Source organism: Nannospalax galili, unplaced genomic scaffold, assembly GCF_000622305.1.
Source record: "Nannospalax galili isolate Female #2095 unplaced genomic scaffold, S.galili_v1.0 scaffold34, whole genome shotgun sequence".
Lineage (NCBI taxonomy): Eukaryota > Metazoa > Chordata > Mammalia > Rodentia > Spalacidae > Nannospalax > Nannospalax galili.
Genome location: NW_008338996.1, coordinates 282,958 through 344,695, shown reverse-complemented (window position 1 = coordinate 344,695; position 61,738 = coordinate 282,958). Strand labels below are relative to the sequence as shown.

General features: G+C 46.3%; 2 protein-coding genes across 3 annotated transcripts; one reads left to right on the top strand and one right to left on the bottom strand.

Moving 5' to 3' along the window:
- Positions 1-13,663: 13,663 nt before the first annotated feature.
- On the bottom strand, positions 13,664-25,345 carry Ndufa8 (NADH:ubiquinone oxidoreductase subunit A8). The gene is made up of 4 exons (XM_008833445.3): positions 25,173-25,345; positions 20,368-20,531; positions 17,179-17,344; positions 13,664-13,981 (listed from the first exon to the last, which is right to left on the bottom strand). The coding sequence occupies exons 1-4, from the start codon at positions 25,221-25,223 to the stop codon at positions 13,844-13,846; spliced, it is 519 nt and encodes a 172-aa protein (XP_008831667.1). The 5' UTR covers positions 25,224-25,345; the 3' UTR covers positions 13,664-13,843.
- Positions 25,346-25,375: 30 nt separating this feature from the next.
- On the top strand, positions 25,376-59,525 carry Morn5 (MORN repeat containing 5). 2 transcript variants are annotated; one of them, XM_029563692.1, is made up of 5 exons: positions 25,376-25,562; positions 29,575-29,722; positions 31,669-31,780; positions 35,210-35,341; positions 36,714-37,056. In XM_029563692.1, the coding sequence occupies exons 1-5, from the start codon at positions 25,516-25,518 to the stop codon at positions 36,857-36,859; spliced, it is 585 nt and encodes a 194-aa protein (XP_029419552.1). In that variant the 5' UTR covers positions 25,376-25,515; the 3' UTR covers positions 36,860-37,056. The 2 variants fall into 2 exon arrangements, with proteins under 2 accessions (XP_029419552.1, XP_017653736.1); XM_017798247.2 differs by lacking the exon at positions 36,714-37,056 and adding an exon at positions 59,310-59,525 and having other exon boundaries at positions 25,516-25,562.
- Positions 59,526-61,738: the final 2,213 nt, after the last annotated feature.

Sequence of the window (61,738 nt, the reverse complement as noted above, 5' to 3'; positions counted from 1 at the left end):
GCTCCAGCTCCCACGTCCAGGTTCCTGCCCTGAGTTCCTATCTTGGGCTCCCTGAAGAGCTGTGAGCCAGGAGATGTAAGATAAATAAACTCTTTCCTCCCCAAGTTGGTAATGGTCAGAGTGTTTTGTCACAGCAATGAAGAACAAACTAGGACACTATTGCTCTCTGGAGATGGAAGGTCTAGAACAAACTTGCCTTTATGGGCTGAAGGTTCTTTCCCATCTGCCAGTTTACAACAGGTGGGAGTTTTAATACCAGAAGAGGTTTGGCAGAAGAGGAACTTGGGGTCAGAGAGGTAGAGAGAAGGACCAAGGTCACCAGCCCCGGGTCAGAGGAGGCCAGAGATGCTGAGATGGTAAAGGAGAAAGGCTATCTGGGGGGGGCGGGAACAGCATGTATTGCCAGCCAACACGGACAGGTGACCCAGCCTCTTGTACTTCCTGGTTCTCTTGTCTTGAGTTAGATCCAGGGAGTGGAGAGGGGGCCCCTGGAATTCCAGGGCCTTCAATAGGAAGAGTCCCAAGGGAGGAGCCTGACTTCATCACCGTGGGGAAGGCGTTACCTACCATTCCTGGGCTTCTCTTACTTGATACTCCAGATCAGATGGGCCCAATGACTTGAAGGGCACAGTTTACTTCCTGGGCTATGGTTCCTAACCTAAATCCACCCAAGCTCCCAATGGTTACAATCCTGAGCAGCAGAGACTTTCAAGTTTGCCAACTACTGGGCCCAGACTTCTGTCACTGTGTGATGGGTCCTGCTTCATGCCTGCTCTTGTAAATTCAGGAAACAACAGCATCTTCATCCTCCTAACTCCACCCAGAACCTTGAGATTCTCAATCACAACCCCACCATGTCAGGTCCTCCATCTTCCTCCAATTTTTGACTTGGTATGGGAAAGGGAACTGTGTGTTTGCTACATGCCTTGTGCCCCTTTCATGCCCATGACCTCATTTAGTGCCCATAACTCTGCCAAGTAGGTCATACTGTCTTGTACTTCATGGGAAAGGAAACAAAGGCTCAGAGAGGTAGAGTGACTTGCTCAAGGTAACATAGGTAACAGGAGGCAGAGCTGGGATTTGAACCCAAGCCTTTTTGACTCCAGAGCAGAGAACAAAAATCATTCTTATTTCTACGCTACCTAGTTACTTGACCCACCCTCAGTGACATCGACCACCTAAGATTCCCTCTTCTTTGTGGCCTCAGGTGTTGCTCCTCCTCCATCCACTCCTGAAAAGTGCTTAGCGTGCAGAGCTATCGGAGGCCTTCCAGAAGACCAGGAACAGTACCACCTGATACGTTCTGCCTCTGCACAAATGGGGAACCTGCCAGGGGCCAGGCCTGGGACTCAGAATTAAAGGTCTATCCAGTCATGGGAAATGGGGGGAGACACTGTCCACCTTACCCCAGGGCCACAGCTCTCAGAGGAAAGGGAGTCAGTAGAACTCTATGGATGTTCCTAGGGCAGGAAAGCCTGCTGGTTGGAGCTAGAAGAGTTTGAAATTGGCTGGCAGAGGACAGGGAGCAGTGTAGACACAGGGTGGGGGCTGCATGGCCTGGCTAAGCGGAGGGTCAAGCTGCCTTGGCCCAGCTCCCATCTCCAACCCCAGGGCCAGCGTGTGAGGTGGAGCTGAAACATTCAAGCAGTTTCCTCTCCTTTGTTGGGAGTGATGTCGCCCACTTCCTGGATGTCCAAGAACCGGCTTCAAACAATAGTGCTGTCAGGAAGCCAGGAAGGGGCTGCTGGCCTGTGCCTGGTCCTGCCCCATCCCTTCCCACCTCCTGAGACCTGGCCGGGCCATCCTTTATGCTTATCTCTTAGAGTCTGATGTCCTACTTTGCCACCAGCCTGCTGTGTCTCTGTGGACAAGCCACCTTACCTCTCTAGGCCTCAGCTTCCCATTTGAAGATCAGGGGACATATCCTTGCCTAGCAGAGCTGATGTGGTGCTCAGAAGACAAGAATGGTGGTAGCAGCTGACACACCATTTATAGGTAACAGATGTAGACATGGTTGGCCTTTTATAGCCATTCAGAAAATTCTAGTTGACTCTAAATGATGGGAATTGTCAACTCATTTTTCAAGTCAACTAATGTCCATGTGATTGTTAAGAGTGATTCAGATTTACAGTTTGAAGATCAAAGAAAATTGGATGCTGTGATGGTTAGATTTAATTGTCAACTGGACACACCCTAGAGTAACTTAGGAAGAGAGTGTTGATGAAGAATTGTCTACACTGGGTAGACCTGTGGGCTTGTCTGTGAGGGATTGTCTTAATTAATAGATGTGGGAAGACCCACCCACTGTGGGTGGCACCATTCCTTAGGCAGGGAGGTCGTGAACTATACAAGAGCAGAGAATCTGAGGTGAGCACAAGGAAGCAAGCCGCATGCATTCATTTCCCTCAGCTCTAGACTGTGGGTGTGATGCAAGCTCCTGCCATTCTGACTTCCCTGCTCTGATGGACTGTAACCTAGAACTATGAGCTGAACTAAATCCCTTTCTCCCTTAATATGTTCTTGTCAGGATATATATATATATATATATCTGCAGACCAGCTAAATGAGGAGAAGCCGAAGGGGGCATGTGGCTGCTGAGAAACTGAGTCAGCATCGCCGCAGTTCAGGGGGCTCTTGTCTGTGAGCTCTGCGGCTGACACATTGCACAGAGAGAGTAACAGGCTTTGTGCGCTGCCTGTTTCTTGGCATTTCATTAGACATTAACACAGCATCCAGTTTTTAAATGATTACAGTCTTATAAATATTTCTCTAAGATTTAGTCTGAGAATTAGGAGATCTATTTCACAGAGCCAAAAGTGCCGTATAAAACCTCAGCCCCGTGGTGGTGGGTCATTCAAGGATTCAGGCTTTTGCAGCCACAAAGATGTGCAAATGCTGACCATACCATCACCTGCCTTGACATGGACAGACCCAGAGTCTCACATTAAGATCTCTGATGCAATGAAAAAGTTGTCAGGGTCTTGAATCCAAATACAAAAATAAAAAATCATTCTATAAATGACCTTTTAGAACATCACTTCCAACCACTTGAATGTTAAATAAGAACATATATATATATATATATATATATATATAAATAAAATCACAGTAACAAAAATGAAATTACAGGAGGTGTAAATCCCAGTTCTAAGCCCCAGGGCAGTGATGTGACTTGTTTGAGCTTCAGTTTCTCCATCTGTAAAAGGAGAAGAACAATAATATCTATGTCAGGTGTCACTATGAGAGATAAATGTGAGCCACTTAACTCAGTGCCTGGCAAAGAGCAGACCCAATAAACATCAATCATTATCATCACCATCATCATTATTATTATTTCCATGATGTGTCCACAGTCCCCCTTTCCTATCTTTGCTGACGTGGTGGCCTCTAAGCCCTCCCTCTCCATTGCCCATGTATCCCTATGCACAAGTCCGGATTACCTAGTCACAGCCCACAGGTTGTCCAGGGTGAGGGAGGCAGAAGTCTAGGCTGGGCTCTAATCTCACTATGAAAGGACCCTCTCCCATCTTTGAGGTTCAGTTTCTCCCACTGTAAAACAAAGGGAACGTATTTGTCTCTCAAGGTCTCTCCCATGTTGCTGTTCCACAAGCCAGTCCAGTCCTCCAATTCCTCATACTAAACTTGCCAATAAGTTGGAGTCTACACCCAGTATTGGAGGGTGTCTGTGTCCCCAATTCACCAACGGATTGGAATCCTCTCCCAGAGAAGGGAACTGTACAAGTGGTTTAAGCTGTCTCCAGGCCTGGGAGCTGGGTGGGGGCTTTTGTCAAGAAAGAAACATAGCCTTTTCATTAACTCCATTGTCCACCAATTAGCCCAGTGCTGAGTCACAGGGAACACAGTACTGGGGGCTGCTGTTCAGGCGGTCTGTGGCTGGAGCATTGTGTTCTGTGGGCTCTGCGTCCTGTCCCCTGGAGAGTCTCCATTCCTGTCCAGCTTGTCTCTTCACCCTGCTGCGGGGTGCACCTGTCACTGTCACTGAGGGCACTTTTGTTATACATCTATTCAGTCCTGGGCAGCATATCATCATCTTGTTATTGAATTAACAAAACCAAGAATGGAGGCACTGCTGTCATCCTCATTTTGCAGAGGCGGAAACTAAACCTCTGAGAATGTTTCTCAGGTCCCACAGAGGACAAAACCATTTCATTAGTCACCAGAACAACTGCCATTTGAACAATATGTTAGAGTTGTGCAGCCTTTGTGAGTCCCATCCCTCTCCATTTCCCCTCCTGTCCCTCCTCACACCCCTCTTACCACATGTCCAATTGCCAACTTCCAATCCACAACTTAGTGGAACAGGGAGCCTAGGTTTGGAAACCAACCAGGCCTGTTTCTACCAAAGATAAAAAATATACAGTTATTGGGCTGGAGAGTTGGCTCAGCGGTTAAGAGCACTGGTTGCTCTTGCAGAGGACCCAGCTTCAATTCCCAGCACCCACATGGTGGCTAACAACTGTTCATAACTCCAGTCACAGGGGAATCCGACGTTCTTTTCTGACCTCTGTGGACATTGCATGATACATGTGCACTACATGTATGCTGGCAATATACTTGTACACATAAAATAAAATTTTATTCACACACACACACACAAAGAGTCCTTGATCTGAGAAGGTCAAGCCAAGAAAGGAAGGTAGCACAGTACCAATAACTATCAGATAACCATGTAAATATGACACAGAAGGGAGCTACATAGCATAGAGATTTCTTGTGTAAACTTGGTCATGTTAAAGCTTCAGCTGCCCAGGAGGCTAGTACAGCATCATTTCAACTTGCAAGGCTCTTCTGCTACTGGTTGACTTTTGCTCTCGCTCTCTCTCTCTCTCTCTCTCTCTCTCTCTCTCTCTCTCTCTCTCCTTCCCTCCCTCCCTCCCTCCCTCCCTCCTCCCTCTCCCATTTCTTATAAACAATGCTTCAGTGAAACTCTTGTATACATCTCAATATACCTAAATCAGCCCTTTTGTGGTATAGATTTTTACAGGTGTGGAGTGGTATGCCTACTTTATATTTTGGTAGCTGCAGCAATTTGTCTGCTAGACATAATCCATCAATGTATTACTTTATGATGCCCACATCTCAATCAATACATGATACCAAGTTTTTGCACTTTGCTAATCAAATAAAATAGCACCTCGATGCAGTTTTACTGTGTGTTATTCTGATCACTGATGTGATTAAACATCTCACATGTTCGTCAGCTGTTTGGATGGTCTCTTCTGCAAACTGCTTGCTTGTAGCTTTTGTAGATATCTCTGTAGGGTGTTTATCACTACATACTATCTGACTCAGATCTGTCTCAAGTTCTTGATCCTATACCTGCCCTTCTGGCTTATTATAGCTAGATCTCCTCTAGAGTTTACCTGCTGCTCGCTATAGGCTAGTCTTCCCACTCCAGCCCTCCACAGAGCACTGGCCTCCACATTCACCCAAGCCCAACCAAAGAGGACCAAGGGATTGCTCTAACTCAGCTTGATTTCTAAAAGAGAAGTTTCTTTGTTAATTTTTTAAATTTTGGTTTTGGTTTGAGACAGGGTCTCCCTGTAGGCCCAGCTGGCCTGGAACTTGCTATGTGCATCGGGCTAGACTCAATCTCACTGAGATCCACCTGCCTCTGTCTCCTGAGTGCTGGGATTAAAGGCATGTGCCACCAGACTGTGCTTTCTCTGCTCATTTTTAAGGTCAAAAGCTTCCCCATAACCCTCTAAACCAACTCAACCTCAAACAACAATAAGGTTATATGAAATAATTTTGAATGGCATGGGTAATGAAATCTCAGAATCTTTTCCATATTTTGTCCTTCAAATGTCAGTATGGGGACTGGAGATACAGCTCAGTGGTTAAGAACAATTCCTGTTCTTCTAGAAGCCCTGGGTTTGGTTCCCAGCACGCACATGGCAGCTGACAACTGTAACTCCAGTTCCAGGGGACCTGACTCCCTCTTCTGGCCACCACAGTATTGCACACAGGTGGCACACTTACATACATGCAGGCAAAACACTTATACACATAAAATAAGTAAATAAAACCTAAGAAAAACATTTATTTTAAAAAATGTCAGCATGGGTGATCTATTTAAAACAGTGGCTCAGAGCTGGGGAGGTAGCTTAGCTGGTAAAGTGCTTGCTAACACTTATACACATAAAATAAGTAAATAAAACCTAAGAAAAACATTTATTTTTAAAAAATGTCAGCATGAGTGATCTATTTAAAACAGTGGCTCAGGGCTGGGGAGGTAGCTCATCTGGTAAAGTGCTTGCTGTGCAAGCTGGAGGACCCAAGTTCAAACCCCAGAACCCATGTAAAAATCCCAGGCATGCTGGAACACACTTGTAACTCAGTGCTGGGGACAAACACTGGCGCATCCCTGAGGCTCACTGGTTGACCAGCCTAGCCTAACTGGTGATCTCTCGGCCTATGAGAGACCCTGTCTCAAAGGAGTAGGATGATATTTCTGAAGGTGACACCTGAGATTGTCCTCTGGCCTCCACACACACATGCATTAAAATAAAATAAAATTTCTTGTGTCTTAAAAGACACAAGAAATGTACTTCTTAATGAAATTTCCAAAATGAACCACCCAGGTAATTAGATCTACTTTGACAAAATCATCAAAATCCCAGTTTTCTCTAGCAGGTTAGCTAATGGAAAAACATGTTAGATATAGTCCTTTAAAAAATATTTTTATTGGGGGCTGAAGAGATGATTCACTGGTTAAGAGCACCGACTGCTCTTGCACAGGACCCAGGTTCAATTTCCAGCACCCACATGCAGGTAACAACTGTCTGTAACTCCAGTTCCAGGGGATCTGACTCCTTGGGCATTGAATGCATGGGTGCACTTACACACATGCAGGCAATACATTCATATATGTAAAATAAAAATAATAAATTAAATAAATAAATACTTTTTTTTGTCTTTTGGAGACAGGATTTCCCTGTATCCCCGGCTGGCCTGGAACTCTCTATGTAAACCAGGCCGGCCTTGAACTCACAGAGATCTGCCTGCCTCTGCCTCCTGAGTATTGGGATTAAAGGCATGTGCTATCACTCCTAGCAATAAATGTTTTTATTTATTCTTTGATAATTTCATAGATGCATACAATGTATCTTGATAATTATAAATATTCACTGAGTCCAATTAGTGCTGTCTTCGTGAGCATGGGCAACCTCCAGAGGCCACACCCTTGAAGAAAAATGAATCCCCCTTCTACTAGCAGCCATCAGTTGCCAGTAGTTCCTCAGCAAGGGGTGGAGCCTTGTGACTCTCTTCCCCATAGAAGCTGGACTATCGACTGGCTTGATTTTGTGTAGACATCCATAGCTGCTGTGAGTTCGTGAGTAAAATGACCATGTCACATCCAGACAGCATTTCACAGCACTCCTCCCCATCCTCCAGCTCTTACATTCTTTTGCTTTATCTCTGACAATGTTCCCTGGGCCTCACAGGGATTGACACAGATGACGTATTTAGGACTGAGCACTCTACAGTCACTTGTCCTTGGCACTTTGACCAGGTATGAGGCTGCAGTGATTGCTGCCTCCTGCAAGAAGCTTCTCTAACCAGGGTTGGGAGTAGCACTAATCTATGGGCAGCAACGTAAATATTTAGAAGGTAACTTCACACTCTGCCTGTTTAACAAGTCAACAGTAGTAGGTTTCCCTTCCCCAAAGCCTATGACCTCCCCAGACATGGGCTTTAGACAGTTTTATAGATTTACAGTATGACACATACATTTCCTCCTGTGGAGCAGGCCTCAAATCCAATCAGAAAGCAATCGTTTACTCCCATAACAGTCATGTCACTAATGTAACCATGGATACATCCTGCCTGGTAGATTGATATTGTAGCATGCAGGGTCCACCGGTGGGTAAGTCAATTGATGACTTTTCTCCACCAGTAGCCTGCATAGTACCTTTTGGCACTAGCCAGCAGGTCAGTTCCAGCTTGATTTCACTATGTGCTACAACCAAAGTGTGTTGAGTCTTCAACAATAGGGTCTTACCATCTACTTGTGGTAGGCAACCAAGAGCAATGACAATAGTCTGTGTTATTTGGTGGGGGGTAGGGGGCTCAGGGCTTCCCTGACAATAATTCACACAGATGTATCCCACACCTGGCACTGAGATTTTCATTTAATAGTCCATGTCTTCTGGGAAAGCACTGTTCAACCATGCAGGATACTTCCATTCAAATACCTTTTTAAAAATTGTATTTTTTAATTAGCTTATAAACTAATGGGTTTGCATAAGTTTTTTTTCCATAGGTCCTTAGTTTTATTAACCCTCTCCTACTTTCTTGCTTAAGTTTTTAATCCCCAGGATTCCCACTGGCTACTTTCAAATCATATATGACATATAATTCTTTATATGGAAAAGAGCCCAGATGTCCTCTTGCTCCAATCCTTTATTTTACAGTTAAAGGAATAGACTCAGAAAGAAAGCTTGGTGAGGCCATGGGATGAAGTCAGACACGGAGTGGGCATAGCTCTCCTGCCTCAGCTTCCTCTTTACCTGGCTGCCTATCACTCTGATAGGGGGAATCCGATGCTAAAGGATTTTCCTGAGAGTACTTGAGTTTTCCCCAGGACCCTAAGATATTTGGAAGTCACCACAACAACACAAGGTGCTGCGTGTCCGACCGATGAGTAAAGTTTTTAAATCAAACTGTCATATCATATAATGTCTTCATCTCAGATGACAAGGGAAAGGAATGTTATTATCATTTTCTTCTGAATGTAAACTCTTCCACCACAGCAGCAGAATTGATTAAAACAAGGCTTCCAGAAAGGGCATGCCTGCTTCATTTACATTCAACCCTCAAATTAAAGGAATGCCAGCAGGCAATTATATTTCTTATTACCATAGCCTAATTTGACCTTTTATGCATCCTCCCTTCAGCTTACAGATGGCATTTCTCCTGAGACTGCTACAGGGATTTCTGGGCTTTTATGAAAAACAAAAACAAAAACCAGAGAGTTCCCTCTTTTCTCCAGTGATATTCATCATTAATGTAGAATCTCAGGCCCTCCCTGTGTTTATTCTGCAGAATGTCACACGTTTCACAATGAATGAGGCCACCCATTCTCAGTGAAGGGTTGACGGTGGAGTATTCATTCAGCAGATACGTCTCACGCCCCGACCGTGTCTGAGGAGGCAAAACAATGGAAACAAGGTGCAGTTTCTGCTCCTGAGCACAAGGAGGGCAGCACATGTAAGGTGCTGCTGAACAGAAGGAAGATGGGGCTTCGCAGAAGAGAGTTTGACGAGAACCTTGAAGGGAGGGTTCCCCAAGAAGAGGTAGAGGGAATGCAGAGGGTGGAAAGGCACAGGTGGGTGCTAGGGGTGCAGGGGCGAAGGCTGAAGCTGGAGAGCTGAGTCTGACTCTGGAGACACTGACTGTCAAACACAGCATCTGGACTTTGTCCAGCAGACCATGGAGACACCTACAGCAGGAAATGTCTCTCGGAATAAAAGCAGAGACCCACATGAAGCATTCACACACCTGCATTTCACACACAAAGTTCCACACACTCTCTCTTCACACACTTTCTGTTCCTACCTTAGAGCTACCAGACTCAGTCAGGCATTTGCAACTTTTTTAACGCCAAGGATATCATGATCTATTTCAGGGCATGAGAATACATCCTTTATTATACACAAAGCATTTTTGCTAGGATCTGATACATAGAAGGAAGAAATTTAATGTGCAAGAGTTACACATCTTTCCATATAGAAGGCATTTGCTTGATTGTAGTTTGGGAAGGTGGTCTTTGGAAAGATAAACCTGGTGGATGGTTCATCATTTCCTGGATGTCTGTCATGTAATAGGCACCAGGATATAGAAGGTAACATAGGATAGAAGTTTAGCCCTTGCAACACTGGGACCAGGGGAGATAGGATGCACCCAGGGTCATGACACTGATGTTGCACACTCAGTGATAGGTGATGCTACCATTTATCAACACTGCATCCTGAATTTCATGTGTGTAATTCACTTAATATTCACAGCCACTCCAGACACGAGGTACTATCGCCATGTTTCCTGTTTATTCTTTACAGGTGGAGAAACTAAGAAAGGTTAAGTAACTTGCCTAGGGCCATACAGCCACTCAGTGGCAGAGCCTGGATTCCAGACATTGTACTTCCAGAGCTCTTATGCTCAGCCACCACACTATATACTGTGTCGCAGGAACAATGGGGCAGGAAAGACCACTTCTCGTTGTAGGAAGGGGATGCTTCCTGGGGAAGACTGAACTAGTGTCTGCCTTGAGAGATTGCTGGAGGTTCAAGAGGCAGAGAAGGGGAAAGGATGATTTCCTGGCAAGATAGCCATCATACAGATTTAAATGTTGAAAGCAGCTGGTCTGATGGCACAGGCCTGTCATCCCAGCTACTCTGGAGGCTGAGACAGGAGGATCACCAAGTTCAAGGCAGGTTTGGGATACACAATGAGTTCAAAGCCAGCCTAGGCAACTTAGTGAGACCATGTCTCAAAAATTGAAAGTGAAAACAGAGCTGGGAATGCAACTCACTGGGAGAGGGCCTGCCTAGGATGCAGGAATCCAATGACTGACCACCAGTACTGAAAAAAAAAGCTGGGAGGCAATCGAAGACTGGCCTTCTATAGAATTCAGGGTTCATTATAAGAAGCACGGTAAAAGTAGGGAAAGGGGAGGCTGGGTCCAGCTTATAGAGTCTCAGACAATCAGTAGGGATTTGGGGTCTTGTTAGCTTGCATTCAGGAGCCACCAAAGGTTTCTCAGCAGCAGGGGCAGGTGTAGAACAGTGGAAGATGGACTAGACGGGGAGACAGCACTGAGAGCAATTGGGGGGCTGGTTTTAATAATCCAGGAAAGGGGGAAAAAAGCAGCCTAGGACAAGGACAGTGGGATAGATGACAAAGTAGCAAAAATGTGAGACTTACAGAAGAAACTCAACAATGCCTGGTGTTGGATTGCAAGCTGGAGAGGAATGAGTGGAAGGAGCCAAAGATGCAGCTTGTGTTTTGACACTAGGAGGATGGAGACAGCGTGGACTCAGATAGGGAAGACAGGAATGGGCTTGGCAGGGAAAGGGGGCAGATAGGTTTCCTTTGGGATTGCAAAGAATTAGTCTCAGTATTCTCAAGCCAAATGAGAGTTCCTATTATTTGAAGCCCTGCTCAGGCACCCTTCACACTAACTGCTTTCAAATTGTCCAGTGACCTTTTACCTACAGACATTGAGACGTGCATTTGTTGTAAGGAATTATTATCTTTAATTGCTTAGGCCCTTCTGTCCTAGAAGGCTGTGATGCCGTAGAATTCCATCAACAGTACAGGAAAGCCAAGAGTTGGTTCCTTTGTTCAAGGAATTCAAAGCAAGGTGGGGAGGGGAGAAGAGACAAGTGCTGTCCAACTTGGGTAAAAGTTAAAACATCCTAGAATTGAATTCAAAGCCATTAACAGTTCAAGCTGCACAGCTCTAATTCTAAAGAGATAGATTAACATTTGGAGAGTGATGTTCAACACTGCAGCAGGCTAGATCAGATTCCTGTATTCCACAAAGGTCGGTGGTTTACCCCTTGCTACCCGATGTGGAAAGATGGAACAGCAGCATCAGCACGAAAGCTTACTAGAAATCTTAAACCTCACTCCAGACCTACTGAAACACAATCTTCCCTGTGGTTATAGGCACTGGCGTACATAAAGGTACAGGCTTTGCTATCAGCTGTAACGGGGCTCCAATTTCTGCTTAGCCATTTAACTACCCAGCTAGTTTATAACCTCTAGATCTGCTTCTTATATAAAGTCAGCTCACTGCCCTACACCTTGGTTTCAAGGTGCTTTCAAAGCCCCACCAGTCCACACCACGGACCAATGAAATCAATCTTTACAGGGGTGGGATCCAAATATCAGGATTTCAAGGTCTCCAGGTGTATCTAAGGTTCAGAACAACCAATGGCTTTTAAGGATAAGTGTGGCCATCACAAGCAGACAACTCTTCATCTCTACTCTGTATCCACCACTTGGAAACTGAGGCAGGGCCTCTTTCTCTCTCCCCAAGCATTAGTTCTTTCATCCAAGAACCAGGCTTGTCAACATGTAACAGTATCACCTTCAAATGCTCTGAGCCTGAAGGACTTGACATGTGCAAAGGATTTGGCACATCAGTGCTCGATGTTATTTATGCAAACCTAGTTTCTTCTGAGAAGGAACCCAGGAAGCAAACTGTGGCAGGCAATACCAAATAAACGTCAACCTGTGGTCACTTCACATGCATCAGAGCTGACTTCCAATTACTTTGGCCACCAAGAAGTTAATGCCTTGGCTATTTTAAAAACTCAAGAGCAAGCTGGAGAGCTGGCTCAGTGGTTAAGAGCACTGGCTGCTCTGGCCACCAAGAAGTTAATGCCTTGGCTATTTTAAAAACTCAAGAGCAAGCTGGAGAGCTGGCTCAGTGGTTAAGAGCACTGGCTGCTCTTGTAGAGGACCTGGGTTAGGTTCCCAGAACCCACATGGTGGCTCCAGTTCCAGGGGATCCAACGCCCTCTTCTGACCTCTGCAGGCATCACACAACATGGGTGTACTTACATGCATGCAGGGAATATATTCATACACACAAAAAAATTTTTTTTAAACCTCAAGAGCTTATTCTTGTAGAATCTGAGGCAAAAGCACTGGCAAAGAACTGGTGTGGACCAAGTGGGAACTTAACAGGAAATGCCACAAAGTGTGGGGTGAGCACGGGGTAGGAGGCATGTCCAATCGTGCTTTTCCTGAATGGTCCTCATGTTCTTCAGCAGAAGCTCCTGCACCTCATCTGTCTTACTGACCCCACTGAAAAGTTGGATGAGCTGAGATACAGGTCCAAATCCTTTGATATTCACAGTTCTGCAAAGGAGCCCAAGGCATGCAAGGTCTTACACAACGTAAAGCAAAGCCACAACCAGAAGGTGCAGAGTGAGCCAGTCAGCTGTAGAGGAAACAGCCTAGCAGTGAAAGGGAATTGAATGGGGTGAGGGGGCTGGGGAGAACAGAGCTTTGAACCAAAGAGCTTTATAAACACTTGGGCTCTAACCTGCCTGGGAGGTAGATAAGCATGTGGCCTTTGGTTTGTCCTCAAACTCAACCTCTCACAAGAGGTTAAGGAACACACCCAAGGTTGGAATTGACACTCAGACCTCCCGACTTCCTGGCTTTGGAGCTGGGAGTTCAGCCTCCTCCTCCCTTGTCTATCAGGAAAAACATCTGGGTTATAATGCCTGAGGATGGGCTATTGAGGGGAAATGGTGGAAGTTAGGTTCTTTAAGAAGCTTCGAACAAGTCTGCCTAAGACCCAGCCAGCAGCCCCTCCCGAAGCCTGAGTCACAGGGCTCAAACCTTTCCATCTGTCCTGGATGTTTCCCTGGAATGACCTTAGGGAACTCTGTTTGCTGGGATCATGAGTGTAAAGTGAACTGAGAATTCAAAATGTGTGCAGGTACAGAGCAAGACGCTGCTTTGGGTCAGTCGTTCCTCCATGCCGGACGGCTCCCCTGCCACGTGGGCCAGTGCTACTTCAAGCAAAATGAGAGGAATAGGCAGGACTCCAGAAGAAAAGGCTAGGGGAAGTCATCTTTAGAGGCTAAAAGGTTACATAAAGCGTAATAAAATACAACTGTTTCCTTTAAAAATTTTAATGGGCAGGAAATGGTATAGAATAACTGCCAAGTCACATAAATTAACTTTTTTGTTAACGTCTCTGATCCAGGAAAGAATACACTATCGCTTATGCGAACGGCATGGGTGTTTTCATCTGTTGTCTGGGCACGTGACCTGAGTATGAGCTGTGGACCCATCTTTACATGGTCCAGAAAAAAAGACGGCTGCCGTGTTTGGCAGGCTTCAGATCCCCTTCTATCTTAGGGTTGGGCTCCGGTCTTGCTCTTGAGTGATAGGGATTCTCCGGCAAAGGTCGATCTGTATTCACTTTGGTAACCTGGGAAGGGTGAAGAAGGGAGAGGCAGGGTTGAAAGGAACACCACAGTGGTCTGAGACTCTAAGTGAACCCTTGGGTTCCCCTCTCTGAGCCTGCTGCCTCAACTATTCCCCAGCTTCAAAACCTCAAATGTTTAGTCTCATTGAATCCTTGAATAAACTTCTGAAAGCCTACTTTTTGTCATTCTGCAAGGTATGAAATGGGGATACAGAAGGGAAAAGATATACACTGTCCTCAGGGACTCACTGGCTAATGAGATGCACAGGAACATCAAGCAAGACTTCACCACAGTGCCCAGGATAATGGGAACGGAACTGTGGAAAGGAGGACTGTCTCATTCATTCCAGGGAGGCAGGGGCCTGGGCTATTTCTGAGAAGGACGGTCAGAAGTCAGCTGGGAAGATTAGGAGGAAGGCTGTGGGAGTGAGCAGACTACATGTGAAGACAGAGGCATGTCTACCGTGGCCGAAGTCTACAGCTGCAGAGGAGACAAACGCCTAACCAAGCTCTTGACGTTGCTAGCACCAGTGCTAGTGCGTTATCCCAGTGCATCCTCACACTCCACAGGTCATTCCCGAGGTTCCCTGAGGCCACCTTGCTAGGACACAAAGCCAGGCCTGCTACTAGAGCCTGTGCTTTGAAATACTATGCACAGCTGGAAGACAGGGCTGCATGATACACTACTGGGTGCTGTGCAAAGGTGCTTCAATTTTCACCTGATGTAACAGGTGCCACTGGTTACAAGAAGTAACCAATCACTATCTGTAGTCTGGGAAGTAGGGATGCTAAATCAGGAGAGAACTGGATTTGGGGAGCTGGGCCAACAGGCCAAATGAGAAGGTACAGTGCTAAACTGTGGCAGGGAAAGAGAGAAGGCATTTACTAAACCCACCATTCTGCAGACCACCAAAATACCAACTGGAAAGCCATCAGAAATGGACTTTTTAAAAATTTTGTTTTGTTTGTGGTAGTAGGAATTAAACTCAGAGCCCTGTACATTCTAGACAAGTGCTATGCTATTTGGCAATACCTCTGCCCAGAAATGATTCCTTTTTAAGTGAAGGAAACAGGTCCATAAGTGACCATAGTTATGAGCCATCCTATGATTGTTATTCTAGTGGCACCAACTCTAAGCCAACCACACAATAAACCAGGCTGATTTGCCTAGATATACAATTCAGAAGCTATTTTGTGTGTGTGCACAGAGTCCTCAGGCACACAATCACAGTTAATATAATCACCTATGTGACACACATGACATCTAGCTCACAGGTGAGGCAGGAGAGACTGACTAGTCTAAGATGATGTCAGAGCTGAGGCTGAACCCAGGTCCTTCAGTGCAGGCTTCCACACCCTGCTAGAAGTAGGACAACTAAGGGTTCCTTCTTGCTTGGCAGAGTAATTCCAACTGCCTCGTTTAGCATTTGATGCTCTTTTCAAGAATAAAATCAATCTGAAAAAATGCAGCAGCCAAGGACCCAATGACCAATGACTGAGGGAAGAACACGGCAGCAACTTGCCCTTCTGAACCATGCCCCCAAACTGAAAGGAGCCCTATCATGCGGCCAACCCATTCCTAAAGGAAGCACTATGGGCAGCCGACTCAACACCAACCTTGCCGCATATAAAATGGGGCTCTTGGGGTGAACTAGGAAAACACACAGTAAGTGCCTGATGTAGTGAGGTGCTCCCTAACTTGGTTTTAATGATCTGATCAGGCTGAAAAGACTGTGAGTAGGGCAGTTCTGCCTAGGAAAGTCAAAACGTCAGGAAAGGGTGTGACTTCTGAGCCCAGGCCCAACTTGGTCACTGAAGGGAGGGGCAGGCAGACCACACAGAATGCCAAAGAGAATAAAGCTCAATCTGGGCTTCACTTGCTGATTGTTATCCTTCCAGAGAGTGACTAGACAATGAATCAAGTACAACTAAAACTGGTATTACAATTTAAGAAATACACGTTTGAGACAATTAAATAATAACATTTGGGGATTTAAAAGTATATTAATCCAAAGATTCAAGAGTAAATGCACTTCCTTAATAGCATAACTTGTGAGCTCCCCTGCCAAAGGGCAGATATGAGAAATGGTAGTTTTATTTGTTAAGTGTGTAAGATCTACCACATTCTAACTTAGAATTGGCCACTACTTTAAAAAATGGTCTCAGTTTAGCAAAAGAATGTCTCTGAAGTAAAGATAAGTTTGCCAGATTCAAAGAAAAACAAGTCCAGTTTCTCTTCTATGCATGACCAGCTATCCATGGACGCATCCCAGAGGAAGGGAATGGGGATGAAGGCAGCCCTGTGTGCCCAGGCACTGCTAGGCAAGGGGTTCACACAGGCTCTCTGGCATAAGTCTCACAGGAAAACAGGGGTTCCTGGTCTCATTGTGTAGATGAGGTAGGATAGGAAGGCTGAGACAATTTGATTTGTTTAAGATTCTATAGGATATAAGAGACAAGATTCAGATCCACTGTTTGTGTTGGTTCCACCTTACTTTTCCCTCCAAGCTCTGCTACCTGGGCTGCCCAGGAAGGAACAGACAGTCTGAGCTGAAGCAGCAGGGGTGGTCAGGCCTTTTAAGGGCAGAAGGAGAACATTTATCTTACAAGCAGATGGGCATTCCTAACAGTCTTGAAAGTTTCAATGATACATGACTATTTTCCATACAGTGAAGATGTAGCTTTGGTCCTAAATTCTTCAATTTAAGAAGATGAACTATCTTCAAAGGCCCAAGTAGACCCATCTCCCCTCCCAGAAAAGCATGTAGCTCAGCTAAGAACTGATGGTAGAGTCAACACTAAAACAGTGAGCAGGAGAAAGGGGAGGACAGCACTTCTTAACTGCAACATAGACTTTTAAAGACTCTGTATTCCAAAAAGCTCTGGCAAAAGCCTGATCCTATCTCCCCAGCCAATTTACCTGACAGCATCTCAGTAACATTTTGTTTAACCAACTCTTCCCTGTGTTTTTCAATTAGCTAATTAACCAAAAGCAAATCTGCACATGCTGGAGGGTCTATTTAAAGGAACACCTCTATTAAAAACACTTGCATCTGGACTGTGAGCTCTCCTCATGAATCTGTTTGGTAAATGTGGACAACTCATCTTCTTTCCTCACCAGGAGCCCTTTAGGATCACCTCCTGCCTTGGTCATATATTGCCTTCCCACCCAACTCCCCAGAGTCAGATAAAAACCTTACCTTAGACAGCTCCCCTAGGTCAGGCCGCACCCAGCCCAGTTTGTCCAGCACACACTCATCAAACTTTGCCTGCTGTTTTCGACAGTGACGAAACAGCTGCAGGTTGGAATAATCAAGGCATGTCCAGTACTCTGTGAAGGGCTCTGCACAGTGGCGCTTTATCTCTCTGGAAAGGAGGACTAGAGGTTAGGGTAGATCTTTGCAAAGCAAAGTATGGAGGGGGGTGGGCACAGATAGCAAATGAATAGCTTTGCATTTTCAAACATATAGGAGTGAACACCACTATTCTATAAGTCTCCTTCGAGACCTTCACATTTATGACAACAAATACTGACAAGGCTGTGAGGAAAGAGGAACCCTTAGCCATTGCTGGTAGGAATTTAAATTGGTGCAGTCACCATGGAACTCAATATGGAGGTTCCTCCAAAAAATTAAAAACAGAACCACCATATGACCCAGCTATACCACTCCTGGGCATGTACCCAAAGAACACCACAGCCTACCACAGAGATACCTAACGTCCATTTTTATTGCTGCACTATTCAAAACCAGGAAATCAAACCAGCCTAGATGTCCATCAACATAAGAACAGATAATGAAAATGTTCAGTATATACACAATGGAATCTTTACTTGGCTCTTAAGAAAAGGACAGTTATGAAGGTTGCAGGACAATGGAGCTGGAAAGTTGTATTTGAATGTGGTAACCCACTCTCAGAAAGACAGACCACATTCTCTTTTGTATCTCATGTGTGGACCCAAACTCTTCATGTCTCTATGTACAGGCATTGTGGGTGGGTATTGTATTAGGTACTTTTCTGTTGCTGTAATAAAACACCTGGACCAAGGCAACTTATGAAGGAAGAGTTTGGCTTACATCTCCAGAGGGATAAGAGTTCATCAGGACAGGGAGACATGGCAGGAGGCAGCCAGAACAGAATAGAACAGAACAGAAGGCTGAGCACTCACATCTTGCAGCACACACAGGAAGCAGAGGGAGAGAAAGAGGAAATGGGGCTCAAAGCCCACCCAGTGTTGCGTTTTCTCTAGCAAGGCCACACCTCCTAAACTTCTGCAAACACCCCACCAACTGGAGCCCAGTATTCAAACACCTGGTACCTCTGTGGGACATTATTCAAACCACTACACCTGTAAACTACAAAACCAGACAGGAGAACTGAGAGGGGAATAAGAGGTGCTGATAAGGCAGGGAGGGCAAAAGGTCACTTCTGACATGAAAGCAGAAAGGAGGTTACTGCAGGCGGGGCACACAGGGGCAGGGGAATAAGAAAGAGGTGACACCTAACTTCCTACAGGCTAGTAAAAAAAATTTTAAGCCAGGTGTGGTGGCACTCAAGGCAGAGGCACGCAGATCTCTAATGAGATCGAGGCCAGCCTGGTCTACATAGCAAGTTCCAGGCCAGTTGGGAATACAGGGAGACCCTGTCTAAAAAACAAAAAGGAGCAGAGTGTGGTGGTGGTCACCTTTAATCCCAGCACTTGGGAGGCAGAGGCAGATGGATCTCTGTGAGTCTGAGGCCATCCTGGTCTACATAGCGAGTTCCAGGCCAGTTGGGGCTACAAGGAGACCCTGTCCCCCCCAAAAAACAAACAAACAAACAAACAAAAAAACAAAAAAAAGGGAGGGGGTGAAAAAGAAAAAAGAGCTAGACAGAAAGGTAAAGACTACAGATTTATCCAAAACAAACACTGAAATCATCAGTGATGTTTATTAACTGGTCAATTATAGTTGGTTCATCTACTGGTGGAATATTATATAGGAATTAAAAATAGTCAAAAGAATATTTCCAGTAGTTTCAGTTTTAAACACACACACTATAACTACAAAAGTATCTTTACATGTGAACAAAGAGCACAGGCCAGAAAGAAAGCAGCCACTGTGTTAAGTCATTTGATTCTCTGTTTAACATCACTGTAGGGGGCATCAGAGGGTTTTGCCTACCTAGCAGTCATTCCCTATTCTTCTCAAACATCCTTGTAATTTTCCTTTGGGAACCAACCCCTCCTCTCTAAGAAACGTGGTTTGGATGAAGCTAAGATTACTTCTCACTTCAGGCCTCACTAATCAGAGAACTTTATTCCCAGAGGTCAACAGCATGTCTACGAAGTCCACTGCCAGGATAATCCACCTAAGCATGGGGACTCTGCCCACACTACTGCAGTAATGGTTCTAGCCTCTCTTCTCTCTCTCTCTCTCTGCTTGCTAAGAAGAGCAGAAGTGGCTGTTGACCATTTAGACTACAGCAAAGAGAAGGAGAATATCTATTTGAAAATGCCAACAGAACAAAGCTGACCCAGAGACTGTGGTGAGAAGAGGAAGGGGACATGTCATTCTGGCATTATTACTGGATCAGCCCTGCCAACACCAGGACCATTCCTAGACTTTACAGTTAACAGCCAACTCCCTCTGAATTGAATTTCTGTCCTTTCATTATAATGGAGTTTGACCTAATATGGTTATTAAACATTTTCCTAAGGCTGGGTGTGGTGGTACATGCCTATGAATCCCAGCACTGGGGAGGCTGAGGCAGGAGGACTGTGAGTTTCGAACCAGCCTAGACTATACAATGAGTTCTAGGCTGGTCTGAACTATATAATGAGACCGTGTCTCAAACAAAACATTTTCCCTTTTTTTGAGACAAGATTTCATGTAGCCCAGGCTGGCCTCAAGCTTGCTAAGTAGCCAAAGCTGGCCTTGAACTCCTCCTGATCCTCCTGCCTCTGCCTCCTCTGCTGGGATTCCTGGCTTGCACCACCACGTCTAGCTAACATTTTCTATTCATTACATACCTTGAATTCTACTTCAGCATGGTAGCCTCCCTGAAAATCAAATTCAATACTTTTCTATGTTTTGCCACTGTGTGCTCTACAGTCTAACAAACGAGTGCCTGCCAACAAACACTGGGCTGAGACATATGAATGCACCTTTTCAAATACTCACCACAACACTGCAGGGGGACACACACTGTTTCAGGGTTTGGAAAGTGAGATTCACGGAAGGTAAAGAACTTACCATGTAATGCAAACAAAAAATGACTATCATTGGTGTATCTGATTTCAAAACCTTCACACTCGCCACTTCCATTCAGTTAACTGGACGTTCACTTTCTCTTCTAAGAACAGCTTGATGTTTCAAGCAACACAGTGACTGCTGTCAAGAGACTTTTACCTGAAGAAGTCCAGTGCACACTTGTTGACCAGCTTGCCCTCCTCCAGGCAGCGCCTCGGGTCCTTCTCCTCCCAGCGGCAGAGCATGAACTCTTTGTTGGGCTTGTCACACTGGGCCCCATAGTGATGGGCAGCAGCTTTAAGCACGGCAGAGCTGACTTTCACCTTGGAAAGGAAGATGGGAGGTCACAAGGTGAGCCAGGGCTCCTCCTCCACATGTGTTACTGAGTTGGTAGAACTACCCCATTTTCTCTGAGAGATGAAGACACGACGGCCCTAACAGAATCCTGCTTAGAAGAATGGAGGCTTTGGGCATGTAGAGACAGGAAACAGCAGCCAACTTTGCTAAGTCTCTACTCCAAGAATAAGATGACTAGTTCAAGGACATTTAAAACCTCTGGAGGGCCAGGGATCATAGAGGACAAGATGCTGGAAGGGGAACAACAAAGCAAGCAGCCCAGCAAACATTACTAAGAATGAAGTACTGGAGTCTGCCAATGCTTCAAAATGCTAACCCAGAGCACTACGGCCGTGCCAGACTCCCTCGCCGTTCCAGCACTCTCTGGAGAAGCCTCACAGTGCGGTGGGTCACACTAGTTCCCAGATAACTGCATAGTCTGGGGCTCAGCTCCCTGCTCTGTGCTGCCTGTGCCCATGCCAAAGCCACAATGTTTCAATTACTGGAACCTGACGGAACATTCTGGTATCTTGGAGAACTATTTCTTAGTCTTCCTTTTCAAAATCATCTTGGCTATTCTGTTTCTCTTCTGACATTTTATCCTGTTGCTCTGACCAAACCCTGCAGAGCAATCACAGATGCCCAGTGTGGACAGTGTGAGATTTCTTTACCCTAAACATTCAAGTGGCTCTGTGTGTGTTTACTGCTGGCTTCTGGGAGAGGAGAATTGCTCGACATTCCTTGTTCAGGGTTTTTCTTTCTAATCCTATGTGGTTTTACTTTACTGTTGCTGTTTTCTCTACCAGGAAAGACTGACATTTTCAGATTTCTTTTTCATTAACTTAGAAATGTGACGGAAAACATGAACAGATTTCTTAAATCTAGTCTGTCACAGTGTACTTTGGTATACTATTGGATTTGATTTGCAAAATTGAGGTTTTTAATGTGAAAAAAAGTCTGTAGTTTTCCTTCCAGGCACTTAAAACAGATGGTTAATAAGGCCAATGGCAAGGCCACCTGCGGGAAGGGGGTCCCAGCTAGGACTGCGTCACTGCTGACAAAGCAAAAGGAAAGTGGCACCGTGAATGCGCCCTGACAGCGCTAACACACAGCTCCGAAGTCTGGACATTTGTGTTTGTTTGGCCACGCTTGCTCCTTTTGTTACCTGTCCCAACTGGGAGATGAAGACAGTCAACCTTTTTTCCTTCTGATCCTGTATTTTGGAGACCAGGCCTCTCTCACATAGCCCAGGCTGGCCTAATTCTCAGTTCTTCTGTTTCAGCCCCTACCCCAGAAGTGGGATTACAGACATACATACAGCATATGTTCCTGGCTTCAAAGTTTTGTTTAAAGGTTACTACATTTAAAAATTTGGGTTAGTACCATTTCCTTCCTTCTCAAATGCCTAGAAAATAACCTTAAATGGCTGATTTGAATTCAAATCCTCAACACAACCGTGGCCCTTGAAGCCTGCAGCATTATCTGCTTTTCTTTCCCACAAAGGTGGATGTCTGGGGCTGGAGAGATGGTTGTTCTTGCAGAAGACCTAGGTTCAAATCCCAGCACCCACATGACAGGTAACAACTGTCTCTAACTCCAGTTCCAGGGGATCCGATGGCCTCTTCTGTCCTCCTCGGGCACTGCACAACATGGGTGCACTTACCTATATGCAGGCAATACACTCATACACATAAAAATATTAAAAAATAAAAATAAAAATGAAAGGTGGGGAGGTCTTATCGAGACTTAGATGCACCTATACTGCTGAGCATGTCGAACATGTACCTGTCACAGGAAAACAAAGATGAGAAACACTAAGCCAGTTCCTAGATGAATAAGCAGATGCACCTGGGATGACAGGCCAGTTAGCCCTTGAAATGGAACCCAGAGACTGTGGCTTCTGATTGGGTCTCTGCTGTGCTATTACCATCACTGAGAGCACGGGAACTTGCACGCATCATGTCCCCTCACTGCTTCTTCACTATAACTGTTGAATTCCAACAGCAAAATGCCTTTTACAGTTTGGTATCCTTCCTCATGAATGCTCACAGCCACCCTGCACTGTGGGACTACCTACAGCCTGCAGGTGTGAGCCAGAGAAAAGTCATAGTCCACAACTCCCAAATCTTCCAGCCCTGGTCTTGCTTCCTTAACCATGTCCACACCTCTTAGAGTACCTACCTCATACCAGGCCTTATTTTCTGATTTATGTAAAACGGAACATGTTATACTTATCTTAGAGAACCGTTATGAGGATCCAGTGAACTCGCACATGTAAAAATGCTGAGAATGTGGCCGACACACAGTAAGGATATTGTCAATACTGGCTGTTATTTTAATTTTTACTCAAAATTGTCAAAATGCCCAAGGGGTTTTTTAGCCCAAAGCTTCTGAATGCTTTTTCCATAGGGACATATCATAACTCTCAATCAATGAAATCCAAAATAGGTTTAACCTGCTCTCCAAAGCTGCTGCTGCTGCTCCTGGCCTCCCCAATTCTGCTGACATGGTACAAATTTGAGCTGGATTCTCCTCCTCTGCCTGTCATTAATCCACTGCTGAGTGGGAGCCATTCCAGACACATGCACTTACCCTTCGTCTCTAAGCACAGTTGCGCTGCTAGGGTTGGTAATGTATGTCTCAGTTACTTTCACAGCCAGTCTTCCTGAGTTCCTCCTCTTCAATCTATTCTTCACAGAGTTGCTGAGGTGATATTTCTGAATGACAATTCTTGTTTTATTCTGCTGTTAGAACAAATAAGCAACCAATCCCTCAAAGGATTCAGCCTTAGCAGCAGAATAAAGCCTTAACTTACTGAGTTTGATTCAAGGCTTTCTGAGCCCAAACTATTTTTCCAACGTTCTCTCAAGACTTGACAAGAACACTACTGCTGTTCTCCAAAATGCTGGACTCACTGCTTCCAGAGCCCACGTCCATCCCCTGCCTTCCCCCATCACCTCAGCCTACATCTCTTGTCTCTATCTCTGCCTGTAAAAATGCCAGCCTTCAAATGCCATCTTTTACATTAAGTCCAAGATGCATTTTCTCAATTCCCTTGTATAGCCTCAGAGAGAGCTGTACAGCGGGACTCACTTCAGTTTACAAACACAACACCTGTGTCTCCAGCTGCTGCCTAAAGCTACTCATTAAGGTGACCAAGCAGTTAGGCCTAGAATTCAGAGCCCACATCAAATCCTACTCCTTTCCTAATCCATACCTACCCCTCTTCCATAGTATTTAATCCTGCATGTTTTGTATTTTATATTTTAGTTATTTGTATCATTCTCTGTATCTTAACTGTGCAAACCATGCAGACATATTTATCAGAGGGCACAAAATGTTTGCTGAACCAAATTAAAAATCCAACAATAAATACAGCAAGTCAAGTTTAACCAGCTTCAAGGTAGGATAAGGAATAAAAGACGGGTTCATGGAAGCATCCTTTCTGCCACCTCTTAGTAAATGTCACCTTACTACAAAGGTCATGAACACCGCTAACACTTTCTTCATATGAGGAAGTTAACAGCCGCTGTTCTCGCAGGTTTATAGGAAGACCACACGAAGTCAAGTGGGCAAAACACCTAAATAATGCCTGCATATAATTTCTGGTGTGTCACTTTCCACCTTGCCTCCAGTTCCTTTTCTGTTGTGTCCCTTCTACTACTCAGTCCTGTCGCAAGGATCTTCTCCCTTAACCGTCCATCTCTTACAACTATGTACCTTATAGGATAAAGTCCAAACTGTCCAGTCTGGCCTTGTCAGCGTAACTTTCTGGAGGCTCAGCACCACCACTAGGCTCCCATCAAACAGCTCCTGGCGCCAACATACCTGGCTCTGCTATGAGGTCCCACTCTACTGAGCTCCAGCTCATTAACAGCCTGGGTTTCAAAACAAGATCTGGATTCCTGTTCCAATTCTATCACACGCTAGCTATGTGACCTTGGGCAAATCACTTCTATTCCCAGGGCCTACTTCTGCTCTACTCCATGGGAAGACTAATGATACCCTACCTTACGGTGTGTTCACGATAATTATAGGCCTTTAGGAACGGCTTGATCAAGTTCGCAGTAACTGTAATAATACACCACCTTTACTTCACTTGGCAGGGCACTCACTGCCTGTCTCCCTATTAAACGACACTACGAAAGCAGGGCATTATCTCATACTTCCAGGTGTATGTGCACAAAATAAATACAAGTATCTCTTGAAGAAGTAAATGCTTGAAATGTGTCTTGCCCCACCGCAAGCTCGCTCTCCAACACGCCCTGCACATCTCAGATCTGCTCTAACGCGTTCGGCACCGAGGCTGAGACTGTCTCCCTCGACTGTGGGCACCTGCAAGCCGGACACCCGCCTCACAAGGCGGTAATGCAAGAGGCCCTAGCTGGTACTTCAGTGGGGCAGGGAAGGGCGTCCCGGCCTGTGGGGACGCTCCGGTCGCGGTGTGCGTGCAGCGGCCCCGGGTTGCAGCTCGCCGTGTGTGTGCACCGAGGCCCGGGGTTGCAGCTCGCGATGTGCGGGCAGCGGCCAGGACCCGATCCGAGGCCCCGGGTTGCAGCAGAGCCGCCTGGGCCCAGCCTGGCAGCTGCAGCCTCAAACCTCCCGCCTGCCCTCCGGACTAGCCTCACCTCCTCTACTTTCAGCTCTTCCAGAGTCGGCAGCTCCACTATCCCCGGCATGACGGCGGCGGCCGCGACCCTGACTCAAACAGCCTCGGCCGCGTAGCCCCTGTCTCCTTCAATTCCCCTTTCCACCGAGGAGGCCCAAGCACCATCTGCGCATGCGTCGGCACGCGCGCGCAGGCGCAGTGCTTTGCCTCCGCCCGGAGGAACGGAGCCTACACCGTTCCAGGAAGTTTGGCAAGTCTATGGGGCAGAGCTTCGAATAGGCACTATCTACCGCTCCTGGTTGCCATAGTGATGCTGTTGCCGCTAAAGTTGGTATCCAAACCACCAACTAGCAGCAGACGTCATGCAGTACACCGGGAGCGAATATATAGGGGAATATGTAAATGGGAGGTAAGATCCCGTTTGGTTCACCGCGTCTCCACTGTCTGGGACTCGGGAAAGACCTTCACCTCTGCGAAGTGCCTGGCACTTTCACAAAGTTGTTCAGCTTGCTCAAGGGCACATACTTAATAATAAGCATAATTTACATTCATTCACCCCATTTATTGTGTATTGCGTGTTTGCTATATGATAATTTTAATTATGGAGATAAGGATATATTAATAGTGTCAGTATCCTTGCTTTCAAGAGGTTTATAGTCAACTTCGGGCTGTATTGATGAAAAACGAGAGAGAAAAAGAGACACAGAGAGAGAATAATGCCACCGATAAATTCTATGAAAATAAACGTGGAGACTGGGGAAGAGAGACTGGCTAATTTGAATCCAGTACACAGTAAACCCTTAGTATATCCTGGGGATCGGTTCCAGAACTCCACACTTAGTTCCTTCCCTATTGGTAGTTCCACAGCAGGCGTGGAAAATATGGGGCAGGGGCTGCCTCTGCTTCATACTGAAGATATGCAAACTTCTGTCATCAGTCCCCAAACAATACAGTATAATAATTATTCCCATGACAATGATAGCCACTAGGAATTATAAATAGTCTAGAGGAGATTTAAAGTATACAGGATGATATGCAGTAGATTATAGGCAAATACTATGCCTATTTATGTAATGGACTTAAGCATGCTCAGATCTGAGGGGATCCTGGAACCAGTCCTTCCATACCCTTGTATGGGACACTTGTATTTTCAAGCCCATAGTTAGTGGAATCCACAGATTCAGAACCCACAAAATTGAGTCCAACTCTCTATGGTCTTATCTCAAAAAGTTCACAGTCTAGGGATTATTAAAATTATATATACAATGTTGGGATGGTGGCATACACCTTTAATCTCGGCATTCAGGAGGCAGAAGCAGTCAGATATCTGTGAGATCAAGGCCAGCTTGATCTACATAGTGAGTTCCAGGCCAGCTGGGCCTACAGAGATACTCTGTCTCAAAAAACCCAAATACAAATAAAAATTATAGATACAAAGGAAAATAGGAAATGTTATTCAACAAATTGTCCTCCAAGTACCAGACCTGACCCCGATCTCAAAAAGCTCATTCAAAGATAGTGGGTCAAATATACATAACATAGGTAATGGCAGTTAGTAGGGTCAACACTGTGGTCAAGGGAAGCAGAGGACACATGGAGGTGGCCATTTGGCTTTGCCAACAACTCTGAATGGAGAAAGTGGAATATATTTTAGAGCTGGAGAAAGTGAGGTAGGGGAGCAAAGTATATTGACAGACAAGGGCTACTTGGGGATGTGAAGTATTTCATGAGGCTGTAAGATGAAAGGCATGGTTGGGTGGAAGCCAGGGTCCCTGTCATAGTGGAATTACAGTGTGTTTTGAGTTTGAGGAAGGAGGGATCAGTGTTCTAGCCAAGTACAGGGATAGGTTCCTAGAAAAAGTGTAATATCTAGGATGTGATTTCAAATCCTCAGTCAACCTTGCATGGGAGATGTTAATATCTGCACTTCAGAGATAAGGGAGGAAAGGAAGCTTTAGGGGGCTTGAGGACCCTGTATAACTCATCAGGAAGTGGTAGAGATGCAGGGTATATATAATCCTTTTCATGATGGCAAGATAGTTCAGGCTGATCTTGCAAATAAATGAAGTTAAGCAAAATGGTCTGTACACTATGTGAATACACAGCCAGGAAGTGATGGAGTCAGAATTTGAATCTGGTCCTGTGTTTAAACTAATCATTTCTTCCTACCAAGGCCTTGTTCCAGGGAAACTTTTGTCAGGTGGAAATGAGGAATTGGGTATTTTAGGGGCAAAAATTGGAAACCCCACACTTGTTTATGATGGACTAAGAGTGGGAAATCATGTAGACTACAGGGTCAATGAGAGAAGGCTATGTGCATCTCCACCTGTCTGTTGCTTCATCCCCAGGAATATGTGTTTTCTTGTTGTTTTTTTGGAGGGGGGGCCTTGCTGTAACCTCATAGAGAAACCTAGACCTGAAGTGGAGAGAGCTTCTTTGTTTCCCATAACCGTAAAGAGGCCAGCAGTTCTTCTGCCTACTATACTTCTTTTCATAATTTTGCCATGTATTCTGCCTTGACTTTGATGCTTAGTGATAGGCAGCTAGAGGCATATTTGAAGCCTCTCAGATTTTAGCTGTGACGAAAGAAATGTCATAGTAAAGAAAATGGCCTTCAGCCTGAGACAGGCCTGGGCTCTAGTCTACCAGTCAAATACGCCTCAATTTCTTCATCTATAAGTTGGGAAAATCATGCACACCCAAGAGGAATGTTCCAAGGAATATGTAGTGAAGCATATATGGATGTTATTTTCATATGGGAGATAGCAAGTGGGTTTTTTCCTTTTATGATCTGAGAGGGAACAATTTTCCTTTTAGAGTTTAAATGATTACGATAGCTCCTAATATACAATAAAGAATGGTATTTAACATTTGGTTAATGTGAACCCTCCACTGGTAGTTTTACTTTTAAAGTGATCTAGCCAGATAAATGAAAGTATGTACCCATACATAGCAGTTTTATTTGTAATAGCTTAAAACTGGAAACAGCCCAAGTGTTCATCAACACGTGAGTTAACAAACAAATGTGATCTATCGATTCACTAGAATAGTACACAACAATTAAAAGGAGTCAACTATTGATTCACATAACAATAAAATGATTGAATTTCAGAAGAATCATATTGAATGAAAGAAGCCAGATAAAGAAAGAGTATCTACTGTATGATGCCCTTTATATAAAATTCTGTAAAATGTAATTTAGGTGACAGAAAGTAGGTCAGTATTTACCTAAGGAAGAGGATTGGGGAGAGCAAGAAGGAAACGTTAAGTAAAAAGTGTGCAGAACCTGGGGGTGATGGATAGATTCATTGTCTTGACTGAGATGGTGACTTCAAGGATGTGTGTCAAAACTTACCAAACTTTACATTTTCAGCATATGAATATTTTTGTATATCAATTGTACTTCGTAATGAATCTGCTTTAACAAAACATTAAAATTCATGATTTGCTTGTACTATATCCAAATATAAAAATGAGCCAGGCATGATGGCACACACATTTACTATCAGCACTGGGAGGCAAAAGCAGATGGATCTCTGTGAGTTTGAGACTAGCATAGTCTACACAATAAGACCCTGTCTCAAAAAATATATATTATATATATGAAAATAATATATAATACATGTATATATTGTATATATGGAAAGCCTGGCATGGCTCACACCTCTAATTTCAGCATTCAAGAAGCTGAAACAGGAGGATTGTCATGGGTTCAAGGCCAGCCTGGGCTAGAGAGTGAGATCCTGTCTCAAAAAAAATAATAAAAGTATAATGTAGGGTCTGTCTGACCTCAAGATGGTGGTTTCTCTGGAAGAGACACACAGCTGAGTTCTAGATAACTCCACCACAGAACAAAGTTAAGTGCCACATCTCTGTAATTGCTGCTATGCCTCCGCGTCTTCCTCTCCTCATATCGATTGTGTTCCCATTTTACAGATGAGAAAAGTAAGGTAAGGAGCAGCGTGATTAGTGTAGCTTGCCCAAGCTAGCTTTTGGCAGAGCAAGGATTTTAAAAAGGCCAGACCACTGTGGCTTAATGGGCAGGGCTACGCCAGTCATGGGGGACAGAGGAGACACAGAACCAGCTGTCTGGACCCCAGTGTCTGCCTCGCAGTTTCTCCTGTGTAGCTTTGCTACAGCCCCGCCCTCTCTGGGCCTAAGAAGGAGGTATTTTGGTAGCCAGCATAATGTCCAGGACGGTCTACAGGTTAGGGGAAGATTAATAGACTGAAGCTTGCCCCCGTCTCAAGCAACATTTTTGAGGTGTTAATGAAAACAGAACACAGGATCTTTGAGACAGAATTCCAGTGGGATGATAACAGTGGGACGATGACATCAGAGGATGCTGAGGGTGAAGGGCCCTCTTACTTTGTCCCTTGGGCTGCCATGCAGGGCTCAGTGACTTCCTCATGTCCTTACAGGATGGAGGGCAATGCCAAGTACATCCTCCCTACTGAAACAAGATATGTTGGGGAGATGATGGACGGCATGTTTCACGGCGAAGGAACCCTGTTCTTCCCCAGCGGGAGCCGGTTTGATGCCATCTGGGAGAAGGGATTGGTGGTGAAGGTGATCAGCTGGGGCTTGGGGAAGATCCTCAGGCAGGAAGAGCCATCCTACCCTAAGGCCTACCCTCCCAGCCTGCTGCCTGCCTCCTTCCTTTCCCTCCTCTCCCCACTTCTCCATCTCCCAGAACTCAAGGATTTCCCCAGTCTGGATCAGCAGAGGGTGTGAGTTAGAATTCTGCTATGCTATTTGCTGTCTAACTTTTGGCCAATGAATTACATCTCTGAGACTCAACCTTCTTATCCATAAACTGGGGACAATCACCTTGGCTACCTAGCACTGCTGAAATGAATGATACCAAATTCAGCATCTTAAATCAGTATCAATTTGTCATCTTAGGGTTCTGGAGGCCAGAGTCTCAACTGGGCCAGCAGGGAGACTCCAGGGGAGAATCTGTTTCCCTTGTCTTTTTTCAGCTTCTGAATTTCCTGGCTCATGACCACATGTTACTCCAACCTCTGCTTCTGGCCCGGGTGGCCTCCCTTTCCCCATCCTCTCAGCCAGACCTTCCTACCTCTCTCTTACACGGACTCTTGTTATTACATTGGGTGATCCCAGGAAAGCACTTTTTTTTTTTTTGTTAACCATGCACGGTAACAAATTCACAAGTTCGAGCAGCTGTCGCAATCTTTGAGGGACTGTTACTCAGCCTACTACAATGGTGCTGAGAATCACTGTGAGAGTAAATGAGGTAGTGTGAGCTCTTGGCAAAATCATCTAACCCAAGCATTATGACCCTAAGATTTATGGACTGTGGGTAGAATTCAGGGGTCAGTGGACTATATTTTCCTCTAGAAAAAGCATCTATAACTCTTATGAGTTTTACTTGAGAGTATACAAGGCCTGACTCATGACCTATAAAAAGGTTAAGAAATGTTTCTTGTTTTATAGCTTGGGGAATCTAAGCCCCAGGAAGGGGATGTGACTTACCCAAGGTCACACAGTGAACAAATAGTATTGTGGGAATTTCCACTCATGTTTCCTGATGCCTAGGCCAATGCAGTTCCTACATCCTGAGGCTCCCTTTAGCCCTAAGGCAGCAAGGGCAGAATGCACATGTTTGGACAAAGGGCTGAGGCTCCTGGCTCTGAACTTTCTAGTTACAAAAACAATAAAATAATAACTATATAAGTGTTTCCTCTATATGTGTTAGAATACTCCATAGAAGAATTAAAAAGCCACGATGGATAAATAGAAAGAGATTCATTAAGAGAGAGTGACTCATGAAATTATGGATGCTGTGCCACGGTCTACCCTCTGCAAGCTGGAGGCCCAGGCCAGCCACTGCTGTAGTTCTTGTCCAAACCAAAAGGCTGAGCACCCAGAGAGGCAGTGCTGTAAGTCCCAGGCAGAAACCAGGAGGCTGATACCCAAAGATAGGTAGAAATGGGTATCCCAACACAAGATGAGAACAGAGTGGTCCTTCCTCTGCCTTGTGTTGTGTTCAGGCCCTCAGCAGACTGAGGTGCCCATAATGTGTAATCTTTACTAAGTCCATTGACTCAAATGCTAAGCTCCTCTGGAAACTCATTTTCTCTCTCTCTCTCTCTCTCTCTCTCTCTCTCTCTCTCTCTCTCTCTCTCTCTCTCTCTGAAATAGTTTCCCAACTATCTGGGTACACCTTAGCCTAGGCAAATTGACACACAGAATCAGTCAGCACAGATAATGTGCCATTACATGTACCATCTCACCAAATTCCCAGTCACCCCTCTTAGATAGACACCATCATCATTCTGATTTTATGAGGACACTGAGAGCCAAAGCACCTGCCCAGCCTTAGGCGGGGAGTTGCCAGGCTCTGCCTCCATCTCCTCTCCTCACATCATGGTCACTGTGACAACTGTCACTTCTGTTCTCTAGCAGAGAAAAGCCAGTTCTTCCTTGGGTACCAACCTGCTTGGCCAAAAGGCTTGCGCTTCCTCTGGTGCCATGTGCTTCTTGTCTTCCAGGGCAAGTACACCTTTGAGGATGGGTTGCAGTATGAAGACAGGCACTGGCACTACTGCGACAGCTACGACCGCCGGTTCTACACTGAGATCTGCTTTGGCCTGAAGCCTTCAGGTAGCCAGGCCCTGTCCCATGCCTTCACACCCACACTGAGAGGGAAAGCAAAGGTGGTTGAAATCAGTGCCTGGGGCCCATTGAACTCACTCAAGGAGAAGGGGAACTGAGCAGACCCAGAAGAGCCAGAAAGGCCAGTTCTCACATCTCAGCTCCCCTGGATTGGTGGGCGACTGAAACCAAGGGACTTCACTCCTCTGTGCCTCAGTTTTCCCCTTAAAAGTGAGGGCCATAGCATTATTTTCTTAAAAGTCCACTGCCAATAAGACAATTTTCAGAAATTGCCTAGAACAGTACCCTGAATGGATATCGGGTGCATGGCACATGTCAGCTGTAAGAGGCATCTGAGAACAACAGAATGAGTGAGAATGAGCCAGAGGTGGGGAGGGAGACAGGGGCTGATGGGGTGTATACCCTGTGGGTGCCAGGCCAGGCTCCCTGGGGCCCCTGTTGTCTTAGTCTCCTTGACTGTCCAGGTGTCCTCTCTTCCCTGACCCATATCACAGAGGAGAAAATTGAGGCTAGGGAGACCTGTTTTCCAGTAGCAGAACTCACCTGGGAGCTCAAGTCTTCCTCTAGGACCCCCTGTATCTGTTACTTCCCTGCAAAAACCATGGCCCATCCCAGAAGGCTATGTTGGGACCAGGAGTCTGGCTTTAGAGAGCGGCAGCTTAAGGGGTGCTCTGTTTTAAGGCTCCAGAGAGGTCAGGTGAACTTCAAGAAGAGTATGGTTCTGGGCACAGCAGAGACTGCATATCCAAAATGACAAAACAGAGCTGAAAGGTTTGGGGTTCAGTCCTGGCATTCATTCCCTTCCAGTCACCAGATAAAGCTTCCATTAGGGCAGAAACTTCCAGAAAGCACCCAAGCAGTAGAGCCAACAGACCTGAGCTCAAATCTCAGCCTTTTTATTTCCTTACCATGTAACCTCAGCTCAGAGAACTGCCTCCTCATGGCTCCTTTCTTGGCTTGTTGCCCCATTTCTTCTTGTCAGCACCTTCCCCATTATTAGTTCTGGGGATTCCCAAGGTTCTCAGGCTAAGGCCCTCTCTGTTCTGTACCCTCTCCCCAATAAGTTGATTCAGTTCCAGATTGAAATCAAAGTCCCTGAGCTCAAATTCTGGCATCCAGTTTCATCAACACCTGTATGGGGCACCCCTAAGCTTTTCCACTTGGAATTTATTATCAGCCCTACCAACCCATGCTGCTCAGTGCTGGTTGCCTTGGTAGTGGGGATTTATGTCCATCTACCTACCTCCCTGTTTCCCCCTCGGCCCCATGTTCAATCGATCCCTAGCCCAATGGATTCTGCATCTTAAATATGTCTCTTCATCTGTTCCCTTGACAAATATTTACTGAGCACCTCTATGCATCCTTATCCTCAGAGTCACTGCCCTGCTTTCAACCTCCATCTCTCTCTTAGGTTATCCAAACTCCCAGGATCCCCCACTTGGCCCCGCTAGACGAGTCTACATTCTGCAATCCCTTTCATCTTTTTAAAATGTTGCCAAACGACCACTTCCTACTTCCCTCAGTAGGTGCCTCCTGTCACCCTGGAGGGAAGCTTCCCAAACCTCCTTGCCTTCTCTGGCTTTTGCCCCTGTGCCCTGCCTTACCTGGGCTACTCACTCCCTCACCTTTTCTCCCCTCTCTCCCCCAGTATACTTCCTCTCTGTTCCTCAGACACTGTACCTTTTCCTGACACGTAGTCTAGAATGTTCTGACCATCCCAGGACACCTAACTGACTCATTCTTATCCCTCATATTGAAGCTTCATGCTCCTTTTCCCAGAAACCCCCTCTCCCCAAATTCCTGGACTCAGTGAGGCCTACCCGTGGTGTGTCATAGAGCAGTTGCAACCTTCCTCTGGAGGAGGATGCAGAGTATTCAGGATCTGCCTTCCCTAGTGGCTGTGAGTATCATGGGGGACATCTTCCAAAGGCCCAGCACACTGTCCAGCATAGAGGAGGGCCTCAGCAAAAAGGCCTCGCCAAACAGAGCTAATAATGCTTATATAGCTGTAGACGAAAGAGTGCACTTGGGGAGTGAAGACAAAGACATCAACAAGCACTTCTCTAGCACCCACTCCACGCCAGATACTGCCTGGTCCCAAGAGACCCAGAGCTGCCCAGCTAGGTGTAACCTGAGAATGCTGCAGATCAGTTCTCCTAGGCTTGTTATGACAGGGCCTAGACTTTGCCAATAAGCTCCCTGCTCTCACATTCCCTCACCGGGTCGGCGGCCATATGGCCACTTTCCCTGCACCTGCCTGACTTCCCTTTCTCCAGCCACAAACAGCAGAGTCACTTCATCCCACAAGGCCACTTCCTTCCATATCATGCTGCATCTTGCCACAAGAGTCAGGCATAGTGGGGCAGCTCTGTTGTCCTGCTTGTGGGGCATAGTGATATTTAAGGGTGGCCTTGACTTCTCCAAGCATCTCCAAGATGGCCACTGGCCTGAGGCTTCAGTGATAGAACAGCTGCAGAGTCGCTGGCATTGAAAAAGCACTCAGCAATCACTGGTACATGTGATTGGTTAGGGTCAGGGTCCTTGGCCCTGTATCCTTGGCCAGAATTAAAGCATCTGCTTTTATGCAGGGCACAAAGTTGTGAGATCTGTATGACAGGTACCCAACTCGCAGATCAGAGAAAGGGGAATCCAGGATCTGCAGTTAGAAGGAACTTGAGAAGTTCCTTATTCCAACATCTCCCTTTACACCAGCCACGGCATTCCAAGACCTAAAATGTCTACATGCTCCTCCTTCCTTTATGTAGTACTTAGCCCCCAGGTTCCAGAGCCAGGCTGCCCCCTGCTAGACAGCATGGAGTCTGCTGTGTGCTAGCTCCTCCTCTGAGTACCAGCTCTCTTCCCTGTGACTTGGAGTTGCTCTAAGGGTCACTTGAAGCAGGAGGAACCAAATATCTGGCACATGAGGAAACAGCCAGTGGTACCACACTGGCAGTTCTGGAGGCAGTCCGGGCGCAACACTTGCCAACCTCTGTCCACCTGACTCCTTTCTTTTCTGTGTTCTCTCTCATCTGTGCTCTGTTCCATGAGGTTTCCTGAGTGAGACTGGGTGTCCACACCTGTGGCTTTTGCCCACAGTTTGGTATCTGTCTCTGAGATCTGCTTTCTGGCGACCTCTGACTCCCCCTTAGGGTCTTGCTGACTTCAGAACCCATACCTTTGTCATGCTGGCCCCCAAAATGGATGAGGATGGAGTCAGGGAAGAGACAGGTTCAGCTCCCAAGGCCCTTCCCATGGCCCCATTTCCAGAAAGATCCCCAGGTCTCTGCTCCTGCCGGTTTTGCTCCTGGCCCAGCATAGGAGCACCTAGTCCCACAGTGACACCAGTCACATAAGCATCAGCCATAGGTGATGATGCAGCATTGGGTTTGCATGTGGCTTTGTTTGTTGTGCCTCAAGGTATCTCTCAACTCACCAACATGGACCCACCTAGAAAAGTCCCCCCAGGCTGTTATGACTCTGGAGATGGCTTCTACAATCCCCACACGAGGGTCATCCGGGACTACAGGAGCCGCTTTCTGAGAAATGCAGGTAGGTTTAAGGTGACACCTCAGGCACACTTTCTCTTCATCCACGGGGATGATTGCACATGTGTGGGCATGCATGTGTGCATCTGATTGGAAAGAAGCTTTTGCTTCTAAGAGACAAATGTGGGTTATTGGTGTGTCTACTTGGACTTCTCACAACTGGCAGGACTGTATGCTGTCATAGAACAAGAGCAAGGACATTCGAGGTGCCTTAGTTTGCCTTCAATTGCTGTGATAAAACACTGACCAAAACCAACTTGGGGAGGAAAGGGTTTGTTTAGCTTACAGCATAGTCCAACATCAAGAGATGCCAAGGCAAGAACTCAGGGCAGGAACCTGGAGCATAGACCATGAGGAACACTGCTTACTGGCTTCCTCCTCTGGCCTCTGTTCAGCCTACTTTCTTATAAAATACAAGACCACCTGCCTGTGGGTGGCACCACCCACAGTGGGCTGGGCCCTCCTACATCACTCAACAATCAAGAAAATGTCCCATGGACATGGCCACAGGCCAGTCCAGTGGAGACAATGTCTCAGTTGAGGTTCCCTCTAGCCAGGTATGTCAAAGTGACAACTGAAGCTAGCCAGCACACATGGTTTAACTGTGACAGCACTTATTAGTTCTGAAAAGAGTAGCAGGCCTCTGTTTGTATGCATTCCTTCAGCTAGCATTAGTGAACACCTACTGGATTCTGGATGCTACACTTGGTGCTGGGGTATAGCAGAGCAAAGCTAGACACAGACCCCTGCTCCTGGAGCTGCTATTCTGATAGGCAGTGGAGAAGACTGCAGATAGTTAAATGCATTGTGGAGTAGACCATCCAAAGAAAAGTACGGCCCAATGAGAGGGTGGGAGCACCATAAAGGGGTGGGTTAGGGATCCCTATCCAGAACCAGGACATCAGAGATGGTCTTGAGAAGGACATGATGTCTCAGCTGATGTCTAGAAAATGACCTTGGACATTGGGAGGGAGCTTCCCAGTCAGAAGGCATAGGCATGACCAGAGGGGCGCAATTCCATGCAGTCCCAAAAGGCTGGCCATCCCCTCAGCCAGCTGCAGGATGAGAACTTCAGTTTAGTAAGTGACCACCCCCAGGCTGATGAGAATGAGAACTGATTCACAGTGACTTCAGTCTTGGGAAATCAATGCACAAGTAAGAGCATGAATGTTTTTCTGTAATGCACCGAGTCAGAGGTCCTTCCTGGACTCACAGTCTACTAGAGCAACAGCAGCTATGGACCTCCTCAGAGAAATACACACACACACAGCTGCATGTACTTTTAATGGATTTACATCCCTGTGAAGAACGCTTACTCTGTAACAAGGAAATATCAAGTGGCTGGACTGGTGATGGACAGCATCCTCTTCCCACAGTAACATCAGAAAGTTGCCTTTGGGGCTGTCATGAGAGCCAAGGGAACTGTCAGCTGAGCTCAAGACTGGAGTCCAGAGCTATTGCTCTGGAAGGAGCGTGCCAAATGCTCGACTGCAAGGGCCCAGGCTTCACCAGGTTTCCCTAGTGCCGTCCCTTCTTATGTTGACACCAATTCTGCTTTAGGATCAAGTGAGCTGCAGAAAGCTGGCTCAGCCAGTGCTAAACAGGGATATTTCCAAAAGGGCCTCTGGGGCCTCTCTACATGCTAATGTCCTTTGCCCATTTGTTTAGTCTGTTGTTAAACACCCATTTCTGTCATTTGCTTGATGACTATCAGGTCCATGTGAGAAGGGACTCTGTCTCATCTCCACTTGTATGGGAGTGAGTTTTCTGAATAAATGGAATCTTGCCTAACCTTGTAACTAAAGTTAATCTGATCTTATGTTCTGAGATCATTTAACACTGTCTCAGCTTGTTTATAATGTAAACAATCTTCCTAGGCCTTAGGCTCCTCTTGTAACCTAAACTCAGAGTTTTAATCCCTCATGACCCTTCCTTGCCCTTGACCCAGAATAATGTATAAAAGTGTGCATGTTGCGAAAATACCATTGCTGAAATACCATTGAAACAATGAATTGTTCCATTTGGTTGCAAACAATAGGTGGGATTAGACTGATAAAGTGATAAAGTCTGTGTGTGGTCATGTATGCTGTCTGGATCAGTAGGGGCAGAAAGGGAAACTCCTTCTCTGATAAGATTCTAATTTTTCTTCTTCATTTCATGCTGGATGGACTGTTTCAATGAAAACAGAGCAAGGCTTTTGTTATGGAAAATAGTTCTGAGAGTACAGCTCAGAGAGAAATCTAAAAGAACAAGCTCTCTGAACAGATTGGGCCCCCCTCTTAGTTTTAATGGATGCTAAAAGTTAGTGTTCTGGTTTGTTTCTCCATTGCTATGACAAAACAATCTGACCAATATCAACTTGAGGAGGAAAGGGTTTATTTAGCTTACATATCCCAAGTCACAGTTCATCTGGGAGCCCAAGGTTGGAGCTCAGGGCAGGAACCTGGAGGCAGGAGCTGGAGCACAGGCCACTGAGGAATGCTGTTTACTGGCTTGCTCTCCTGGCCCCTGCTCATCCTGCTTTCTTATGCAACACAGACCCACCTACCTAGGGATGGCACCACCCATAGTGGGCTGGGCCCTCCCATATCAATCATCAAGAAGATGCCCCTCAGACATGGCCACAGGCCAGTCCAATAGAGGTTCCTTCAACCCAGGTGTGTCAAGTTGACACTAAAGCTATCTGGCACAGTCAGGCTGTTTTGTTTAGGCATTGCTATAACGTGGCATGTGGCACCACTGCAGGGATCAGTCAGAAGCCAGTTAGGAAAACATAAGTAACTCTCAGAGGTTGGTTAAATCACCATGGGGTGCCGAGAAAGCTCAAGGAGGACATTGAGGCAACAGAGAAATTCACTCAGGCGATAGATTCACCTGGTGGCCTGGGGCCAAGGTCAGCAGCAGGTGTTGTAGGAGATAAGTGGAGGCACCCTAGGAACTGCAGCCCAGAGTTCTGAGAAGAGGGCTCTGCCTAGCTATGACTGGGCTCTGAGGGAGCACTGCCCAATGGGGACTCTGTAGAGCACAAAGACGCTGATTCTGGGAGAGTGTGGAACAAAGCAATGTTGGACATGAAATGCCACTGCTTAGCTACACAGGCATAAACAGCAAACAAAACAGAAAAGAATCTGAGCACCAGCTGGCAAAGCAGGAATGTGCCTCCCCACACATGGCAGAACAGAGTGGAAAATGTTGAATGAGACTGAACAGCAGTAGCTTTAGCCTGACTGAGCCACTCTCTCAGTGCTCCTGGGCAAGTGAGCTCTTCTAGAACTTTCCAGCAAAGGAGTGTCCTGGGTATGCTGGTATAACAAGTTGCAACTGTCCATAATAATACAAAGATATAGGCACCCTCTCCCACAGGGGGAGATCAGAAGCCTAAAGACCTTGTATCCATGTTTGCATAATTTTAGCTCCTCATCCATCCTTCCTCAATAATCCACATCCATTGCCAATAATCCTTCTGTGAAATAAAGGGAAAACAGGAAATAAATCAAAGTGGATGCGTCATAGAAGATGCTGTCACTACCGAGACAAGCAAGGGTGAGATGCTGCCATCACTGTGTCTTTGACTGGTCACGAGACTGGACACTTGTGAGTTCTTTTCTCCTTCTCTATCCCATGCTCTATTGGCCTCCAGTTTATATTTCTGTTCTGGTTTTTCGTTTTTCTTTGGGTGTTTGTTTGTTTGCTTTCTAAATCTGGTACACTGACACAAGCCATCATTCTTGAAGGGTCTGATTCCTGACTAGTCCTGCCAAAAAGCCCAAACCAACACATTCTGGTTGTCATTTAGTTGGCTTTCCTTTTTGTTATCTTTTACTGATGGCAGTGGAACTGTTAAGGAATGCCATGAGGAACCCCGGGTTCTACATGGTGGCCCCTTTGCCCTACTGTGTAGCAGCAACCCAGTTACCCTGGCAACCACGATCAATCAGTCAGGCTGTACGGTGCTCCCCTCTGTGCTGTTGTTTCAATGGCCTGAAGGAATAGCTCCTTGGAACCATCATTACATCACCCGAAGGACCATTGTTCCTTGAGAACTACGATCCATGAACCTGTAAAGGTCAAAGTTACAGGACAGGGAGTAAAAATTCTGCTTAAAGCCTAGCATACTGCCCCAGGCATGCCTCATGAGGCACCAGGTCTAACACATAATAGATGATCATGAAGTATATGAAGCAAGGCTAGGTGTAGCTCAGAGGTAGAGCACTTATCTAGCATGCATGAGGGCCTGGGTTCAATTCCCAGGCAACAAAGGAGAGCAAGAGCATATAACATAGATAAAGTAAGGAATTAATGGGTGCTGTGAACCTCCACCAGGGGGATACATTTGTTGCATTTCTCAAATGTGTTTGACTATGACAATTGCTGGGAGGTGGGGTAGTAGGAACATTTTGTAGAGATAGGGTTCTATGAAACATATTCTGGACCATTATGTGTTAGTTAAATCTTTTTTCAGCTCTGGAAGAATGCAAGTGATTCATTTGCAGCTTTTAAGATTTGAATTATATTCTAGTCCTGCCCTCCTAGAGTGCCATCCTGGTCCCATGGAGATTCAAGACAGACACAGAGGCATACAACTGCAATATAATGGAATATGGACCTAGAGGACAGAATCTGTGAAAGATGAGTGACTAAGGAGAGGGAAATGATCCTGACTGAGATAAAGGGTGTCAGCCAGGGAAAGGGTCATAGGCGTATGGATATTAAAGAATGAATACTGGGCTAGGGATGTAGTTCAGTTGGTAGAGTGCTTGTCTAGCATGCATGAAGCCTAAGTTTGATCCCCGGCACCACATAGAATGGGCATAAGGATACATATCTGTAATTCTAGCACTTGGGAGGTGGAGGCAGGAGGATCAGAAGTTTGAGGTGATTCTCATCTATATACTGAGTTTGAGGCCAGCTTGATCTACATGAAACCATGTCTTAAAAACAATGAATAAATAGTGTTTATATGAGCATGAAAGTTGGGGAAGGGTAGTCTAGGCAGACAGAATGTGAAAAGACACAGAATTATGAAAGTGTATGTGGTAACTGGGGAACCAGAAGAAGCCAATGATTTCTAGAAAAAGCCATTCATCATGATGCACTTAAACTTCTTGGACATTTGGAGGATGGACACTAACAGTTTTTTGCTCAGCAGGTTTTACTGAGAGTTTACTCTGGGTCTGTCTCTGGACTCAGTATGGGGACGGTGACAGTGTCTCAGGATCTTATTCCAGGGAGAAGGAAAAATTAACAGGAAAGCAGCTCCTAATGGAGCTTTTCCTGCCATTGAATGTAGGAAGAACACCTAACCCTGGAAGTAAGCAGACGAGGGCAGCCTTGTGGAACTAAACATCTCTGAAACCTACACAGGCCCAGAGAAACACAGCAGGGCTGGGGCGAGTGTTAAAGGCAGAGGGACCAGTGTATGCAAAAGGCTTAGAGTTGGGAGCAAACATTTCACACCTAGGGAACTACAAGTGGTTCAAGAGCATGAAGTAAGAAAATGTGGGGTGAGAGAGAAGATGAGCCTGGGAGGTGGTTGGGGCGAGGACGGAGGAGAAATCATGTGTGTCTTTTCATCCCAAGGCAGTAGGAACAAGGGAAGGTTTTAGGCTGGTAGCATGATCATTGATTTGTCCTTTGGGAAGACTTCTCAGTTATATAGATGGAAGAGGCAAAGGAGGTAAGACGAGATGCTTCTGGTGGTACAACGATGTTGCCCAGGCAACATAGGCCCAGGGTTGTGGCGTAGAAGACCGGGATTAAAGTCCTAGCCCAGCTCTCAGAATACCAGAGCCTTCCTTCCATCTCTAAGCTCCTTTCTTTTTGTCTGTAAATGAAAGGGTCTGATTGGATAATTCCTAGGGTCCTTCTGCCCTTATAATGGAGGAGAAACGTAGCCAAGGGATATTTTGGTCCTGATATTATAGGATAGTTCAAGTTCGGAGTGTCTAGAAAACCGCTAAAAGGGAGTCTCTTTGGCCACCTGGTCATTATCCCGATTCACCTCCCCCTTGGAGGACTGATCAGTACGTCTGTCCACCTTGTCTTTCTAGGGGCCCTTCTCCTTACATTCCAGTCTGCCCTGTAAACAGTCTTTCTCATCGACATCGTGGGGTGCAGGCTGCTGGCCTGTGGTCTGATGCAGTCATCCCATAGAGGACCATCCCAGAGTAAATGCACTGGCCTCAGCTGCTGCTGCAAAATACATGCAACGTGGGTGGATCAGCTGCACAATTTTAAACATTTTTTTTTATTCTTTGAGAGTTCCATACATCTATTCAGGGTGTATTGATCATAACCATCCATACTACCTCCCTCCAACTTCCCCTAGTGCTCCCCTACCCCATCTCCTTCCTAGCTTAATGATCGTCTTTTTTTTTTTTTTTTTTTGAGCTGAGAACCAAGCCCAGGGCCTTGCGCTTGCCTAACAAGTGCTCTACCACTGAGCTAAATCCCCAACCCCTAAATGATCCTCTTTTTATTTTTTATTTTGTTATTAATAACTTCCTGAGCAGCCTACCAGTGGCCTTGTTCCCAAAGGAGAGTGACTTACCCTCCCTCAGCAGTCATCAACTGCCAATACCTCCTCTGATTGGTGGAGGCTTTGGGGGCCCCTCCCCCACCCATACTGGAATTTTGACTAGCTTTATCTTGTGCAGATCTCTGGCAACCAAAGCTGCTGTGAGTTGCTGATGCAACAGCCATGTGCAGAAGTCAGCATTTCACAGCTTTCTTCCCCATGCACAGGCTCTTTCGTTCTTTCCCCTTTTCTGAAGTCTACTGAGCCTTGGATGGTAGGTGGTTGATACAGATGATCCACCCACAGCTGAGCACTCAGAGTTATCTATATTCTGCACTTGGACCAGCTATGAGTCTCTGCATTAATCACTACCCACTGCAAGCAAAGCTTCTCTGTCCAAAATTGAGAGCATCACAAATCTCTACGTAAAAACACAAATATTTAGAATGCAGTTTGGGATGGCCATTTATCAAAACAACGTTGGGTTTCCCCCTAGAGCCTATGATCTCCCAAGTCATGGGCTTTTGACTAGGTTTCCAGTAGTAGGCATGAAATACCTCTGTGGAGCAGGCCATATATCTAATCAGAAATCAGTTAGTTACCACCATGACCTTCACACCACTATTGCACCAGTGGGCACATCTTGCCAACAGATTGATGTAGCATGCAGGTTTATTAATGGGTAATGGGTAAGACCAGGGGTGTCTCTTCTCTCCCAGCAGCCTGCATAGCACCTTCTGGCACTATGTAAGCTAGCCACCAGAGGGTTTTTTGATCAGTTTGAGATCGATGTCTCTGTGAACACTTATCTTATAGGAGGTGATGGGTTGGGGCACTAGTGATGAATGATTTTGCCTCAGGCCTCACTGCACTGTCTTGGCTCCTTCCTTATCTCTAAGCTTCAGGTCTCACTGGGCAGTCCCAGATGCAGCTAAACCACAAATGTGCCTGACATCTGAGTTTATTGGACTTGGGTTTTAGACATACCATTCTTTTTTAAATTATTGTTTTTAATATTCTCATTTATTTTTTAATGTGTATGAATGTTTGGTCCACATGTATGTAAGTGCACCTGTGCATTGCAATGCCTATGGAGGTCAAAAGAGGGCGATAGATCCCCTTGAACCGGAGTTACAGACAGTTGTTGGGCTGTCATGTGGGTGCTGGGAACCAAACCCAGGTTCTCTGCAAGAGCAACCAGTGCACTTAACCACTGAGCTATCTCTCCAGTCCCAGAGATGCCTTTCTTAACTGAGGATTATGGTACCTGCCTGGCAGGTTTCCTGGGAGAATTACATTTTCTTTTGAGACAAGGTCTGACTATGTTGCTCAGGCTGGCCTTGAACTCCTGGGTTCCAGCAGACATCCTGCCTGAGCCTCTTGAGTATCTGGGATTACAGACATGCAACCCTAACATCTTATGGGTCCTATGAGTTAGAGCTGATGAAATGCTTATAAAAGAAAAAGCAGGCAGACAGGCAGAACACTTGCTTGCAAGTATTCTTCAACTCAAATTTAAAACCCAATACCTGGCCCTTAATATACAACCTATTATTTTGAATAATGGTAGCAAACCACTGTATTTCTATGTAGCACCAAGGTTAAAAGCAGCTAAACAGCCATCGAAGATCATGATTCATATCTCATCTACAGCGTTTGGATTTGGTTGGTCTGATACTTGAAATGGCATAGTTTGAGCTGCTAGGTGGGGCACACAGTACTTAGGTCCTTGTTGTAGGACCCCAATGACATCAGTCATTTCTGTTCACCTTGAGGCCTTTGAGTTTGTGTACCCTGGGTCTCATGGAAACCTCCCATACCTGGGGATATCCTGTGATTAGAACTCCAGGTCTCAGAGTGGAGGATGACAGACTGGTAACAGCGAAATTGTTTCATCTCTCCCATCTTACTTCAAGCTCAATGGTCTTCCTACTCCTCCCCAGTGCTTCCTATGTCCAGCTAGTGAGGTGTGATAGACACTGTTGTTATACATTCCTGTCAGTACAGCAAACACAACACAACTTATAGTTTACACTGTTACACCTGATCTCAGAAAGATTAAGAACTTGCTCATAGTTGGCTACAGTGCTAGTGAAAAAGTTAGGCCCAAACCCAAATCTTCCCTAAGCCTGTTTACTATGGTTTGAATATGGGTACATTAGCCCTCAGAGGTCCCTAGACGGTGTTACCAGGAGATGCTATGATCTTTTAGGAAGTGGAGCCTTACAGGAGTCCTTAGGTCATTGGGAGCATGCCACTGACAGGGCTTGTGTACCCTTAGTTCTGGTTTCTCTGCCTGGCTTTCTGGCTTGCAATGTGACAGTTAACTCTTTCATGAACCACCCTCCATCCATAGGCCACATCACCAAAAGCCCAAAGCAACCAGGCTACTAATCTTGGACTGGAACCTTTCAAACCATGAGCTAATAAGCTTCTTCTCTTTTATAAATTAATTGCTCTAGTTATTTTGTTATAGTAACAGGAAACTGATTAATGTAATACACTATTCTTTTCCTTTTTCCAGTTTTGTGCCTTAGTTTATTTTGTTCTTGTCTGCCTCCTCTTTAGACAGGGGTATGTCTGATTCATAGTTGTTTCTCTGCCAAACCCAGTTTCTGGCACCTACCACGAGCTCAGTAAGGCTCCTAAATGGATGAAAAGGTCCATTCTAGAATCTTAAGACAAAACTACCACAGTCCCCCAAATGAAATGCTACCTTATTTGAAAAGAGGTCCTTTATACACTGTGATCCAATAAGGAAACATTTGAAGATATTTGGGATAATTATCTTTAATATGAAGAAAATAGGGACATTAGCTCACGCTGCCCCCTCCCACATGCCCCTTTCATGCCTCTCAGGGAGGAAAAGCCAAAGCCGTGTTGGCACTTAGTACATGTGTATCCCTTTCATGAAGCTGTTGCTTGCCTCGACATTACCAGCAGGAATCATTTGCAAGATAACTGTACCACTAATCCCTACACCCTCCCCCCAATTAATGATACCCCATGTGAATGTCTCAGATGAAAGGCACATTATTAATATTCAAAGAAAAAGAAACCCTCGTAACCATTTTAACAGATACAGCTAACAATGAACTAAATTTGCTTTGTGCAAGACAGAGAGTGAGCATCCCAAATTAGTTTATGTAAAAGCTGAAATTCTTCCCCGAAAGGTCTCAGTACCATCCTCAAAGAATATCCTGATCATCAGCAGTGCCGCGAAGATTCCCGCCAACATTATCCCCTTTGTTGTCTGAAATGTCGAATCAAGCACATCTGGCAAATGTCCTGGAGCTCACAAATCTCTCAAACAGCGTATAATTCCCAATGGTGAAAGAGATAACGCCACCGCTTAATCGCACTGCTCTTCAAAATAGCACCAACTTTCCTTCAATCAGAAACAATGGCTTTGGCTTCTTAAAAATATCACACGCCAGTGATTATTTGCAGAGAGGGCCCTTTTTACGTTTGAACCTGTGTGTCCCAGACAGAATTCAAAATTAAGACCGCGAACCCCATTTGAATGTATGCTTGGTTTGATGCGCAGCGCTAAGAGCTGTGAGCTGGCTTGTGTGCTCTGGAGTCTTTAGGAGGTTGACAGCTGGCTGTGTCAGGACGAGGATGAAGAGGACGAAGTGGTGATGGGGATGAGAACTAATGTTAGACATTCTGCCATGCAAGAGGGCAGTCCTCTGGTCAACTCTGTTTGACAAACTGAGGCTCAGTGGGGCTAAAGAATTCCCCGAGGAAATTTGGCAGGGATAGCGTCCGTCACAGTCAGGCTCATCTGCTGTCCAGTTTTTCCTCTGCTAGGCCAGCTTCAAGATCATCTGTCCACAGGACCCTGGGCAAAGCACCCCCAAGCACAGGGGTGTGTCTACTTCCCAGACAACTTTAGAAAACACCTGCACTGCAGAGTATACACCCAAAAATGAAAGGCCACATGAGTCTTCTGAAGTTTCTCTGGCCTTGAAAACTGGTAACATCCCAAATGTCCAACAGGAGGCACTAGGTGGCCTATGGTATATTCTTGTGATAGAAATCAGCAGTGGAGAAATAGATGTATCGATATGCAGTTGATGGAAAGGCAGTGTGCACTGAGCTCCTGCTGTTCAAGGCACAGGCCTAAGCATTTCACATGTGTGGTTTTGCTCCATCACATCTAACCCTCATGGTAATCTTGGAGCACAACTATCCTGATCATTCCCACTCCACAGATGCTGAGACTGAGGTGAGATGAAATTCCTGGTTCAAAGTTAGGAGAACTGGAATTAAAACCCAGGTCCAGCTGACTCCAGAGCTAATAAAGATGACATCTGGGCTGGTTCAGAGATGAAACAAACTGAACCACTGGTGGCTCCTTTTGCTAAAATAACTCTGCTTTCTGTATTGCTCAAAACCTGACTAATAAGCATCTCCCAGTGCCACTGACAGACCAGGACTCCTCTCATTTTGAAGTCACTGCTTCCCCCAAGAAGGCCAATGCCATGCCTGACCCTCAGAGCCTGGACTGGAACCCCGACTTCCCACTGCCAGTTGCAGCTCCTGCCCCAAACCCCAGCTACCTCTCCACGAAGCCTCCCTGGAGCTTTCCATGAGATGGCCAGTGAAGCTCCCACATAGCCCCTCCTGCAGCTAGCGCTCCAGCGAGACAAAAGGCAATTTACCCAAATGTTATAATCACCTGGAGGCTGGCACGCAGGGGCATCCCTGCTTTATCTGTGGTATTGTCGTCAGCGCTATAATGAAGGCTTTGTGGAAAGATAATATCACACTTGTAACTGCCAGATAAAATGCCCTCACAGATCACACGTCCTTGCCAGCAGACATGGGTATCTGCTGTCAGCAAAAAGCACAGGAAGGGAAGTTAGGGGCACCAAAGCCCCCACTGTGCCAGGGACTTACCCATCCTGAGCCTTTGAGGAAATGTCATTCTCTGTACTTGGTAGATGGGGAGACTGAGGCTCTCAGAGTACATTATTTGCTAACAATTATGCCTCTTTTAAAGGGATGAGCCAGCATTTGAACCCAGGTCTCTTAGAGAATGTAGATAAAGCTGTGGACCCTTCCCCCAGAAAAATACCCTTGAATCTACTAACAGAATTTGGCCTAGAGTAGGTAAGACTGCCCACCTGGAAGGCACCATGGGCTGCTGTCAAGATGTGTGCTCAGGAACTGCAGCCTGTTCTGCTCAGTGTCCACCACACCACCGCTCACCTGCCCACTGTCACCCTGTCCCCTCAGCACTCAAAGGTCCTGGAAATTCCCCTTCCAGACATAGAGCCCATCAGACTCTGGTAACAATACATTCCCACCCCCCACCCCCACACACAGCAGCCTCCTGGAGGCTTCTAGAGGATACAGCTTCCCCTTCCGTGGCTGGAATCAGCCTGGCCAGCTCAGTTTGTTTTGTGTCCTTTAATAGAAGTGAGTGCAAGGCCAGAGTTCACAGGCAGGAGCCTCACCTCTCTTCCTCAGTGCCTGCTCCGGAAATCAGGGCACTTGGCTGAATCCCATGCCTCACCTCAGGCCCAAGAGAGGTAGATAGACTTATGAGGCAGCCTCATCCGCACTCAAATCTCATAGCTGCCTCTTACTGACTGTGCATCCTTGAGCAGGTGACTTATCATCTCTGAAATCCAGATTCCTTAACTGAAAAATGAGGGTCATAAGGGGCCTGTTTCACAGGGGCTTGGTGAGCAGGAAGTGAATCATACAGAAAGTCCAGCAGGAACAGCACCTGGCTCTGCCCATGGTTTGGTGCATGCCAGAAATCACCATGGTGATCATTTTACATCCAAGGTGGGAAGTCGAAAAACAGGGGCCTCCTTAATGCCATGCCCTGAAAGAAGAGCCAGGGTCACCTTGGCAGGCTGCTCTTGGCCTCCACCCACCTACTTTTGATGCTGAGTTCAGAACTGAACTAGTAGCCTGTGGTTTCCAGATCTCTCCTTGGCACTTGGTTTTGGATATGGGCCCCTCAACCTCATCCTTGCTTATGTACGTAGAGCGTCAGACCACCCTCCCTCCGATACTCCAGACTCGGGCCTTCATGGAGCCCCTGTGTACAAGAGGGCTTCACGTGGGGGCACAGGGCTTCCCTCCACTCCCAAATCAGTGCAGGGTAGAAAACAGACATAAACAGACCGGCTCACGGCCCGGGTGAGTGTTCTCTAGACAGAAGCCTGGGGCCTTCAGGGAGCCTAAGTGCTCAAATAAATAACAAATGAATACCATAAACCACAAAAGACATATGGAAAGCAGTCCAACACAATTCCACATGCCCTGTGGTGCATGTTAACATTTAATTTCAAATATTAAGTATGAGATTATTTCTTCCAAAACTAGGAATGCCCCTGCTTCTCTGGTGCCCAGAACTGGGTTCACAGTGTGCTGGGTGAACAAAGGGAGGTATATGTGTCCTCTGTGTTCTTGAGATAATGAGGTGCTAAGCTTTGCCTTAAAGGACAAGAGGTAGGTTTTGCTAAAAGGAAGAGAAGGAGCAGTAGGGCAGAGGCACCAAGTCCAGGAGCAGCAGGAGCACAGGGTACTTGAGATGAAGAACTGAGACCAGCTTCTGTATTAGGGGCTGAGGGAGGCACCAAGGAGGCCTTCCTGAAGCAGTGGTGTACAGGACTTTGCTGTGGGTGTAGGTCTGAGCTGTGTATTCAAGGCTCACACAGTGAGGGAGAACTTTGAATGCCGGTTAAGGACCTTGGCTTTGATCCCTCAGGCAGGTAACAGTCAGGACTGGAGCTGCAGAAAGGTTTCACAAGAAGTGGGTCATGACCGAGGGCTGCAGCTATAAAGACAGACTTGACTCTGATCCTACACCATTGGCCAGCTAGGGCAGTGACTCGGCCTTTCTGAGCTTCATTCCCCTCCCCTGTGATCCAGAGATGGCAGCACTGACCCACAAGACCCACTGTGAAGTTTCACAGAGTTCCATTTGTCACAGACTGCTTACTGTCCTTCACGACTGTCTCTATTGCCCCAGCCTAATCCAGCCCTTGGCATCTGCCAAGTGTCCACTGACTCGCATCATCCACACACAACCAGAGATCAGGGGTGAAAGGAGAGGAGGCTATGAAGTCAGGTTGACAGAGTGACCTTGGCCATGACATTCCGCTTCTCAGAACTGCCTTAGTACTATGGCAGGCATCATGAAGGTGGTTAGAGAACACAAATCCAATTATTAGCACTTGAATCATCAAAGTGGGAAGCAGGGAAGATGGTGATATTAACAGTGCTGGTGATTATGCTCCCTTCCATTCAGCACACACTTGCCTGGGAGGGAGTGGTAGGGAGGCCCAGTCATCAGTCTCCAACCCTGGATACCTCCATCCTTGGAACCACATTGTGCAGAGGATGGGTCTAGTAGTTAAGGATTGTCCATAAGCAACCACAGCAGGAGGATTTGCTGTCTGTCCCAAACATGTTGGAAGACTGGCTGTATGGCACCCAGTGAGTTGTACTTCTAGCCTAGGGCCTTCCTGAGGGGTCTCCAAGGCTCATTGTTTCCCCCTTACCCAGAGATTGGAGTACCCACAACTCCCACAGCAGACCACACCAGTCATGTGTTCAGAGGTGCTCATGAGGTCCACATAGTGAGGTAGGGCATGCAGCATGCCTGCCATGCCTGGTGCCTGACCCCCCTTCCTAGTGCTTCCTAATATCCTTGCTGATCCCCCTCCCTAGAGACAGATCTTAATGCATCCTATGCCTGATCTTGGAAACCCTACCTCTGCCAATTCAGTATATTAAAACAAAACGCTAGATCCATTTGCTGTGGGGTCTTTCTGACTTTCCTTGGTCCACTATTTGACTACAGGTCTGTTACACTGGCTATGAATTCTTGAGAGTCATGTGTATACCAGAGAATTCTGGCAAAATGAGGAAAAAGAGCCTGCAAATGATTTCAAAGATACTAAAATTGTTTGGATTTCTAAATTTAGTAGTTAATCAAATTTGATTGCATGAATTATAATATTTATTAATTTCAGTTTTGAAGTTTCCTTTTTTGGTAGTTTAGAGTCAATCCTTTCTAATCCTCCTCCGTCTGAATAGGCCTTGACAAAATTGTGGGTCCTGGGCCCTGCAGCTCTGGTTCCCGAGGAGTGATGTGGCATGTCCTAATCTACTCCCAAACCTTCACCCTGCCCAGAGGATGTCCCTGTAGAGGGAGAGTCTTCCCATCTGCCTGCAGCAGGCTCTACCTGGGCAATGACCCTACAAGTCAATATTGACAAAACTGAGGCCTTGGCGTCTGGCTACCACTGCCAGCAAAGTTCAAAGCCTCTTTTTTCTTGGGTGTTGTGACAGGAATGCCAGGGCATGGTGATACTGCCTTGGTTCTCCTCCACCCTCTCACGCAGCCCTGCATTTGTACTGAGGGTGGAGCAGGGCTGTGGGTTGACACCTGGCATGGGCTGGGAGCCTGATTTGACATGCACCTCCATCCCACCTTGGAGTCTTCTGAGGATGGGCCTTGACCCCAAGGGGAAAGGTCAGAGTCCTATCCAGAAGCCTCCTGTCCGAGAGCCTGTAGCTCACTGCCAGCCTGTCTTGGATAAGCAGGTGGTCTCTTCCTCTGTAAATGATCAATACATATTCAGACCTCAGACACATACCCACTGCCTCACGCTGTCTGTCACACATTGGAATTCCATGCACTCCAGTGTGCTACTGCATCCTGAAACAGCCACTTGCACACTCACAGGCATATATCTGCATACTGAGAATGACTGGATAGAAACAAACATTTGTGCATGTACACACATGCACAGCTTCACTGAGTGTGACTAGAGCTGGAGAACACTGAGCCCTCCCCTCCTCCTTCAGGGTAAGTGGTGGCATCACCATCTTACTCACTGAAGGAAGATGAATACACACACACACACACGCACGCATGCATGCACACACATACCCTGGCTCTCCTAGGCACTGGGCTATCCTGAAACAGCCACTTGCACACTCACAGGCATATATCTGCATACTGAGAATGACTGGATAGAAACAAACATTTGTGCATGTACACACATGCACAGCTTCACTGAGTGTGACTAGAGCTGGAGAACACTGAGCCCTCCCCTCCTCCTTCAGGGTAAGTGGTGGCATCACCATCTTACTCACTGAAGGAAGATGAATACACACACACACACACACGCACGCATGCATGCACACACATACCCTGGCTCTCCTAGGCACTGGGCTAAGGAGCCTCTTCCCTTTCCTGAGGCCAACTGCTTTATTCTTTCTGAGTCTCCTTCTTTTCCCAGTCCCCACCTCTCTCCTCACACAAGTGGGATCTGCATAGCAGTGGTGACCACAGGGTTTCTTAGCCCAAAGATGTGCCAAGAGCCCAGCTTTTGGGTACTCAGTGACTCCAATCTGCCTGTTTGCCTGTCATGGCTTACCTGCCCCAGCCTGTCCTCCTAGCTTTGAACAGAACTCATTAGCTGAGCTGTAGCTCTTGATCCTGTATAAAGTTCTCCTCCCTGTGGTCCCCCTCCAATCCTAGCAGGAAGCCAGAAGTCCCAGGGATACCCTGGTGAGTCCCCTGGGGACACTCCCTTGCAGCCATCCAGGTTGGGAATTAAAGGCCCTTCAGAACAGCAACTATACCTCCACTTCCTGAGTGCCCACCAAGTGCCTTTCTTCCTGGCCAGCCCCACCCCCTGACTTCTACAGGAGGTCTGGTTCAACTCACTGTACAGACAGGAGCCTGGCTTAGAGACAGGGAAGCCCAGAATCATCCAGTGAGTGGGTGTCTCAGCATCTGCCTCAGGTCTGTCTGATTCTACAAGTGTCTATATAAAGACAACTTCAGACTTCTCTCTGGGTCTCTGGCATTTCCTGTGCACCAAGAGCTGTGCTAAGTACTTTTCAGAAATGACTTCATGGCAGAGCTTCCTGGCAGGGGCATTTGCAGAGGAGGAAGTGAGGTCCAGAGAGGTGGCAGTCTCTTGCTCAAGGTGGTGCAGAGCTCCAAAGCCACTCTGTGTGTGTGCACATGTCTGTGCATGTGTATGGTGTATGAATGTGTATACATATGCGTGCAGGTGCACTTTCTTATGCGAGTTCATGTGAAGGCCTTGTATTAATTTCAGTTATCTTCCTGTATCACTCTCTACCTTAGTTTTTGAGGCAGCGTTTCTCCCTGAACCTGGAGCTGGTCAGCAAGTTAGTGTCAGCTATACTGGCTGGCCAGCAAGCCCCCAGGAATCCACCTGTCTCTACCCCATCAGCACAGAGGTTACAGGCACACATCAACATGCTCTCTTTTACATGAGTACTGGTGAACCAAACTCAACACGTCACACTTGTGTAGCAAGCACTTTACCTACTGAGCCATCTCCCCAGCCCCCCCAAAACCACGCTCTTTAAAAAAAATTTATATATTTTTATTTTATGTGTATTTGTATTTGCCTGCATGTTTGTAAGTGCACCATGTGCATACAATAACTGTGGAGGCCAGAAGAGGGTGTTGAATCCCTTGGAACTGGAATTAAAGATGCTTGCTAGCTGCCATGTGGGTGCTGGGAACTGAACCCAGGTCCTCTGCAAGAGCAGCCAGTGCTCTTAACCACTTTGCTTACCTCCCTGCTAGCCACCAGGGCAGCCAGCTGGGATTTCAGCACCTCGTCTTCCCTTAACTCCATGCTGACCTGAAAACTGACCCACTGTCACCTGTGGTGACCTGGGCACAGTGTGGCAGGCCCACCCCAGCTTTGAACTGTGCATGCTGGCTTCTCCCCTCCTTTGCTGGGATGCAGGCCCTATGCCAGGCAGGTTTGGAGCTTCCTGTGTGTAGTTCATACTCAGGTATGATCCCAGACCAGCCTGCCTCCCCAAATAGTGAAGGGCCCAACCTATGGCCTCAGGACACACAAGGTGGCAGCAACTGGCAGACTTGGACCTGCCCTTGGCGTGCCTGCCTGCCCTCCTAGGAGCTCCATTTGCCCAAGGAGGAGAGGAAAGTCTTCTCTTTTTGTCTTAACCCCACAGAGTGAGTGTATTGCTTTTATGTCCTCAAGTTTACACTTCTTTATCCACTCATTCAGCATATATTTGTTAAATACTTTTAAAGGGCTAGATCTGTTCTGGGCCCTGATGACATGGCTGCTCCAGTCTGGTGGAGGTGACCATGACCAAGAACATGACCTTGACTTCCTCATCAGGGAAGGCTGACGTCCAGATAGGACCTGTGAGATCTTAGTGGGGACAGGCAGGGGGAACCCAGTCCACATAACATCATGAGTCCCCTTATGTCTTAACAACCAAGTCCATAACTCCTTTCCCAACCCCACAACTGTTAGCACCCTGTGAGCTTACACTTTTTTGAAAGCAATCTCAGAACAACATACTTATATTAAGATTTGGTTGTGTTAAAAGTAATAATCAAATGTCAATGCTTAAAGTATAAAAGTATATTGCTATTTGATACTATCTTGTTTAGGCCTTTTAATTTTTATTCATTTATTTATTTTGGTGGGGGGAGTAGAATGTGGGTTCTCCCTGTACATGCTAGAGCTATATCCGCAGCCTGCTTTTTTACAGAAGGTCTATGTAGCCCAGGCTAGCCTGGTCCTTCCTTATCCGCTTGCCTTAGCCTCCAGAGTACTGGGATTACAGGTATATACTGCCACCCCTGGATTCTTGACTTTTATATGCACTAGAGGCCAGAATGGAAAGTTCCTAGACTCTCTCTGGTGTTCTGAGAGTCCCTGCTCTGGATCCAGGTCCTGGAAGGACGGGTGAGTCTCTGGGCACTGGCATGTGCAGAGGCACCAAGGCACTGATGAGCTCGAGCACTTGGATGGCTGCAGCGCCTGGAGGCGACTTTGGGTAACAATAGGAGGCACATGGGTGCCCTGCAAGCTGAGATATAGACCGCCTTTTCAGGACTTCGTCAGAAGGTGCCCATGGTGGGTCTCTTGCAGCAAGTTTCCTTTCTTCTCCTTAGGAAGCTCAGTTTTCCCAATGATCCATGGGGGCGGGGCATGGGAGTGACAGTAAAGTCATGTCCAAAGCTTCAGAATCAGAAAAGCATTCCTGCCCCATAGCAATAGACATACTAACAAGGAAGAGCACTCTCTGCTGAGTTAGACCCTCCCTTGTCCCCAACACTGGGGACAGGGCCAGTCATGAGATTGGACTTGTTGAGTCATTTCTTCATTCACTAGGTACTGACTGTGTACCTACTATGTACCAGACAGTCTTCTAAGCACTGGGAGACACCACAGGAAACAAGAAGGGGAGATGCCTGCTCTCATCAGCACTAACAATTTAGATAAAGGAGACCCATAGATATGCAGAAACAGGAAGACTCCAGAGAAGATGGTGACTGGATGTGGAGATGAGGAGAGGGTCCTGAGCAGGTGACAGTTGGACTGAGACCTGATTGCCAAGGAGTGGGTGTTCAGGGAATGTTTGTTGATGGCAACTGAAGCAAGTCAGAATGAAAAGGGCTTGTTCAAACTCACCTGGCAAATCACTTACTAGGTGTACCTACAGTATGCTGGGTCCAGTGGCCCCTTACCTGGAGAGCTTAGACTCTAATAAGAAAGAAAGGCATTATATAAGGAAAGATTTGAAAATGATGGTCTGGGGTGCCATGAGAGACAAAGGACTGAACGACTTTAGCTGGGGTCCTGGCAGTGTGAAGGGACTTCTATTTCTTTCAAGAACATGGTGATCTGGTCAGTAAGGAACAGACTGGGTTTTCAGGCATTAAAAAAAATGACCTGTTTATTTCAGAGCAGCTACAGGTACATAATTATTCTGGAGATGCTATGGCATTCTCAATATACCCCATGCCCACTTTCCTGTTACTAATAGCTTAGACTGTGTGATATTACACTTGCCAAATTAATGTATCAATATTGATATTGTCATTGATGAACTAATTCAACTAAAGCTCATTGTTTATTTAGCTCCATGAAGTGTTTCTCTAGCGTTCACTTTCTGTTCCAGGATTCCTTCCAGGATATCACATTACATGTAGTTAAGTCTTCTTGGGTTCTGCTTAGGTGGGATCTAAGAGGGCTTTCCTTGCTTTGCTTTGTTGTTGGTGGTTTTTGAGATAGCGTCTCACTATGTAGCCCTGGCTGGCCTGGAACTTGCTATGTAAAACCAGGCTGATGTTGTACTCATTGAGATCCACCTGCCTCTGCCTCCTGAGTGCTGTCATCATGTCCAGCAAAGAATCTTTTTCTTCCAGTGCTAGGGATTGAATTCAGGGCCTTGTGCATGCTAGACAAGTATTCTCCCACTAAGCCACAGCCTGAGTCACAGCTCAGCTGTCCTTCTTTGAAAATTTATTTCTTGGACTGGAGAGATGGCTCAGCAGTTAAGAACGCTGGCTGTTCTTGCAGAAGACCCAGGTTCGAATCCTAGCACCCACAAGGCAGCTAACAACTGTCCATAACTCCAGTTCCAAGGGATCCAACAGCCTCTTCTGTTCTCCTCTGGCATTGCGTAACATGGGTGTACTTACCTACGTGTAGACAATACACACATACACGTAAAATAAAAATAAATTTTTAAGTGAAAATAATTTTTTTATTTTATGTGTTCGAGTGTTTTGCCTGCTTGTATGTAAGTGTACCATGTACATGCAATGTCCATGAAGGCCAGAAGAGGACACTGAATCCCTGGAGCTGGAGTTAGAGATGATTGTTGGCCACCATGTAGATTCCGGAAACCAAACCCAGGTACTCTGCAAGAGCAGCCAGTGCTCTTAACCATTAAGCCATCTCTCCAGCCTCCTGTCCTTGTTTTTGATGACAGTTTTGAGAAGTGTTGATCAGGTATTCTGTAGCATGAGCCTTGATTGAAAAATTTTGCATCCAAAATCTCTGGCAATTAGACCAGGGTTGTAGATGAAGGGCCATTTTCATCCAAACAGGTCAAGGGGACTGGCTGGTTTACTTGGCATTGATGTTAAACTTGAACACCTGGCTGAGGTCAGGTTTCTCCACTGCAAAATTATTCTTTTGGTTTGTTCTTTTCCTTTCTTTGGGAGAAGGTCACTTGCATAGCCATACTTAAGAAATACTGAGTTTTATTCAAATTCAGGGCAGAGTGTCTACATGATTTGGAGTTCTTCTATGTAGGGAATTTGTTCTGATTTTTATATATTTTACCAATAATTTTTATGGTAGCATTTTACTTTTTAGAAGTATAGAACCATTAGTATTTCTAGGAGCCTAGAAATATTGCATTTCAGTGAACAAAACATATTTTTAAAAAGTCACCAAGGCATTATATTGGATGGGAGAAAAAAAGCCAATAATTATTTTAGAAGAAGAAATTTGTCTGGTCATATTGTAGAGCTGAGCACAATTCATTTATAATCTTTAATGTTTCTTCTGAGCACAATTTTACATGGCGCATACTATCTATAAAATTCTGGTGGGTTGGCTTTTTTCTTCTTCTTCATCTCATTTATTCTGGCTTATTATCGTGCCAAAAGCATTTCCTGTACGTTGCCATTCAGACTTCACAGCTATCATTTTTCACTGGCTACTAAATATCCCTTCCCATGGCTTACAGTGGGTGATTGCTGCCCCCTCCCAGGTCAGCCAGGTTGTTGGCATGTATTGGTGTTTAGAGATCATTTGTTAAATGAATGAATAGACAACAAAGTAATCATTCCCTAGTTTAGAAATGTATGTCATTCTTCTGTTCTCTTGATTCTAAATAGCTCTGAGACAAACAGATTATTCCCTTAGGATAGTGTCCCAGAATGGAATTACCAGGCCAACAGGGACGAAAAACTTAGGATGCTAAATGCACCAAAACAGAAATCTTCCCCCTCTCTCTGTACCACCCACAATTGTGCCAAGGCTGATCATTTATAATTGATTAAAGAGTTTGTGGGATGCTTTTCCCCCTGTCTTTTTTTCTCCCTTCCTCCACTCCTTCTCTCCTGCCAAAAAGAAGGAAAATTACCCGAGAAGGTGAAGATGTTCTCAGACAATCATATTAACATATTCCAACAATCGCAATTTGCAAAATAGTAATCACAACTCTCAGGCTCTGGGAGGCATTAATCAAAGCTACAGGTTTAATTCCATTTTAAATATTGATGAAAAGTGCTTCGGCAGCCTCACCCTGGCATGGCAGGGCTAGGGGAGCCTCGGAGGCGCCGAGGAGGTGGAGGGAGGGAGGAGGAGCAGCTGCCAGAGGGAAGGCATCTGTGATTCAAATTGGTGGCTGTGCAGCCAGGTAGAGAGTAAAAGGGGTAGTGAAGAGGGCTGTTAAGTCCATTGCTGTCAATTTGTAACGATCAGGGAGGGGCCTGAGGACTGGTTCAGCACAATACACCCAGTTTGTCTGGTTTCAGGGGTTACCGCTGAAGAGGCTGCAGCTGCACTGATTCGAATAGCCTGGAGACTTCAGAACTGTAATTAGCAACCAGGCTGCTAGCAGTGTGGCGAAAGTGGGCTCCACCAGCGCTTAACTCCTTGTGTGCTGACACATCACCGAAGCCCCCTCCCACTCCCCATGCTACCCCTGGGTTGGAGTCTCAGTCAAGACTCCCAGGCAGCCTGCTTATGAGAAACTGAGTGCCACTGGCTATGTAGAGCAGTTCCCCAAGGCCAGAGCATGCTAACCAGGAACCTTTTTCTTGAGTCATATGTAAAGCAGTAGTGGTGGTGAGGCTAGCTCTTCTGGGGCAGCTTTGGTCTTTGTACCATCAAGTCTGCCCTGGGTGAGAAGTTGGGCAGGAATGAACTTGGCAGAGATTCCACAGTCTGGGGACCTAGTGGACCTAGGACAAGCCTCACAAGTTCTATGAAATGGTGGCATTCTTCCTGCTGCCCCTGCCGGATTGTTACACAAATCCAGTGAGATGCAGTGTTTGTAAGGCATGAACTCAGTTGTGCATGAACTTCTTCCGCGCTTGAGCCTAGTGCTTTTCAGAAAAGGAGGGTGGCCCTGGGCAGGCGGATTGGACAGGGCAGGGGAGGCTTTTGCTGGCCTGCTTTTCAGCTTGTGGAATCCTCTTGTCCCCCACCTTCCAGAAGTTGTCACCTGAAGAGGACAGAAAGTCCCTTCCTCCTCCAGAGGCAGTGGGTTTGACAGGGGAAGAGGAGAACTCCATTTCTGTGGCTCATAGAAAACCAGCCTGAGGACAGGGATGGCACAGAGGGAAGGAGGGGCAGGGCAAGGCAGGCAGGAAGGCAGTGTGGTGTGAAAGCACAGGCTCAGCTGGAGCACAGGGGCGTGGTCTATGTGACTCCATGACCCTCCTCCCAGAGCACAGCCCAGCAAGTTCCCAACTGGATCACAAAGGCATGAGCCCCAGAACATCTACATCGTCCCAGCGCTGTACTGGTATGCCTGGTACTCGGAAGTTGAAGGTAACCTCTGTCTCCACCATGGGAGGATAGAGAGTCAACCGTGAGGGCTGCCAACCATGGAGCAGGAGGCATTGGTAAGGAGCAGAGAATGAGTTGTACATGCAGCCACAAGGAAAGTGAAACATACCACGGAGTGAAAGAAGTCCCACATGATGAAACTCACGGCACAATGCCATTTTTGTAAATTAAAAACACATTCGCACACAAAACAAGAGTGCATATTGTATAGAGCTGTGTGCATTTTTAGGGGTACATAGCCCATCATTAGAGTGGGTCCCTGTTGTAGTGGGGGAGGTGTTAGATGTGGGTTTAAAAAGAATGGATAAAGAAAGGAAAATAAACCCACAGAGGGGTCCTATTCAGAGATGGTGATTGTGCTGTATGGACCAAAGGATTGGGGCTCGCTCAGTTATGGATTTCAGGCTTGGGAAAGCAGCAGCCATAGGCTCAGATCTTAGGCTCTTTCATGATGTGCCACCCCTGAGGCTGGGCACAAGTGACTAGTCCCCTGAAAGCCTCTGGTCATCTGTACAGTGGTGGGAAGACTTGCCTGACGGAGACCATTAGGACAGAGCACAGGGAGAGGACCGTGTTCAAGCCTCAGGGAGAATAATACCACCAGCTGCCCTGTTGTCTACAGCATTTCCTAGTATGGCACCTGAGTCAGCTGAGGGTGTCAGGCCCCCTGGGAAGCCACAGGTTCTTTGAAAGGTCAGAGATAAAGAAGGAAACTGGTGTCTAAGGCTGTGTCTCCTAGCAGAGGGCAGGTGAGTGCCTGAGTGCCAGGTTGCCACTCTCTGCTGGCCTGTCAGGATCAGAGCAGCTCACAGTGGCCAAATGACCTCAAGCCGTCTCCATCAGCTCCGTCCAGAAACTATGAGTGCTTTTTGAACTTCATGTTTGTTTTCTCATGCTTAGATGGTCTGCTGAGGGATTCTATAATATTTAAATGACAGTCTTCTTTGGCTCACTCAGAGCTAAACACCTGAGCCAGCTACCTGTGCTGGAATGCACTGCAGCCCCAAGACCCCTCCTAGTGTCCCAGCAAGCAGCAGGCCTGACTCGCTTCTCCTCTTTCCCTACAGATGACGATGAGCATGAGTGGATCGTCAGGACCTGCCGAAAAGGCTGGATGGAGAAACAACCTGAGAAACCACCTCAGAACCCCAAACTGTGACCCACTCACTGTCTCAGGCACAGCCAGAGCTTTGCCTCTGCCCTGCTGGCCCTGGCTGGTCTGGGGAATAGGCTGTGATCCTAGAGCTTCAATTTGACTTTCAAAATAAAGGGTTTTTGTTTTTGTTTTTGCATTCAGTGGCCCCAAGCATGAGTGCTTTAGAAGCCTTACTCAGAAAGCACCCTCATTTCAGCAGCAACCAGGTAGAATCACTGTTGCTGGTCCCAGGCCCCAGCCTAGACTTGCTAATCACAATATCTGGGAATGGGGCCTAGAAATGGCAGTCCCAGTTAGTTCTCATGTGTATGAAAGTTTGAGAACTCTTGTCCTATAGCAGATCTTCCTAATTGAATGGGCAACTAAAGGGGTACAGGAAGTATATATTTTCTCTGCCCCTCCTAGCAGCCTGATGGGTGAGGGGAGAGGGGACAGATGAGAATCTGTGGCTCAGAGATGAGTGTGACTCACTTGGTGACTAATCAGTCTCAGTAGTTCGCCACTGGTACCTTCTCCTAGGACTGCCCTTCCCTCTGGGCAGCTATACCATCTAAGCCTCGTAAGGTAAGTACTGGATCAGCAAGGTACACAGAAAGAACATGACTTTGGCATCTATGCTGGGTTCAAATCCCAACTCTACCACAGGCCTCCACCAGGCAACTTTGGCCAAGTCACTTCTCTAAGCCTCAATTTTCACATCTATAAAATGGTTACAGTGAGGTTTGAAACAACAGAGCAGCTGAGTGGGTCAAACCAGACAGCACAGGTAAAGAGAGCAGAATGCAGCAGGCACTCAATTCATGTTTGCCTTAAAGATCAGTTTGTGCCACTGTAATCCTTAACACTTTGTACAATAAGGCAGGAGGATCACTTCAAGAGCCAGTCTAGACTATGTAATAAGGCCCTACTTCAAAAATAAAAAATAAATCTGTTAGCTGTGCATATACTCATTCCTCAAAATCAACCCCAGAGATCACATTTGTCAGCTAAACTCGAATAGAAAGTAGTAAAATGTCCAAAACTTACTCATGGGTCCCAAGTATCCAGTATCTTTGTATAACTTTCTGTCCTTGGAGCAGCTTCCCTGCTGTAGGCCCCTGGATATGTTCCCAGGTTCACCAGAGCTGCCCTATGGAGACCGGAGAGGGGTCGGGCTTGGGAGGGCTCTGCTGAGGATTTCAGGGGAAGAAAACCCAAACCAGGAATCCAGAGCTATCATGTGGGGAGAGCCAGCAGCCTGAAAATGGGCTAGCGTCCCTACCTGCACTGCAGAGCAGACTTAGAGCATCACCTCTCCCTTCTGAGGCTTTCACCAGCTAGTAAACTAAAATGCCACTAGTGGTTCTTAAACTGGTGTTTCAACAAGGCACCTTTATGTAAGGAAACGTGCAGGTGCACATACGTGCACGTGCACACAATTCAACTAAATGTATATTGTCTATCATATATAAAAATGAACATTTGAAATATGTAAGAGTAGAGGGGGAAGGGGCATAAATAAGAGTCAGGGATGGTGCCTGAAATAGTAGGGCTAGAGAGATAGCTCAAAAGTAAAAGTGCTTGCAATGCAAGCATAAGGACCTGAGTTCAGATCTCCAGCACCTAGGTAAAAGGTCAGGCACAGCAGTGTGTGTGCCTGTAATCGCAGTGCTGGAGAGATGGAGAGGAGGATCCCTGGGACTTGCTGGCTGCTAGTCTAGTCATGTTGATAAGCTCCAGGTTCAGTGAGAGACCCTGTCTCAAAGAATGTGGGGAGTGGGGCTGGAGAGATTTCTCAGTGGGTAAGAGCACTGGCTGCTCTTACAGAGGACCTGGGTTTGATTTCCAGCACCCGCATGGTGGCTAATAACCATCCAGTTCCAGGGGATCTGATGCCCGTTTTTGACCTCTGTGGGCATTGCATGAAATGGGTGCACTTACATGCAGGCAATATACTCATACACATAAAATATTTTTTAAATGTGGAAAGTGATTGAAGACGATAAGAACATATCAACCTCCGGCCTCCACATATCCGTGCACATAAACAACTTATAAAGAGAGTGACCAAGTGTGCCATGAGATATCCTGCAGGGTTTACAAGCAACTTCCCCAGGGCTACAGGAGGTGGGGAAGCCTCCACACCCTAGAGGCAGCTATATTCTCAATTCTGCACTCTAGGAGCTTTGGCTTGAACAAAAGATTTTATAGATAAGGGCTGGAGAGATGGCTCCTCCATTAAGAGCCCCACACTATTCTTGCAGCAGATCTGGGTTCTGTTCCTAGCATCACATCAGGTGACTCACAACCTCCTGTAACTCTGGGTCCAAGTGATCTGGTGCCTTCGTCTGGCCTCCCATA

Excerpts from the sequence above, each read along its gene's own strand:
- Ndufa8 (XM_008833445.3), bottom strand. The coding sequence starts at position 25,223 with ATGCCGGGGATAGTGGAGCTGCCGACTCTGGAAGAGCTGAAAGTAGAG. Across the intron at positions 17,345-20,367 it reads TGTGCACTGGACTTCTTCAG|AGAGATAAAGCGCCACTGTG; the intron begins GTAAAAGTCTCT and ends CCTCCTTTCCAG. Across the intron at positions 13,982-17,178 it reads ACCTAGGGGAGCTGTCTAAG|GTTACCAAAGTGAATACAGA; the intron begins GTAAGGTTTTTA and ends CACCCTTCCCAG.
- Morn5 (XM_029563692.1), top strand. The coding sequence starts at position 25,516 with ATGCAGTACACCGGGAGCGAATATATAGGGGAATATGTAAATGGGAG. Across the intron at positions 25,563-29,574 it reads GGGGAATATGTAAATGGGAG|GATGGAGGGCAATGCCAAGT; the intron begins GTAAGATCCCGT and ends ATGTCCTTACAG. Across the intron at positions 35,342-36,713 it reads CCGCTTTCTGAGAAATGCAG|TAACATCAGAAAGTTGCCTT; the intron begins GTAGGTTTAAGG and ends CTCTTCCCACAG.